The following is a 72,089-nucleotide window of genomic DNA, read 5'->3' on the forward strand; positions in this document are numbered from 1 at the left end:
TAAATCAATAGTGAACTCAACTATCTTCCCTAATCCACTGTGTAATTTGAGAAATCAAGAGAAGGTTAGTAGAAAAAGATGGAACATACAATACATCATTGAATATACCATCATGGATGTGAAATGAACCTTTCCCACAAACTAGTAGGGAAACATTATTCCCCATGAGAATATGAGGAATGGGAGAAGCCTCAAGAGTAGAGAAGACACCTTGAGAAGATGTCATATGGTGAGAAGCACTTGAATCCAATATCTAAGGGACCTGTGAAGAGCTTGCAAAGGATGCCTTTAATGCATGAAGCTTTCTAAGATTTGGTGTAGATGTCAAAGATTTGGAAGAAAACTAAAAAGTAGACCCTTGTGAGGTAGAAGAGGATGGAGAGGAAACAATGCTCTTATGAAGAAAAGCTTGCAAATTTGCAATTTTTTTCTCATAGCTATCAAATCTCTTCTAAAAATAATGTGCCTCATCATGAGATCCTTTCTGAAAATAGGAATAGGTAGGAGTCTCAATTTTCTTTTTCTCCATCTTCTTAGAAGATGATGATGAACCAGTAGAAGAGGAATCTGATATCTGCTTTGGCTTCTGCTCCTGTGTATCCTTGACAAACAATGCCTGCAATTGTGAACTTGAAAGTGAATTCATCTAATTGATCTTGGATTGTTCACAAGTTAACCAGTTACAAAATATCTCAAATGAAAGCATCATGTGTCTTTCACCCAAGGCATCCATAGTGGAGTAGAAAGTAGAAGAGCAGATCTGATATTGGCCTTACAACTTGGAGAGTATTAAAAAGATACACTCATCATTAGTCTTTTTTTTCCCACATCCCTACAAAAGCGTACGTAGAGATTTGAAATTCATCAAGAAGTCCTCAATGGTGGGGTTGTCAGTAGGTGTGAAAGATGTCAATTCTACATCAAGCTAAAGTGTGTAGAACTCATTCACTGTGCCAAAAAAATTTTGGAATTTCATCCAAATAGCCCGCAGAGTGGTCAAACCATCCAAGTGAAACAAAAGACTATCTGAGATGTTCAGTGCAATTGATTCCATGGCCTCATCCAGTTTATTCGTATGCTAAAGAACCTCAAAAGGGCATGTGAGAATAGGTTGGTTCTCATCCATACATGACCATAAGCCCCTTGAAATGAGAACCCTATTCATTTTTGCTTTTCAGGTGTAATAGTTGTATGGCATGAGCCAGGTCACAAATGGCTTCAACATTGATTAAAGAAGACCAAAGTAGAAGGGTCTTATTCTAAAGTAAATTATAGAAAAGAAATTATGCCCCCCTCCCACCCATAATGTATAAAGATATCCCTCAAGTACCACAAAAAAAAACTATAGAAAGCACAAAAATTGAAAAACAACCTAGATTTCAGATGTAGAGAAGGAGGAAACAAAAGCCTCTACTTTGACACAAAAAATGGGAGCTATAATGAATTTGGAATGTGATGAAACTAGTACCATTGTCTCAATCTTTGAGTCAGCTTTCTAGTTCTTTTTTCAGATCAAAAAAAGACCACCGTATGCTCAAATTATGGCCAAAAAACCAAATACTACTCCAAAAGACTAGCTCATTGGAAAAATACAGTGACTAGAAAAAATTTGATAGCCATACGGTCGTCAAGAGGATTTCATTGGGAAAAAATTGGTGGTTAGATTGTTGATGTTAGCACACCAGAAAGTGACATTAACACACTGAAAAATGATGTTAGCAGCCTAGGTAGGATTGATAATGTCATCCTAATGTCACACCAGAAAAGCTAATGTGTGCACTGAAAAATGTTGATGTGTTAGTCAATTTGTTGATGTAGGTGATTAGAATGGTGAAATAGCACTATAGGAATCTGATGTCATTGATGGCGTGGTGATAAGTGGTGGTGCCACTGGCGAAGGTGGCACCCAAGAGGAGAACCCGGTGGTACTGATGTGTCATAGCTGACGGTGGTGGTGTGTTGGCTGCTTGCCAGTGGCAGCTAGGCCCAAGCATCATTATGACAACATCAAGGCTGAGTGGGGATAGCACCATAGTGGTGTGGGGGCACTGCAGTGGTGGCAATTTTTTTTATTTTAAATTCTTTAAAAATTTGTACAGTCTGTATGACCGTCTGTAGGGGCTAAATTTTTTTTCTTAGATGCCTAGAAGCCAAAATTGAAATTTTTTATATGAATTTTGACTATAACTAGCCTTCTAAACTTAATAGCAGCATTCATTTAGGACCATAGTGCTCCAAAAGATTTCTCTTCTCCTCGATTGAAGAAAAATGCACAAACAAACTAGGGTTTGTGTCTCCAAATCGTGGCTTCAAAAATCCTATAACCAAGAAGCAGTAGGGTGGCTCTAATACCATGTAGAAGTTGATGAAATCCAACTTCACAATGTGCAAAGATTGCCTACATGCAAATAGCTTGTTGAAGAGAAACCAAAGAAGAAAGTAGCAAGAGCTTGAAGCAATTCAATAAAGGAGGAAAATATATTTCACAATAAGAAAATGAACTTGCTATGTTAATGATGTGAATTTACAATGAGAGAGACCAAATATAAAGGCCTCAAGGAAGCTTGTAGAAAAAGCTAGAAAGTGCTAGAAGATAAGGTTGACAACTAAGCGTACATCCACAAAAAGTGGAATATCCTTGATCAAGATGAGGAGATAAGTATGACTTAGATAGGAACAAACTCCTATGTTGTCAAGAACTCCTAGACTGCAAATAATAGATAAATGCATTAACCTAGGTAAACTTAAGTAAAAGAATAAATAATTTTTTACTCTAACAATTAGATAAAGGAAATCGTATTCCTTGTTCAAATTCTCTATATCCTTAACCATAAAACATGTGTTTAGCAAGAAAATGGTATCCAAAACCATAATGAACAACCATGTCAGAGATAGTCAAGGGAGATTCATAAGTAACTACCTCTTGTCCATCAAGTTTAATAGTTTCAATGGTTTCCTTATATGAAGCAACAATTAAGTTATTACTTAACTCTCCAGAAAGAGGAGTCAAAATAACTTTTTCTTCCTTAGGTTGTCTAGGTGCTTTCATGAAAGAAAGATTAGAGACCTTATTTTCTCCAATAAATTTTATATTAAAGTCTAAAGTACACCAATCATATTCAAATAAAGAGGAAGAAGGTTCTCCACTTGATTGATTGTTAGTTTCAATTTTATTCTTTAGTTTCTCTTCCGTAGGTCCTGACACCTTAGAAGATTCAACATTATAGAAACTATTATGATGAGTACACAACCCAAGATAAAATGAACACAAAAGGAAATGAGACTTTTATTATAAAAATTAATATGCTAGTACATCCATTACATCCAAAACAAATTCAACTACATACCCTACGGGCTTATAACATAATCAGATTCTAGAGAAAAACACTTCTCATATTACCTTCTCCCAAACTCCACTAGAAATGCCTTTACAATGCAAGAAATGACCTCTAGTAATCCAAATTAGGTTTGGGGTTAGGAATAAATTTTATACTATTTGGCATCCACTTCCAAAGTAGAAGGTTCTAGAAGACACTTCAAAAGTTGGTGCAAAATTAGATGAATCCAAAAATGGTAGTCCAACTTCTGGGAGGCATAACTTTTGATTTGGGGCTCCAATTGATGAATTGTTTACATTTCAGAAAATATCTTTGAGTGTTGTATATGCCTACGGACTATCTTTTCTTTTCCCACATCTTTTGGAATCGTATGAGGCCATTTAGTGCCTCAAATTTAACTTTTAATTGTTCTTAGGAGGTCTCCAAGCAACTTAAAATTGCAATAACTTCCAAACCGTAAAGCTTTTTGACCTAATTATTTTTCTAGAGTTCTTTAGATTAAAATTAAAATAATCCCTCCAACTTATACCCTCTAAATCATCATAATTATGTCCCAATTATAAAATAACCCATTTTCTACATTGGCATCTATCCCAAGGTGCTAAAAAACACTAACCCAAAAAACTAATTGTGGAATTATAAGAGTGGGAACCTCTATTTGGCCCAAATGGGTATCCAAAAATACAAACACATGAAACAAAGACTAACACTAAGAGTTTTTTTTTGGGTGATACAAGATTTCCTTTACACTACTCGATGCTCCTGCATCATATTAAGTCTATCATCTGCATGAAGAGTATAGATCATATTGTCATAGATAAACTTAGCCTTGCGATGAAGAGTAGAGGGAATAGCATGCATATTATGTAACCACATTCTTCCTAAAAGAAGGTTATAGTTGAGAGTTCTAGTATCACATGAATCTGAGTATCCAATATAACAAGACCAACTTTAACACAAAGGGTTATAAACCCCAATGTTTTCTTAGCAATATTATTAAAGACACATATAGGAAGACTATTTAGCTTTATAGTAGATATATCAACATTAGTAGCTTTCAACATATCCAAGCTACAAACATTCAATCCTAACCCATTATAATTAAATTTCTTTGAATAAGATTTCCATGGATAAAGACCATGACCATAAGAGCATCATAATGAACTTGAACTTCCTTAGGTGGTAAATCGTCTGTAGTAAACACAATCTAAAGAGGAGAAGATGTAGCATGCATACACTCTAAGAAAAAATAATGTTATATTGATTAGTTAGAGGTTTAGGAAGAGTAGATAAAGCCTTTTGCAAAGCTTCATGATAAGTAGGGGATGTTTGAAGAAGTTCCCATAAAGAGATCTTAGGGAAAGTAGCACATAACTACTCAACTAAATCATACTCTTTTCCAAAGGAACTAGGTAAATGAGGTGCTTGAGGAAGCACTAGTTAAGAAGGTGGTAAAGGTGTAGGAGCCACTAGAATATTCAGCTAAATATTATCCTATGTCTGATAAGTATGAGAAACTAAAGCATAATCAAGTTTCCCTTTAAGGAATATAAGAGGCTTCTCATCCCAAGGAAATCCCTTAAGATTGATAACATGTTGCTAAGATGGGCATCCTTTAAGAGGGATAACAAGTTGAAAGAATCTCATAGGTTCACTACTACACACAATATCACACATGGGAAGCCATGACATAATAGTTGTAAAGGATGTAGAGGAAGTCATAGGAGGAATGGATTCAATGAAGATCTCATTCTTTTCATTAGAATCTTTGCCGATAGAAACCTTTGAAGGTTTATTAATAAACACATCATCAAAATACTCATGAAAGAAATCATACATCTTGAAGAAAAGCAATATCACTCAAGAGCATACATGTAAAATGCAAAGTAATCTTAACAATGCAATATATTTTTATATTTTTGAATTTATTAATGTAATGCATAAAAGGAATATCTAACTATCAAGATCAAACAAAAGGAGGGTTCATGTCGGGTTCACCAAAATTTTCAAGGGTAAAATAACACCAATGATAAATAATGCAAATAAGACTAAGCAAGTTGAACAATTTCTCCCCAAGCCATTCAATGCAAGAGAAAGAGGTGCTTCCAAGAATACCTCTTGATAAGCCCTACATTTTATTAGAAAAATCCCAAAGAGGATAAAGGGATGCTAATACAAAATCTAGAAACTTGTAAAGGAAGTACACTAGCAAGTTCTCTTTCATGCAATGTAAACAAGAGATATGACAAGAATAGATTTTAAATACACACAAATAACCCAATAGAGATATGAAAGTAGATGTATGTTAAGAGGAAAAATAAAGGATAAGGTACTCACCTCAAAGCATGGAGAGGGTGATGCAATTTTTCTTCAACACTCACATATTTGATTTATTTCTGGACTTCTGATCGTGGATCTTGAAATAAAATGATGAAGGGAACAAAACCCATAAATATCCCTAAAATCTAAGATTGAAGGACTAGGTCAACTTGGGAAGACATCTTATAACCAGGTTGACATAGTCCAACGAATTGAAACTAATGACTCCAAAAATATTGCAAACAATAGGTTCTAGATCTATAATCCTTTTTTCTCCCACCTATAAATAAATAAAAATTTTGTGTGTGTAGGTGGCTATAGAGGTGTTTTCCTTAATCAAACCCCCATTTTGGTAATTTCCATATCCACAAATAACAACTAGGAAAAATGTCATGTGTATGTGTGTAACCTTATATTTGTAGACTGTAATGTCTTGCCAGGGAACCCAAAAGAAATTAACCTAAGGTTTCAATAAGTTTTCCAAACATTTTTTTTTGAAAGATAATAAAAAAGAGAGATAATATAGTGGAAGCAATAACTCACATACATACAACCATCAAAATAGATTACATCTCTTAAGGGTCCCATGACGTTGAATCACATTTAAGATTAGTTAATACTAAATCCAATATATAATAAATCCACATCAAAGAATAACTACAAGTATGAATCCAATTAAATAATATACAATTACAAAGGATGCCATTTGGCATAACTAGAATACATAATTATCCATTGTAAAAATCACAAGAAATGAAAAGCTAAAAGAATATACATCATTTCATAAGATCTCTGATAATCAAATACATACAACAGAGTATAAACATCCAATAGAAATATATGATCAGATAGAAAGGAACAGCTATACAAGCACATCCAACAATGACATCCAACTGTCAGACCTCAATGGTATAAGAAAAATGCACTATCACTTGACCTTATGGAAACTATATGGCCCACTCCGACTATGCTGAGGAGATAAACTCAAGTCTCGAATGGATATCAAAATTCAAGTCAAAACAAACATCTACGTCAAGGAAACACCTAAAAGAAAACTATCTCAAAGGGTACCAAGACACAAGTATCATCTAATCCTAGAGGAAACAAAGAAACATAGGAAATCTATGTAAGTGGGAAAGTGTCAATGCATGAGCCAAGTCTAAGGTTACCCTGGTAGCCTCTCTAGACTTTAGCCCCCTAATGTCTCTATGTGGCACTAGTATCCTTTGTAAAGACAAGGCATACTAATGAAGCAAGTTCACAATCAAGCATCCTCTCTACTCCCATCCTAACCTGTACTAGCACTCAATTCATGGGCGAGGAAAAAAATGACTCTTATTAATTTATTTAAAAACCCATTTAATGAAATGTTATCACTTATTAAAACAACTTTCAATGGGTTACCTAGGCAGCCACTCTGGACTCCGACCACCATTGCAAGCAACTTCCCAACATATACATAGATTACCTACCCTAGGCTCATAAAGTAAAAATCATAGAATCATAGAAATCACCTCATTCCTTTACAGGCAACTGGAAAGCACCTAAAGAAAAATATTAACATTCACCTCAATCCTATGCAAGCAATTGGAAAGCACCAAAAGAAAAATAACAATAATCACCTCAGTCCAATAAAAGCAAATAGAAAGCACCAAAAGATAACCGATCAAAAGCTCAAATGTTACAACAAGAAAGTCACAATTACCACCTCAGTCCTATACAAGAAACTGGAAAGCGTCAAAGGATAACTGATCAAAGAGTCAAAGGTTACACCAAAATGTTCATACCATTCACCTCAGTTCTATACAAGAACTAGAAAGCACTAAAAAACATTGATAAAAACTCATTATAGACAACATGTGACACATTACCATGGTCAGGTATAAAAGATCTTGTACATAACATCATCATAGAACAACACCCCCAAGCCTCTGGTAAACATCCTGATTGGTCAAAGAACTAAGTCAAACTTGAAACCCACAACATTAAACCACACATCACATAAAGTACATACAAAAGTAACTTTCACAACTCAATAGGTTTTGAAAACACAATAGTTCAATTTTCACTATAGGTTTTCAAGTTTTCATTTTTGTTTTCAAGTGTTACAATTTGATAGATTTTTTTTATTACAATCTAGGGTTCATGTTTTCATAGTTCAACTAGTTTTCAACACACAAAGGTTCGATATACAAAATAGGTTTTCATTTTTAGTTCCGCACAAGTAATCATAATTAATAAAGTTTTCTTTTAAGTTCTCAAAGGAAATAAAAATCAATTTCGTATAAATTGAATCCAATTTTTTTAGAATCAACATCTTCAAATCTCAAATGGAAAGTTCTCTTAGAAAAACACAAATAAAAAACATGTCTATTCAAATAATTACAAATATAACACCTTAAATTTTAATACAATTATCAAAATTTATTAAGTATTATAATTATTTATATTAATAATTATTAAATTATTAAAAAAATATATATATATATAATATAATATTATTAACAATAATAATTATTAAATTAACTAATATAATAATATTAATAAAATAATAATAATATTTTATCACAATTAATATTCAATAATAATTAATAAGTTAAAAATTACTAAAACTTATAAATAGCATTTGATATATAATAATAAAAACTAAAATCGCAACTTACCATTTAGAAAGGCCCGTAGGCCCTTGTTGCTAATGAGAACACTAGCTACTTAGGCAACCTTGGCTGCCACAACATCTATGTTGTTTTCGACAACCATGGTTGCCTATGCAGCCAACAACCCCAACATGAACAGAAGGGGGGGGACAGGGAAGTCACTGCCTTGATCTCCTGTTTTTAAAAAAATTAATTTAATTTTTTAATTAAAAATTAAAACAAACATCTCCACCATCCATACAAAATTACAGCACAAAATCACAAATCCCCATAATCATATTTTCATTTTAAATTTTTTTTGTGTTTTATTAAAAATAAACAAAAACAATGCCCTCACAATAACCTTTGCAATTTCTATCATAAATTTTTTTTTGATAATTTCCATAATAGATGTGATATGAAATCAAACACAAACTATCAAATCCGTTAGTTTAACTTCTGGTAATACTATTATCAAAATTTATTAAGTATTAATAAACTATTAATACTAATAATTATTAAATTATTAATAAAATAATATTTATAATATATTATTTATTCACAATAATAATTATTAAATTAACTAATATAATAATATTAATAAAATAATAATAATCTTTTATCCTAATTAATATTAATAATAATTAATAATTTAAAAATTACTAAAAATTATAAATAACATTTAATATATAATAATAAAAATTATATAAATTTTTTATATAATTCAAAAAAAAAAAAAAAACAAACCACAACTTACCATTTACAAAGGCATGTAGGTCCATGCTGCTAACAACAATGCTAGCTGCTTAGGTAGCCTTGGCTATCGCAATAGCTATGTTGTTGTCGGCAGCCCTTGCCATTGGAATAGTTTAGAATAACTGAGAGGGGGAGGGGTGAATTAGTTATCCAAGGTCCAAATGTATAAATAAAACTTTTCATAGCTTAGTGAACCCATAAAACATTTATACTCATGCATGCATCCATAAGATTTTGCAATCACTAAAAACTTGTAGGTTACTATCAAATCAACTTGCAGAAATGTAAAGCATGAAACATAACAGATTCATCAGTGCACTTAACACAATGATTTATGTGGAAACCCAATTTAGGCAAAACTACCAATAATATGCTACTCTTTTTCACTTTTCTAAAGTGATGCCCTATGAAAAGCCAACACTATTAAAGGTTACAATACGCACTATTAAATGTGACCCTATTAGAAGTGAGCCTTGTTAGAGGACTTTAGGCCATTCACTTGGGATGCCACCCAGTTAAAGGATTTAAAAATGATTATTAGGTCAACCTTAATCCAAAGGATTTACCCTAGATTGATACAATTGTTAGAGAATAATAGTAGAGCTTTGATCTGATAGAACTTACAACTTCTCTTGTAGATTATAGAGCTCTATTCAGTCCTTAATTCTGCTTGGCCTTCATACTTTGTAGCTTTGAGAGCTTTTTCACCCTTCAAGAATTCTTCTCCTTAAGACTTCTTGCTTAACATGCCATTGTAGACTCTTCTCTTAGGTCACTTGACGAATAAAAACCCTTGACTCCTTATCTCCCTTAGGTTCTCAAACCTGACAACTTTGCTTCATGACTAGACATTTCTATAAATAGGAAATTAAGATATTTTTCTGCTCATTTTCCATCATCCAAATTTAGGATTTGGATGGATTAGTTAGGATACAATGTATCTACCCCATATCTCATATTTCTTCTCGAAACTTCTCGTAGAATCCACTTTTAATTCACCTTAAAATGGTTTATTTCAAATTTTGTGCCACTAGCTCATCAACCTTATCTTCCACCTGGTTCACAAAATTGAAAACAAACTTGTCTGCTTAGATTCATCGAATCTTCAATCTTTTAAATAAAGTAGTAGCTCAACATTATCGACCTTCTAATGCTTGACACATATTGCATTGCTCAACATCCATTGTGAAATTACTTGGCACCTACTAAAGTTTAATGGTGCTTGGCATCAACTACTTTGCTCGGCATACACTAGAATGAACTTGTACTTGAATCCAACTAATTTTCTACTTGGCTTGCACTGACTTTTCTCGGCACCTACTATTCACTCGATCAAGCTTGGCAGACAAACTTTGTGTAACTTGTCCTTCTAAAAATTTTAAGTGTAACCAGCCTTTGTAACCTTAAGTAGATTATCAATACTTCATGTCATCATTATCTTAACTGATCCTTGTACTTCATTACATAATCATAACTCAAACTTTCTTATAGGTGCTATTGTTACATATTTTGATCAAATCCTCTTCATTAATCAAATAAGTGATAGTATTTGAATCTTATAAGAAATTGTCTTACCAAAAAATAGTAGCTTTGACATCAGTGACAAAACAATGATTGAAACACATAGTCTTCTTCAACAATCTCCTTCTTTCAGTAATCTTTCTCAACAATGATCTTTTCAATCAAATCTCAACACTTTCTGCCTTTGCAACCATTGTCCCCAACATGAAAGGAAAGGAGGAAAGGAAAGTGATAATAATAATAAATCAAAACAAACAACCCTCACTCCCAATCGTACAAAATTGCAGCACAAAATCGTAGATTTGGATAATCATATTTTCATTTTAAATTTTTTTGTTTTACATTAAAAACAAACATTTAAGTAATGCCCTCACAAAAATCTTTGCGATTTCTATTATAATTTTTTTTTTGATAATTTCCGAATAGATCTAATATGTAAGCAAACACAACCTATCAAATATGTTAGTTTAACTTGTGGTAATCTTTTCCAAACCCTTTTCCTGACTTTAACAATTCCAAATACGAATCTCCAATTTGATAAACAAGTATTTCAAAAAGATAAAATTCATTCACAGATGTCTTTGAAAATAAAGAACAATAGATTCACAAACAAGGGTTTCAACCCAATTGAAATTTTGAAAACAATATTGTTCAGACATAGAGAAGATTGATATTTTAAAGAACGAATCTACTATGTAAAACTCACAAGATCCTTCCTGGATCTAATGCTAAAATAATGAATGCACGAAGCTCGAAAGAAAATCCCCTTCTTTTGAAAATCCTCTTTTTGAAAATTGGCTCCTCCAAATCTCAGTATCAAGAAATGAACTCTAATCTCCTAATAAAGAGTTTTTCCCCAATTTAGGGCTTCAATTGTGCAATCACGTAAAACCCCTTTTTCTTAATTACTTTATTATATTTTAATTTTCATGTGCAACCTTTTTGCAATCTAACTAAAATATTCTCTCTCTCTCTCTCTCTCTCTCTCTCTCTCTCTCTCTCTCTCTCTCTCTCATTGAACAACAAGATATCTTTAATAATATAGATAAGTAGGACATAATTTCCATTGTATATCAAATTTTTATATTGCTATAAGGATTTAACTGTGTGATTTTGAGTCAAACTCATTGACCCATCTTTCGTGAGTAGTGATTCAACATGAATCCATCTCTCATGAGAATACACATATTGCTATTCACATCAAAGATGGATTCATGTTGAATCACTACTCATGAAACATGGGTCAATGAGTTTGACTCATAATCACATAGTTAAATCCTTATAGCAATATAACAATTTAATAATATATTTAGTAATTTAACTTATAATATTATTTAGAGTTTAATATTAAAATAAAACTCCTAAAAAAATTATTATTAAATTATATAAATATAAATACACCAAAATTAGAACTTTAATTAAAACGTTAAATTTAATTATTTTATTTAATTAATTTCTCAATTAATTAAATATTGAATTTTCTTTATAATTTTTTTGTTAAATTATCTTTTTAATATGATTTAATTACAACTGAAAATCACAATAGACCCACACGACTAAATAGGAATAACTCAACTGAAAGACAAAGCATAGATTCAAACTCGAGGGTCAAAGTCAAAAATTCATGTCACTTGATGAATTCAAAAAGGTAAACAACTCAGATGCTTGTCCTACTTTTTAGGAAAATTGGCTTAGGTTAGGGTTTAGACTCAAGAATTATCCTCTCACTTTTACCATTGAGATACTGGGATAGGGCATGCTCATCTTAGCAATTTAGGGAAGTCAATGCCTAGTACCTAGAATCTACATAAAACTTAGCATGTACATACATATGTAATCTAAGATAAATAGGAAATGTCAAGAAGTGGTTCATTGTGTAGATCCCGACTAGCAGGTGACTATGACTCCCTCCCTCAACCACATCAAAAATGTCAAGCATAAAGTAAAATAGACAAGTACACCATACACAAGCAAGTATGGAGTAAGTAACCATAGAACTACATATACTAACTAGACATATATATCATCATTGAAATAATCATGAACACATGAAATAACTAACTCAACTCATAAATAAAATAAATATGAAATACATCTAATCAAATCCAGTAACCAAGTACTGCTAATCATATAATATAATAAGAAAGATGGCCTAAAAGAATCTAGTAATACAACAAAAAAGTCAATTAGGGGTAGGCATTACATCCACTCCCCCTAGACTCGGGCTTACTCTTAGAAGCCTACAAGAAAGATAAAACTAAAGCACTCACTATGTGGGTCCCATTGAACCCTTTCTCATGTAGGAGGATAAGACCACTAAAAACACTGAAGCAAGAACAATAAAAATGTTTACAAAGTCAACAAAGGCGTACCACCTTAAAGAACAATCACAAGAAAATATGTCTAAAATCCAACTCAATAGTTTTTAAAATTTTACCTTTTTCTATGTTTCAAGAAATCAAATCTGAAGTTTCAAGTGTTCAAGTTGTAATAGATACACAACATTGTTCAAGTTTCATTTAAGTTAACTAGTTAACAACTAGTGGCATTCCAATATACTCAAAGCTCCCAATGTAGAAACTCAGGCTCTGATACTAGATGTAACACCCCACCAGAGAACCCAAAAGAAATTAACCTAAAGTTTCACTAAGTTTGACAAAAAAAAATTTGAAAGATAAAAAAAAACAAGAGCTAATATAGCAGAAGCAATAACTCACATACATACAACCATCAAAATATATTACATCTCTTAAGGGTCCCATGACATTGAATCACATTTAAGATTAATTGATACTAAATCCAATATATAATAAATCCACATCAAAGAATAACTACAAGTAAGAATTCAATTAAATAACATACAATTACAAAGGATGCCACTTGGCATAACTAGAATGCATAATCATCCACTATACAAATCACAAGGTATGAAAAGCTCAAAGAGTATACATGATTAATCAAATAAATAATTTCATAAGATCTCTGATAATCAAATACATACCACAAAGTATAACCATCCAACATAAGTATACGATCAGATAGAAAGGAACATCTACACAAACACATCCAATAATGACATCCAACTATTGGACCTCAATGGTATAAGAAAAATGCACTACCACTCGACCTTGTGGAATCTAAATGGCCCACTCCCATCATACCGAGGAGATAAACTCAAGTCCCAAATAGATATCAAGACACAAGTCAAAACAAACATCTAGGTCAAGGAAACACTTGAAAGCAAACAATCTCAAAGGGTACCAAGACACAAGTATCATCTAATCCTAGAGGCAACAAAGACATGTAGGAAATCCACTATGTAAGTGGAAAAGTGTCATCGCATGAGTTAACTTTGAGGTTACCTTGGAAGCCTCTTTGGACTCCGGCCCCCTAGTGTCTCTATTCAGCACCAGTATCCTTTCATATAGACAAGGCATACTAACAAAGCAAGGTCACAACCAAGCATCCTCTCTACTCTCATCCTAGCTTGTACTAGCACTAAAGGCATGGGCAAGGGAAAAAAATGAATTTTATTAATTCATTTTAAAATCCATTTAATGAAATATTATCACTTATTAAAATAATTTACAATAGGTTACCCAAGCATCCACTCTAGGCTCTAGCCTCCATTGGAAGCCACTTCCCAATGTACACATAAATTACCTACCCTAGGCTCATAAAAATACAAATCATAGAATCACAGTTTTCACCTCAATCCTTTACAAGAAACTAGAAATCACCTATGGATAAAACACAACAATCACCTCAATCCTTTACAAGCAACTGGAAAGCACCTAAAGACAAATCATAACATTTACCTCAGTCTTTTGCAAGCAAATACAAAGCACCAAAAGAAAAATAACAATAATCACCTCAGTCTTATACAAAAAACTAGAAAGAACCAAAAGATAATCAATCGAAAGTTCAAAGGTTATAGCAAGAAAGTCACAATTATCAACTCGGTCCTATTCAAGCAACTAGAAAGTATCAAAATATCACTGATCAAAGACTCAAAGGTCACACAAGAAAATTCATACCATTCACCTCAATTCTACATAAGAATTGGAAAGCACTAATAAACATTAATCAAAACTCACTATAGACAACATGTGACACATTACCATGGCTAGGTATAAAATATTGTGTACATAACATCACAAAACAACACCCCCAAGCCTCTAGTAAACATCCTAATTGGTCAAAGAACTAAGTCAAACCTGTAACCCACAACATTAAACCACACACCACATAATGTACATACAAAAGTAACTTTCATAACTCATTAGGTTTTGAAAACACAACATTTCAATTTTCACTATATTTTTCAAATTTTCATTTTTGTTTTCAAGTATTATAGGTTGATAAGGTTTTTCTATTAAAATCCAAGGTTTAAATTTTCATATGTCAACTAGTTTTCAACACATAGAGGTTCGATATATAAAATAGGGTTTCAATTTTCACTTCTCAAAAGTAATAATAATGTAGTGCCTACCCTCGTTCACATCTTTTCTAGACTCATTGTTGCTATTATTATCAGACTTTGATGGACTCGTATTATGTTGATGGATTAGTGGTATTGTTTTGAGACTATCAGACATTATGTTATGGATTCAGTGGTTATATGATGTGATCATTTAGACTTTACATTTCATGCATACATGATGATCATTATATTATTTTCAGTTATTAATGATAATTAGTTAGATGGTTTATTATCTCATGTGTTTTATTATGGATACTTACCCCATACTTGCATGTGTATGGTTTGCGTGTTTTCTTATTGTATGGCATTTCTGATGTGGTTAAGGAAGGGAGTTGTAGTCACCTGCTTAGTGAGGATCTACATGATGCACCACTTCCTGCCATTGTCTGTTTAGCTTAGCATTATATATTGTATGTACATGCATGGTTTTTTCTGCAGGTTGCAGGTACTAGGTATCGACTTCCCTGAATTGCCAGGATGAGCGTACCCTATTATACTATCTCAATGATAAGAGAAGGAAGATAAATTCTCAAGTCCAAATCCCAAACCCTAAAACCATTTGTCCTAGTGAGTTAGGAAAAGTATCAGAGTTGAGTACCCACCAAATGTGTTGAATGACATAATTCGTGATTTTTAACCCTTTATACTGATTTTGTATGATTTGTTCTATGATGGGTTTTCATATTTTATCTTGGAGGTCTATGGTGAATTTTCTATTAATTAAGTCTTAATAAATAGATTTAATTAATAAATTAATTATTTGAGAAAATTCATAAAATATCATGATTTTTGATATTGTGATTATAATTAATTAAATGAGAATTAATTGAGGAAAAAGAATTAAATAAAAGAAAATTAGTAAATTAAAATTAATAATAATTATAAAATAATAATAAAGTAATAAATAAAATAATAATAATAAAAGTTATAAAAATTAAAATGAAAGTTATAAAATTTAAATAGAAATTATTTAAAAAAGTAAATTGGAGTTATAAGCTTGCATGGGAATTAACGCATTTTCTATTTCTCTTGTGTCAACAACACGGGGGTTAGTGCATCAATTAAGCACATGGTGTCTACAACTCTATGACTCATCAAAAAAGGTTGGAAAAGACCCATGCTTAGTTGGTGACACCTTCCATCTATTTCTAGAAGCATTCTAGAGGTTTTCTGAGAGCTCTTTATATTCAGGCATCCCTAGAAGCTTAGACATAGCGTTTGGAATGCAATTGGAGCATTGGAGGATTCGAGAGTTCTGAAGAAGGGAGCTTGCTTTGCGGGTTTTCTGAGGAAGAGCGATTTAGCATTAGAATTCGAGTAGATTCTTGTGATTTTACTTATGCTATTTACGCATCTTGCTTTCCCTATCTTCATCGTGTCTTCCATATGTCTTCTAAGGAATTTCATATTTTTATTGTATGCATTCTCAATTAGGGCAATTAAATTTATTTGAGAATTTTATATGCATAGATCTAAAAGGAAAAAGGGGCTAAGGGTTTTAAATGGTAGCCAAACCATTAGATTATTTATTGAATAAATTTGAGATTTAAAAGTTTATAGGAAAACTCCGAAAATTAGAATTCATATATATTGTGAATATATATGTTTATATCTTTAAATCTACATACATATATATATTATACATATATACATACATATATATATATTATACATATATACATACATATATATATATATATATATATATATATATATATATATATATATATATATATATATATATATGCATTATTTGTACATATACTATGACACAAAATTCGTATATACATATACACACACACACACACACACACACACACACACATATATATATATACACACATGTATATATATTGGGGATTTCGAATATCAAATCACAGTAGAAAATTCATATTAATGAATTTGTTACCGCATGGGAACGTTTTTATAAAAAAATGTTATTGAAATCACATTTTAAAAATATATATATATATAAAAATTATTTGGAGGGGCGGGTTATACCCTGTACCACCCCCCTCCCTTTCCACAGTTGGTACTGTCGTGATTGACATCCTATAGCGACTGCAAAGGCCCTGACATCTCTCAAATGATGGGTCATGAGTACATTGGGTGCAGCGACCAGGGTACAGTCTATGATATGCAGACAATGGTACAATTGATATGATCGCAGGTATTACGGCGACTGGGGAAGGGGTTAAATTGATATATGAAGATGAATTTCGACTTTTCAAGTTGCATTGTTTTATTTATAATGATTTATATAGATGGATCATTTTGTAAAGATAAAAGATTAAAAGAATATGATTAATAATTATAATGAAGAGATAATAATAATTAACTTAATTTAGTTAATTAAGGTTAATTACTAGAACGTGATATAAGTTTTGATATATGCAAATTTTGTTCAATGGAAATGTCATTTTTCAAACAAAGTTTATATGAATAAAATATTATTAGATCAATTAGAAAATTGAGTCTAATGGAGAAACTTTTTATCTATCAAACAAATACATGGGTTAGGTAAAACGTGAAATTTCTCCACTTGATATAGTTTGGGAAACGTAAACCGAGACTTTTGCATTTGAATTCAAAATTGAAAACTTAGCAAAACCAAAACATGTGTTTACATTGTGTATTCTTTATGCTATTATTTTGGGTTTTGGGTTGACTAGTGTTGACCAGTTATAGGACGTCTACCAGAGGCTTGGAGGTTTTGTGATTGTGATTTCATGATGATGTTTTAGTCTCGATCTTTATAAACCCAACCATAATTATGTGATGGAATGCTCTATGTATTGGATGTGAATACTGATTGTTATAGTTGAGATTTTTTTTATTTATGAGACTCTTGACCTAACCATTATTTTGGTCATCGATCAGTTATCCTTGGTTATTTTCTAGTCGCCATGATAGGACTAAAATGTGGATTTATTCTTGATGATGTCATGTTGTGACATGTTTGACTCAACCATTTTTGGAGTCTTCGATCAGTATGATTGAGATATATTTTGGTTATTGAGAACCATTGGATACTTTTGATTATCAGTGTTACTTCAGTTGCCAATAGAGAGCTGTTGTGTTCATGATTTTCTATGGATGTTTGCTCATGGAGATTTGATGCTTTTATGCATATTTGATGATTTTATGGATTATCTTTTGTAATTTTGAGATTTATGAGTCCATGAGCATTAGGGTAGGATATCTGCATGTAGTGACGGGAAGTGGCTTGCAATGGGGGCCGGGGTCCTAAGAGGCTACCAGGGTAACTCATTGTAAGTTGGATTAATAAGTGATAACATTCACACCTAATACTAACTGAATGAACCTAAAAAGATAAGTGTTTTGTTCTTGCCCATGCTTTGAGTGCTTGTATAGGCTAGGATGGGAGTAGTGAGAACGCATGGTTGCGACCTTGCATTCCATAGTATGCCTTGTCAGTATGAGAGGATACTAGTGGCCGCATGAGATCAGTATGGACCCATGGAGTTTAGCTAACTGCCAGGGTAACTTGTACGTGATAAATGCGATGACACTTTCCCACTTGCATAGTAGGTTCCTACATGTCATTATGTGCCTCTGGGAAGTAGATGTCAGTTTTGTGATTGGAAAATTTGAGATAGTATACCTTTAGGATTCATGGACTTATAGAGATATGTGCTATGTGTTATGGATAGCCTGTTTGGGACTTGAGATTATCTCCTCAGCATGGTGGGAGTGGACCACTTAGGTACCACATGGTCGAGTGGTAGTGTATTTTCCACTCTTATCATTTGAGACTCATTGAGACATCATGGCTGATGCGTCCTTCGTGATGGTGGATATGTATCCTTTTTCATTGATGATTAGCATATGTTAGATGATGTTATCTTATGCTCATATTTGCATGTTAGATTACTTTCTACATATGATGTTGTATATATTAGGAGTGACATTCCTACTATGTTAATACCGATGATCTCTTCGATGATTTGGGATGTTACGCACGGAGGGATGGCTAGGGCCCACGATGGTCTAGTGATGCTATTGACGGTTGGGAGGAACCGTGCACTTAGTTTATTATGTTGGATCTTATGATGGATGTATATGTATTCTATGATGATGTATCATGTGTATCATGTGATTGACTTGATGTATCATGGATTAGAATAGGATGATGTACCTTATTTCACATATGTATATTCTTTGAGCTTGTCATACCCTGTGACATGTACAGTGGATGATTGAGCATTTGGCAATGTAATGTTTAAACATTGGACTTATCATTATTATTTCATGTGGATGTTGTACTAGATGGATTCTTGTATGTAATCCAACGTTAAGGGATCTTTAAAGAATGTAATCTGTTATGTAATGTTTATTTTCAGATGGACATTGCTATTGCTTCCATTATTGTGAATAAGTTACGTATGGTATTTACTTTCATGTAAAAAAAAAAATGTTACCAAACTTAGTGAAACTCTAGGTTAATTCTTTGGATCCCTTGGCAGGGCATGACAAATAATCAATTAATTTTTCTTTTAAGTATTCAAAGGAAATAAAAATCAATTCCGCATAAATTGAATCTAACTTTTTTAGAATCAACAATTCTAAATCTCAAATGGAAAGTTCTCTTAAAAATAAATAAATTGAAAACATGTCTATTCAAATAATTACAAATATAACACCTTAAACTTTCATACTAATAATTATTAAAATAATATATTACTTATTAACAATAATTATTAAATTAACTAATATAATAATATTAATAAAATAATAATAGTAATCTTATATGACAATTAATATTTAATAATAATTAATAATTAAAAAATTACTAAAATCTATAAATAAAATTTAATATATAATAATAAAAACTATATAAATATTTTTTATAATAAAAAAAAAATTGAAACTTGCCATTTACAAAGGCTCATAGGCCCTTGCTATTAGTGACAGTACTAGCTGTTGTCGGCATCCCTGGCTACCTTCATAGCTAGTGGGCCCCAACATGAAAGGAAGGGAGGATGGGGAAGTCAATAGTTTGATCTCCTCTTTAAATTTTTTAAATTTTTTTAAATTAAAACAAATAGCCCCCCCACCTCGTCTATACAAAATCACAGCTCAAAATCATAGATCCCCGTAACCATATTTTCATTTAATTTAATTTTTTTAATATTAAAAAGAAACAAAAATAATGCCCTCACAATAACCTTTGCAATTTCTACTATGAATATATATTTTTTGTTGATAATTTCCATAATAGATTTGATATGAAAACAAACACAACCTATCAAATTTGTCAAATTAACTTCTGGTAATCTTTTCAAAACCCTCATCCCAATTGTAACAATTCCAAATAAAAATCTCCAAATTATCTAACAAGGGTATCAAAAAGATTAAATTCATTCACAAATGTCTTAAAAGACAAAGAACAAAAGATTCACAAACAACAACTTCAACCCAATTGAAATTTTGAAAATAATTTTGTTTAGACATTGAGAAGACATATATTTTAAAGAATGAATCTACTTTGTAAAATCCACAAGATCCTAGCTAGATCTGATGCTAAATAATGAATGCACGGAGCTCGCAAGAAAATCCCCTTCTTTCGAAAACCTTCTTCTCAAAAATTGGCTCCTCCAAAATCTTGGTATCGAGAAATGAATTCTAATCTCCTAATAAAAAGATTTTCCATAATTTAGGGCTTTGATTGGGCAATCATGCGAAACCTCTTTTCCTTAATTAATTTATTATATTTTAATTTTTATGTGCAACCTTTTTGCAATTTAATTAAAATATCGTTATGAAATCAATGCTTTCTCTCTCTTATTAAATCACAAGACTTCTTTAATAATATATTTATTAATTTATCTAATAATATCATTTAGAGTTTATTTTTAAAATAAAACTCATAAGTAATTATTATAAAACTAAATAAATATAAATATGCCAAAATTAGAACCATAATTAAATCTTTAAATTTAATTATTTTATTGAATTAATTCCTTAATTAATTAAATATTGAATTTTCTCTATAATTTTTTCATTAAATTATCTTTTAAATCTAATTTAGTTACAAGTAAAAATCACAACTGACCCACAAGACTAAATACAAACAACTCAACTAAAAGATAAAGCATAGATTCAAACTCTAGGGTCAAAGTCAAGAATTCACATCACTTGACGAATTCAGAAAGGTAAACAACTCAGATACTTGTCCTACTTTCTAGGACAATTGGCTTATGTTAAGGTTTGGACTCAAGAATTATCTCCCCACTTTTACCATTGAGATACTGCAATAGGGCACACTCATCCTGGCAATTCAAGGAAGTTGATGCCTGACACCTGCAATCTGCATAAAATCTGAGCATGTAGATACATATATAATCTAAATTAAACAGGCAATGGTGGGAAGTGGTGCATCATGTAGATCCTGACTAGCGAATGACTACAACTCCCTCCCTCAACCACATCAGAAATGTCAAGCATAAAGTAAAACAAACAAGTACACCATAGAACTGCATATAAATAATCCATCTACTAATCATGATGAGATAACTAAAAGTCACTAACTGAACATATATATCATCATCGAAATAATTATGAACACATGAAATAACTAAGTAACTCAACTCATAAATCAACTAAATATGAAATACATCTAATCAAATCTGATAACCAAGTACCACTAATCATAAAACATAATCAGAAAGATGGCCTAAAAGAATCTTGCAATCTAACAAGAAAGTCAACTAGGGGCAGGCATTGCATAGATCTAGAATGTAAATATGCTAAAAATCTACTTCGTGAGTGAAACCCTAGCACGTAAGTGTGCATGCATGCAAAATGTATGTAAATGTGTGAAGGTGCAAAAAATTAGATTTGAAGCATGATGTAGAAATCATACCAATCCCCCAAGGTTTAAGTACTCTAACCATCTCTTAGATCCCTTTTCAACTTCATGTTGGATATATTTTTCTTTGAATGCTTGAATGAAGAATAGTAGCCTCACTTGCATTGAAGAATAAGAAACCAACCCTTACTTTCACCTTGAAATTCCTCGAAGTTAGATTGGGATGTCCATAAGTGCTCTCTCCTTGCTCCTCTCATACCCTGTCATGTCATGTTATGTTCAAATTAGGGATTGAATGGCTTTTTATAGGATATTTCATGAAATCACTCCACAAGTGCTGACTACACAAGCATGATTTTAACAGGAGACTTAAACATCTTGGAGCTCTTAATCAATAAAAACCCTAGGAGAAGACCAACTTGGGTTGACCTAGGTCAACCTAGTCGAAAATGTTGATCTTTAGGGTCTTCCTATCTAGGTTCCTAGATAGTAGTAGTCAAAGATAGCATATAATGTGTCAGACTGTCATCCAAATATCCAATCTAGGATTTTGAGGTACTAGGAAAAGAGGTTACTCATAAATTAGGTCCTAGTGTAGTGAATATGTGACTAAAGAGGGAAATTGAGGATGATTTGTTAGGTCCTACCTCAGTTTCACCTAGAAGACAAAGGAGAAAAGAAGTGAAGTGTGTGCTTAAGATGTGAATATGATAGGAAAACACACTAAATAGGATATAAAAGGTCTTAAATTGAAGTGCATATAATTTAAGAAAATAAAGTAATCACCTATAATTAGATTCTTGATTAGGCCCTCATTTAATGTTCTTTAGTTTTCATGTTTGTATTGCTTGATCCAACTCCTGCTCCTCTTTTCATTCTAGAATATTCTTTACAATCCTAATTCTTAAACCAAATTTTGAGGCTTTTTGGTGGAATAGGTCATCCAAGACGCCCTATTCCCAAAGGTTTTCCTTATATTTAAATTGGGGGCCATCTCAATAGTTAAGAAAGAAATTTTAATTCTCACCAGTTCTCTCCAAATTTTGAGCTCCAAAATGTCATGAGAAGTGTATAAAAACCTACCTCTCCCCATTTGAAGATAAATAAATTGGAATTCAAGATCTCTCTTATAATTATACATCTAATCATAGTAAGAAATATTTCAAGTATTTAAGGAATTCTTTGAATGAAATATTATCCATTTTAGCAAGTTTATCTCCCTCATGAAGGCCAAGTAGAGGAGACCCCAACTTAGCAAGTATACCATTCTTCAAATTACATATATCAATGTGGAGTTTTTTTTTTCTTCAAGGAAAGATTCCATCAAGCACACCACCATTGAATGTTAAGAAGTATTTACAGATCTATGCATTTTTGAAGGGAGTCCTTGGTTCTTCCTTATATTCTAAGATCCATCAACTACATTCAAGAAACTTATAATCATCTTCATAAACATTAAAACTTTGAGATCATTTATGAATCCATGTGTAGACACCTAAAATTTTCCAAATCCCCTTTTCATGACCAATTAAATAGATATTTATTATCTATTTAATTACCCTACCTTTAATTAAATGAATTTTCATTTATTTAATTACATTCGCCTTTCCTTAATTTAAATAAACTTAGGTTTATTTAAATCCTAGCCTTCCCACTTGCATCCTAACCCATTCATTTTAATTAAGTAAACCACTTTGTTTACTTAATTAACCCCTTTTAAGGCCACTTTTAATTAAATATTAAATTTAATCCTATTTGAGCACATGGCTCCTAACTTTAACCCTCACCTAACCTCACTTTCCTAACCTAACCCATCATTCTAATCCTACCCACTACCTAATACTACTTACTTTACCTTAATCACCATGCTAAACCCCCTTTTATCCTAAAAGTGTGCTCACACATGTGTTAGGAACCCTCACACTTTCCACACCCCTCACACTTCTCATGCCTCTTGCATATTTGTGCCCCTTCACATGAGATTTAAAGTGTCTCACACATGTGTGAGAGACCATGCTTCTCACACCTCTTACACCTGTCATTGACCTATCACATCAAAGGTTGCTCACACATGTATGGGCATCTTTCCCCCTTTGAATGGTCAAAAACCCTCATCCACATGGAGTCCACTTGGCCTCCACCTCATGGACACCTCATTGATCCTAAGAGATCCTAGCCCTTCATCTTGCATTGAATCTCAACTATCCATTTCATCTCATTTCCTATAAAAGGAGAGCCCTCTCCTCATTTTCAAGAAGTAATATCTAGCTCATTGTTATGTTGCAAGATTTGTGAGCAACCACATCCCACAACAATGCAATCATCAACCACTTGGTGATTTTGTGATGTTTGCATTAGTTTTATTTTGAGTAGATTAAGCTGTTTTGATGTCATGTCTTCACTATTTACATGTTGTCTTTCATATTTGAGGTTTGCATGAACATGTAGGAATAGGCATTAGTTGCTTAGTGTTTATTCCCTTTGTTGCATTTTTATGCAACACATTTAATTGTCCAAATCCCCTTTTCATGACCAATTAAATAGATATTTATTATTTATTTAATTATCCTACCTTTAATTAAATAAATTTGCATTTGTTTAATTACATTCACCTTTCCTTAATTTAAATAAACTTAGGTTTATTTAAATCCTAGCCTTCCCACTTGCATCCTAACCCATTCACTTTAATTAAGTAAAGCACTTCATTTACTTAATTAACCCCTTTTAAGCCCACTTGGAATTAAATATTAAATTCAATCCTATTTGAGCACATGGCTCAGTTAACCTCACTTTCCTAACCTAACCCATCATTCTAAGCCTGCCCACTACCTAATCCTACTTACTTTTCCTAATCACCTCGCTAATCCACCTTTAATCCTAAGTGTGTGCTCACACATGTGTGAGGAAGGAATCCTCACACATGTGTGAGGAACACTCACACTTTCCACACCCATCATGCCTTCCACACCTCTTACATGTTTGTCCCCCCTTCACATGAGAATCAAGTTGTCTCACACATGTGTGAGAAACCATGCTTCTCACACCTCTTACAACTATCATTGATCTATCACGTCAAAGGTTGCTCACACATGTGTGAGCATCTTCCCCCCCTTTGAATGGTCAAAAACCCTAATCCACATGGTGTCCCCTTGGCCTCCACCTCATGAACACCTCATTGATCCTGAGAGATCCTAGCCCTTCATCTTGCATTTAATCTCAACTATCTATTTCATCTCATTTCCTATAAAAGGAGAGCCCTCTCCTCATCATTTACAAGAAGCACTATCTAGCCCATTATTATGTTACAGGATTTGTGAGCAACCACATCTCACAACATGGAATCATCAACCACTTGGTGATTTATTGAGGTTTGCATTAGAGCTATTTTGAGTAGATTAAGCTATTTTGATGTCATGTCTTCACTATTTACATGTTGTCTTTCATATTTGAGGTTTGCATGAACATGTAGGAATAGGTTTTAGTTGCTTGCTATTTACTCCCTTGGTTACATTTTTATGCAACACACCATGTACATTACATTGTAGATCTAATATTGTTTTTCTTTCATGTACATTTCATTTCTATTTAAAGGTTGATTTTTTTTAAAAGTAAAGTTCACCAAGATAATTGAGAGAGCGGGGGAGGGGGGAATGAATCAGTTATCAAATCAATATAACTTTTATCAAACTTATTAAACTTTATGAACAATATAATTAGAAACTATAAGAAGATACACATATACAATAATAATAGGTATGTCAACTAGGCAAACCCTTGATTATATGGGAAAACCTTGAGGATGGTACCCACAAAATGATGTACTAATATATAAGTTCTTTTTAAGAGTATGGACTCTATTAGGAGCTAATGAAATACATTCAATACATATCATTCCTTATTAGGAGATTCCAAGCCCTACTAAGAGTTATTCCAACCTTGTTTGGATTTGTAGAAGGCAGATGAACCCACTATCCAAAAAACTTCTGGGGCAAGACCACTGAACTTATTGTCCAATTGCTCTCTATATAATTTATTTTAGGATAATAGAAATTCAACTAATCTTCGCAACTCAAACTCTTACTTTTTCCTCTTATTGTGCCAATACCACATCAAATACCTTCTCAAATCTCAATATTGGATCTTCAACTTTGCATCACATTGATCACTTTTATCACTTACTCACATTTACCAACTTCACATATCACTTACATAATTAATTACAATCACATCTTTCATCATAAGAAAAATAAACTTCCTTTATTCCATGTCCTCAAAATAATTATTTGAGTCAGCTTTGAGGATTTCCAAATTAATTATAATAGGACCTCATTAAGATAATACAATTCATTACATCTTTTTACAATTACAAGACACTGTCAACTCATAGTAATTAAAAATTTTCACATGTACAAGCTCAGACCTTATGCACTCATTGATTTTATCATTAGGATTTATACTATCATGGTATAACTTCACTCATCATGGTTCTATCTCTATTAGGAGATACAATCTGAACACCAGAAACCACTTCTCAGGTACTCTATCTATACATTATCTTCTATAAATCATAAATAACTTTCACATTTCTTTGACTGTTTGCACACACACTTGTCCATGTTATCAAGACATACTATAGAAAATATCCTCAATCTCACTTGACATCATCATCAATGCTTAGTTTGTATGACCTCATTCTCTATTTTCTATTCTGTTAGTCTTTACAGAAACAATACTATGTCGACATCAATGCCAAATATAGTCATGAATGAAACATGTCAATCTCCCAAATTTTCCAGCAATTCTTAGAATACTCCCCCAAAGGAATAGCATCATAATTCATGTTAATAGTCTCCCCCTTTTGCATTGATGGAAACATAGATGAAAAACATCTAAGTTCCAAGAATACAAAATCCAACTCTGTTGCTCTCTTCTTTTCAAATCCTCTTCATCAATCAAATCTAAAACTTATAGGAACAACTCTTTATAAGTTCTTCATTGTGCTTACATGGATGGCATCCATTGTTCACAGTACTCACCCATTGATATAACTCAATGTAATTATACATCTTCCCCCATGATATCAGAAGATGTTTTCATATGCACTCATTCTTCCTCATTCATAGGAGATGTTTTTCATGCATTCTCTCCCCCATTGACATCAATGAAAAATGCATCATTATGTCAATCAACTATTCAAATTCTTCAACCAGCTCAAGTGTCCAAAGAAACTATTTCAGAAAAGCTACCAAGAGTTCATAATGACTCTTCTCAATCACAGATACTCCCCCACACATGAAGCATCAACATTCAGTCTAAATAAATAATAGTGCTATGTACCATTGGACTAATGCAATCTTTGCATCATCTACTCTAAATTAGGTAGGGGCATAACCCCAAGCATACCTCACAAGTACTCAAATGTATCCTTAGGAAAAGACTTGGTAAAAATATCTATGATGTTCTCCTTTGTATTAACATACTCTAATCTAATTTCTTTCTCTGCAAGTTTCTCTCTTAGAACATGATACTTAATAGATATACGCTTAGTCTTAGAATGTAACACATGATTCTTATACATACTCATTGTACTTATGTTATCACATTTTATGATAAAAGGTTCTAAAAAATCTATCCCAATATCCTTCAATGTCTATTTCATCCACACGATCTAATTGCAATTGTTTGCCACTACTACATACTCTTCTTCTATTGTACTCTATGAAATAAAATCTTATTTCTTACTTTGCCAAGAAATCAATCTTCCTCCAAGGAAAAATGCTCCACCACTTGTACTATTTATGTCATCCATAATACCTATCCAATCTACATCAGTATATATACATAGATTAAAGTCATTTGATCTATCATACCATAACCCAAAATCAGGTGTACCCTTCAAATATCTCAATATTCTTTCTATTATTGCATAGTGTGGTTCCTTAGGGTCTTCTTGAAATCTTTCTACTATACCAAGTACATTTACTATATCTAGTCTTGTGTGAGGAAGATATTGCAAGCCTCTAATCATGGATCTAAACTTCTTCTGCTCAACTATAGGTGTCTCATCTTTTCTAGATAACTTGTGACTAGTTATCATAGGTGTACAAATAGGTTTCAAATTTCCAAGCCAAATCTCTTCAATAAGTCATTCAAATACTTAGTTTGTGATAGGAAAATGCCATCATTGTTTTTCTAGTCTATAAACCTAAGAAATATTTCATCTCACCAATCATACTCATCTCAAACTCACTCTTCATTTCATTAGCGAAATTGTCACTTTCTTCATCATTACCTCCAAATATTATGTCATCCACAAATATCATAATAATCAACAATTCATTCTCAATTTCTTTCAAATATAAGTTACTATCTATTATACCTTTAGCAAATCCAAATTTTTCTTGATACTTGTCCAACCTCACATACTAGGTTCCAGGTGCTTTCTTTAGTCAATACAATACTTTATTCAACTTGCATACCATATCTCCTTGATCTATCAAAGGAAATCCTGTAGGATAATCAATATAGAATTCTTCAATTTCTCCATTCAAAAATATTAACTTCACATCCATTTAATACACTTTGAACTTCTTACTTGCTGCATAAGTCAAAAACATCCTCACTACTTCAATTCTAGCAACAATTGTAAATGACTCTTGATAGTCTATACCTTCTTTATATGAATATCCTTTACATACCAATCTTTATTTTTTTCTCATAACCTCACCTTGTTCATTCATCTTATTTATGAAAACCCACTTAGTTTTTATAAAATTCTTATCTTTAGGTCTAGGGACCAATTCTCGTGTCTCACTCTTAACAATCTAATCTAGTTCTTCCTTCATTTTTTTGAATCTAATGATCATCCTTGCATGCTTCTTCTGCACTCTTTGGTTCAACTTGAGAAATCAAACATAATTCTTCATGAGCTATGTTTCTTGTCATAACTCCTTTCTCTTTACTTCCAATGATATAATTAACAAGGTAATTCTTTGTTAAATTCTTGTTTGGTGTTGGTGTCATCAAAACAATTCTTACTTCTTCTCTAGGTTTAGTTATTGGCTCTTCTCTCTATTCTGCAATTTGAATGTCATTCTATAGATAAAAGCTTCAACATTTTATTAGATAGGCTTAGGATTAACCTTTTCATCATCATAATTATAATCAAGCATTCTTTCTTTAACTCTAGGCTTCTCATCCACTTTCACATTTGTGCTCTCAAAAATAGTATTAGTTCTCTGATTAAAAAATCTACAAGATTTTCTTTTCAATGAATAACCAAGGAACATAACTTCATCTCTTCTTGCATCAAACTTACCAATCTCATCATCTCTCTTGATATAAAATTTACTTCCAAATTTTTTGAAATACTTCATTGATGGTGCATGTCCAAACCATAGTTCATAAGGTGTCTTGTTCATACCTTTTATGATCTATACTCTATTCATTTTATATAATATTGTATTAACTTCTTCTCTCCAAAATATTTTTGATACATCATTCTAAAATTTCATAGCTCTTGTTTCTTATGTTATAGACCTATTGCTTCTCTTAGAAATTTCATTCTTCTTAGGAGTCTTTAGAGATGATGGCTCCCTTTTAATGTCATTCACTTCACAAAAGGTGTTGAAATAATTCAAGTTTAATTCTCCACCTCTATTAGATATTAAACATTTAATCTTCAATCCAAACTCATTCTCAACTCTATTCTTCACCAAATTAAACTTCTCAAATACTTTAGACTTTCTCTAAGGAACACTACCGACACCATCCTAGTAAAGTCATTAACAATAATCATGAAGTACCTTTTGACCATATAATTCTCTTGTCTTAGTGGTACCACTCAGATCTATATGAACAATCTCCAATTTCATTGTTTCAGGAAATTTCTTGTCTGGAAAAAAGTTTTTCTTCTTCTTAGCCATAACACATTTCTTGCACACAACATTAGTAGGCTTCACAAATTTGGTAAATCTCTAAAAAAAAATGTACTACTTTCCTTCCCAATATTATCAAAATTTATATGACAAAACCTATTATGCCACAACCAACTATTCTCAACTTTTGCAACCAAACATGTCATCTTTGTAGAATTCAGCTAAAAAACATTACCTCTAGATCTTGTACCTGTGCCAATCAACTTACCATATTTTTCTTTAATAATTCATGTATCTTATGTGAATTGGAACTAATAACCCTTATCAACCAATTTTCCAACACTCAATAGGTTATGCTTTAATCCATCAACAAAGAAAATATCATCTCTGTTAGTTTTCCCATCAAGAGTAATGGATCATATTCCCTTGATATGACAAGTTGCAATGTTACCAACTCTGAAAATTCCTCCATCATGGCTATTAAAATTAATAAATTTATTCATGTCACTAGTCATATAATGTGAAAAACCACTAGCTATGATCCAATTAGCTTTCTTCTCAACCTGCAACACTAGAGCTTTCTCTTCTCTAACTTCTATTTCTGGATTTTCTTCTTTTATAGCTACAAATACTAACTCATCATCACTTTAACTTTGAACTCACTCATCAGACTCATCATCTTCATTTGCATACAAACACTCTCTAGGCCTTCTAGACTTGAAATTCATTTTGTACTTTTTCAATCTTTTTAGGACACTTAGAAGCATAATGAAAAAATTCATCACAAGTCCAAAATTTAAAGATTTTCTTACCATCTAGTTCTCTCCTTACAAGCAAGGAAATTCCTTCTTCAATCCTTTTATCTTCCTTAGATCTAGATCTTCTACTACTAGCATCACCTCCACTAGTGCTTTCACTTCTTGATAAGGAAGGGAAAACACTCAATGCACTAAAATTAATTTCCACTCTAGGAAAATCTATAGCCTATTTTAGGCTTACTTCTATTGCTTCCAATCTTTCAAGAAGAGTCTCTTTGGTAAATTTCTTAGTACAAGGTATCACTTGCTCAATCATATGCATTTTCTACTTGAATTGTGGTGTCAAGTTTTTTAAGATCTTTCATATAATATCATCTTCATCTTTATATCTATTATAAGACTTGATTCTTGGAATAATTTATGATATTCTACCAATATAACTTCTTATAGATTCATCTTTCATCATTTTAGCCTCTTTAAATAAACATATCCAGTTTTATAATATGATTCTTTTAGCATGCTTATCACCTTAAAAAGTAGATTCTAAAACTTTCCAAATTTCATGAGGTAAATCTAAGGATTTTACCTTACACTATTCATTTTCAGGAAGAGCTAATAAAAGTGATTCTTTTGCAATCATGTTACGCATAAATATATCTCTTTCACCTTCACCACATTCTTCAAGTTTTCTTTCTTCTATAATTTTCTTTCCATTCTTCCTCATCAACCAACATCTTGGACCCATGCATAGAAGATGTGTCTTCATCTTCTCTTTCCAACTATCATAGTTAACTCTATCAAACTTAGTATTTTCTATATGAAATGACCAGCCATTGATCTCCTTAATCTATTAAGCTTTTCCTTCAAGGACCTGATGCTCTAATACCAATTGTTAGAAAGTAAATTCCTCCAAGATAACTAAGAGAGGGGGGGGGATGGTAATCAATTATTAGATCAACATAACTTTTATAAACCTTATTAAACCTTAAACAGGTGAAAAAATACAATCAACAAACATAAAACATACACATACACAATAATACTAGATATGTTAACTAGGGAAACCCTTGATCAGAGGGAAAACCCCGGTGGCGGTGGTACCCACAAAATGATGTACTAATATATAAGGTCCTTATAAGAGGATGGAATCTATATGGAGCCAATAGAATACATTCAATACATATCAGTTCTTGTTAGGAGATTCCAACCCTGTTAAGAGTAGTGCCAACCCTATCAAGAGTTTTAGAATGCAGATGGACCCACTATCCAAAAAAATGCAAGGAAAAGACCACCTAACTCACTATCCAACTAACCTATGTATTATTCCTTTTAGAATAATAGAAAATCCAATTGATCTTTAAATCTCCAACCCTTAATCTATCCTTTTACTGTGCCAATACCACACCAATTACTTTCTTAGATCTCAATACTAGATCTTCAACTTTGCATCACAGTGATCCCTTTGATTGCTTACTTGCATATCACTTACACAATTTCTTACAATCACATCTTTCATCACAAGGAAAATAACCCTCCTTTATACCATGTTTTCAAAATAATTCTTTGACTTGGATTTGAGGTTTTCCCAATTAATTACTATAGGACCTCATTAAGATAATACAATTCATTATTCTCACATGTCTTCAACTTTCTACATGCACACTTTTCCACACCATCAAGACATACTTTTTAACATATCCTCAACTATATTTGACCTCATCAACAATACTTAGTTTGTATGACCTCATTATCTGTTTGTTACTCTACTAGTCTTTATAGAAACAATACTTTGTTGACATTAATGACAAACACAGTCATGAATGCAACATGCCAATCTCCCAAATATTCCAGAAATTCTTAGGATAAACCCCTTTCTACATAATATTTTCCTCTTCTTTTTCTATGAGCAATAATAGATGGTTTGCACACTGCATCAGATCTAGAAATTTTAGCACCTCCTAGATAGTTTACAAATGAAAACAACCAAAAATAAAGGAATCAATTGACTTGGAAGACCTAGTCACTCTAGATTTTCTTCAAATTTTTTTACATGCCAATTACATCTTATACTTTAGATATGTATAGGTGTCTCTTTTCTCCATTAGTTTTTGTATCTCAAAACTTAGCATTTTCTCCTTGATAGCCCTCAACCAAATTCTTTTATGTTACATTCTTATAAACCTAACTCCTTATATTTCACGTGTAATTTCTAGATGGTTATATTAGTGCTTTTTGGTTGACCATGACCTTACATTTTGGTAAATCTAACTCCTTAAATTTCACTTTTGTTTTGATAGTTATATGTTCTATTCATTGGGTTTGATGTGAAATCAAGCTTAATTATATTCACGTTCCATAAACTTGATGATTTTTTGTACCTTTATTTTAAATTTACCACTTGCATTTGCATTATTTAGACATTCTCTATCATTTCCTTATGCACAAGTATCATAACATTGACTCATACATATAGAGTTATAGTAAGATTAAAATTATGGGTTCCTTTTATACCAAGTCCTCTATCTTTCCTAAGAATGTTGAACATACTATGATGTCTTTTGATGACATTCTCTTCTTGAAAAATTCTACTTCCCACTCTTATCATGATGGTGATGAAACCTTCAATTTTCCTACACATGCAAAAAATACTCCCTAGCTTTAATACTATCCTAAGTAGTTGGCATCTATAATTAGGTAATCTATGAGGCATCATTATGGTAATTTGAAGATTTCATATATGTTATGTTTCATCTAGACATATGGATCTATGCATTTTGATCTTCCCATTGTTATTGACTCCCCATTTGAATTTGAGATCACTTTCCTTGGTGTATAAGACCCAAGGCATTCTATACCTAGGTTTAGAGAACCTAATATGTTGTATACCATAACATTTAGTGAAATTTTGAATTGGTTTTTATATTTAAGGTCATCCTATGTTAATTTTGATTCCTAAAATATTTTGAGATACATATAAGTGGCCTATCTCTCCTCATTTTTGGTATCAACAATCAATTGAGTGTAATAACTCAAGAGATCTCCTAAAATTTCACATCCAAGCATTCAAGTTCAAGTTCTAATCATTCTTCAAGGAAAATAAGGAATTTGTAAGGTAATATCCTCCATTGTAGGAAGCTTCTCTATCATGGTCACTAATTAAAGGGGTTCTCAATCAAGGAAGAAGATCCTTTTATCTATCTACATGCATACATTTTATCCCTTCTTCAAGGCTAGATTATATGAATCAAACCAACATTGAAGATCTTGGATTCAAATTCATAGATTCATGTATTTGTAATAAGTAAATCCTGATTCCTTCATTCATGCCATGTTCAACAACTATCAAGAAAAATACAAGCATCTTCATGAATGTGTATGATCTCGATATTTGTTTATGAAGGTATACATATATTCATAAGGTAGATCTAACATTTACCTTTACATTTTCATGCCTTCCATTATGAAATTTTATTTTAATTTTAAGGTCGATGCCTAAATAGTGAACCCTTTTCAACCCAATATTTTCCCATTTGATGAAGCTAATGTGGTAATAAGTATACAATCTAACAGAGTGTCTTAAAAAAAATTCAAATAAAAGTGTAGAGTATACAATTTCCAAGGATTTTTGCACTCAAATATACAATAGATAAGACATTCTATGCCCTCCAAATATTATTTAAACTAAAACCACAAGTAATATTTGGTCTCTATTTTTTTTCCAGGTCATTATATTGGCTGAATTTTGTTTGGCTATTTCTATTGAATCTTGTCAAATTTTCCTACTTATCCCTATATCTTTCATTAGTTCTAAATACATCTCCTCAAATACAATTCATCTTGTACTCACTTAGTGCTTGAATCCTACTTGGGCCTATTAAGATATTTTCCTTATGATCAAGTGCATTTTGAAAAGGATGGAAAATACCTCTATCTCTTGTGCAATCCTTTTTTTACCAAGTACAAAATTTTAAAAATTATGAAATAAATAATTCAATATAAATATAGTATGGAATCAATATCCATAATACAAGGAATTAGGAAGTTGATTCATAATGATGAGAATGGTGTTGATTTTTTGTACTCTATTTACATCTTATTCATGAAATATCAAACCTATCAAAGATTATGTTCAAGATCTTGATTTAAAACCTAATTACATGTGCGTTGATATTTCTATTCCCATTCATACTTAATCGCCTAATATTTATAAATATAATGCACATCTAATGACTATATCTATTTCACATTATATTAATCATATACATGTTAGTCTCATAAGTAATCATAATCCTATCATTCATCCTCATACAAGCATTCCATGTATTTCACAATCATGATCTCTACCTATTTACAATAATTCCCTATATTTCATATTATAGTTCCTTCCATTTCTCATAATACTCTAAATATGTCCCACACCAAGGATACAAGCTAGCACTAGGACTAAACCTGCCAAAACATGCATCCCCTAGTGGGCCCTTATTATTACATTATTTTAGAATTACCCAGAGGTTCATTGAATCTACTGCCAATAGTCTTGATCAATATATCTCATCCTTGCATCAAAAAATTGCCTCCATGACTCAATCCAAATTCAATATTCTCACTTATGAAATTGCTAGTCAATTCTCCTTATACATCATTTATGTTGTTACCCCTAAATACATGGAAATACCCCACTTGGAGGCATATACTAGAAAATATGATCCCTTGACTCATGTGAAAATATTCCAAACATTTTGTGGTGACTTCAGTCATGATCATAAAATCATGACTATTTAATTCACCACAAAATAATATGTATGAGATTATTGATATTAAGCATGGCTTATGTTCTAGATTTCATAAATGTTATCCCTAGCTCCTAATGAAAAATAAAGTGACTCATCATTAAAGCATCATTATTATTCAAGGAACTTCTGAAGGCTTCATATAGCATGCTCAACTTTGCACATCATATGTATTTACCTCCTTCCCTAAATAGAGAAAAAAAAATTGTATATGGGGGGAGTGATATGCTTGAATACATCCTCTTGTAATGTGGATTGTTCTATGTATTTTTCTATGTACGTTGTTCATTCCCCAAGATGTATTTCTTTGATATATGTTTTGTTTAGAATTTTTTTTAGATGACCCATGTTGTTTCATTGAACAAGGTGATAAAGGAATTTACATATCATGAAATTCCTTTATTTATATCTCATTTATTCTATTTTTGTATATGTATGCTATGCCATGCATTTGATTTTATTGAAAATCCACCTATGTGTTGTTTGGTTGAGGATGATGCAAAATAGTAGTACATTTCTCTTTAGATGACCCATAGTAAGTCAAACATTACTAGGATAGTAGACATCTCTCTCTCTCTCTCTCTCTCTCTCTCTCTCTCTCTCTCTCTCTCTCTCTCTCTCTCTCTCTCTCTCTCTCTCATATTTATCTTATTTTTGGATTCGATAAGGACCTAAGTCACTTGGAGGCCTGGTCTCTCCTTAATCTTGATAAAATAAATTGAGTGCTTCAATCTACTTTACTATGAGCATGAGGTTATCTCATACTCCAACTAAACTTAGGGATACATGTACCATCTTGAATTAGAATTACCTTTAATTATATACTCTATAAGGCCCCATTCTAGTGTTCTTGAGTTATCATATCTATTATACTTGATCCATCCATGTTCTTTAATTCATTCCAACATATTTTCTACAATATTAATTCCTAAACCAATTTGACAAAGTTTTCTAGGGGAATAGGTCGGCTCAACTGGTCTATTCTCTTAGGTTTTCCCTAAAATTTAAATTGGGAACTTATCTCCATGTTTAAGTGGGAAATAAAAAATTTCATTGGCTTCCTTCAAATATTGAGCTCTATTAGGGGTATATAAACAACCTACCTCTCCTCATTTTAAATAAGCTAATTAAAATCCAATCTCTCACATACAATTTCATATTCAGTCATACTCAAGAAAGACTTCAAGCATCTAAGACAATCTTTGAAGAAAATATTTTTCATTGTAGCAAGATTATTTTCCTCATGAATGCTAAGTAGATTATATCTTAATGTGGAAATGAGATCCTTCTTCAAACTATATAAATATCAATTTGGCTCTTCTTCTTCAATGCAAGAGTCAAAAAAAGGTAAGAACATTGAAGACTTGAGGAGTATTATAGATATATCATTTGTGAAGGGAATTCTTGATTCTTCCTTACATTATAAGATCCAACAACTATATTCAAGAAAATTTCAAGAATCTTCATAAACATTACAACATTAAGTCCATTTATGAAGGTATTTAATCATTTATTTTTAGACCTAACAATGTTTACATAATCAAGCTTTCCAATCATGCACATTTTATTTCTATTTCAAGGTTGATTTATTAACTAGAGTTTGATTGAGGCAAAACCATTTATATACAATATTTTACTTGTTTTTTATGTCTAGGAATCAATAGTGCTTGCACCTTATTAGACTTAGAAAGTTAAAGACCTCTTGGATAGTGTGTGAGTAAGAAATAGTTACAAAGGTAGGCTATGGGTCAACATTTTTGACCTAGTCTTAAGAAAATGTCAACCTTGTCAACCTAGTTCCATGAATAGAATTACCTAGTCAATTAAGTCCCATCAAATTTTCTTCAATTTATCTTTATAGATCATTTGTATCTTTTGATTTTTGTGCATTGGTCTATCTGCTATATATCAACCAATATATCCCGAAACTCATATTTTCTCCTTTCTAGCTCTCTATCTTGTATGTTACCAAATCATATTTTTCTCGTCAAACCTCGATTACAATGATGGACCATTGCACCTACTTAGAGCTTAAGTATTGTTTGAACCTCTAGTGGGTCATCTTCCTTCTATTGTAAGAAATTATTGGTTAGATATCATACTAGGGAACCACTCTATAATCCCTTGTTATCATTCTAACCACATTCTTTTATGTTATATTCTATTTCCATCTATTTAACTCATTTTTATAAGGTTTATTTAACCAATTTGTATGTGTGTAATTGTTGAAATAGATATTTATATTTAATATACATGTATAGAAAACACATAAATATAATTAGACTATTAATTTTTTATTGTGGTATATATTTTAAGTAATAAAATAACATATAGAACTACCAAAATAATTTGTTTTTATAAAACTTCAAGACACTATAACTATACATATTTACTTAATACGTCAAGTAAATGTTAGAAATAAGATATTATATAACTTGTTAATCCTTTTTCATGGTTACAACATCCTTGGAAAGTTCCCTAATGCATTTAGGGTGTATTAGATTTTATTTTTAAAATGTTGTATTCTCACTATTGTTTGTAATACACTCATAAGGGATGATGTGTTCTACATGCAATAGTATCGATAGGTTGTGAACACAATTATTTGGTAGTATTTTCCCCATATGTGAATGCCTAGAAAGAGATAATTAATGACATAGAAAGAGGATAAATATGTGATTTTTTGGCTTCTCCAAGTGGATGCTTAAAAGAGATGATAGTTTTCTTTTAATATTTTATCATTCATTGCATCTAATGTAATGTTATCTTACATGTTTGGTTGCACAAGTTGGAGAAATACTATTGGATCCAAAGCCTTACACATTTTGTGGAGGCAATGTGATGGCTAACAAAATTTGGAATGAAGAGTAATGTTTGGATACCTTATTTGATGGATTTGAAGCTCTTTACTCTTTGGACATGTAGAAGTATGAGGAATAGTTGAATGTAGAGATGTTCAAAGAAATAAGGGAAGGAAGAAGCCTAAAGAGGTTATTAATAGGTGTGTGGGTCCTTCCATATTGGTCAAAACAAGGAGAATGAAAGTGAATACATATTTTAATCATATTTTTTTGTCCACAATGCATATTCCCTATAGAATTTTTTTCTCACAAGTATTTTTCCACATAAATATTGTATTATATGATGCTCTCATGTTGTCAATTTCTGCCTCTTTTTCACTATCTTACAATGATTCAATGCATTTTTTTATTCCATGTCGTCAATTTGTGCATCTTTTATGATATCTTGCAATGCTTCTATGCTTTATTTCATGTTGTCAATTTGTGCATCTTTTTCACTATCTTTTTCTCTATTTAATTCTAACAACAAATTTCTCTATTGTTGAACAAATTTATGTGGGCATTTTCAAATCAACATGTCCAACTGATATGTAAATCAAATAATTGAGGTTTTCTACATATCAATGGATAAAAACAATGACTGAGTTAGCAATTGTCCAAAGCAATGTATGATAGAAATTGTGGACATTGCATAAATTCAACTTCAATGCCATTTATCAATGAATTTGTATGCAACCTTCTTTGCACAAGTATTATAAAGATTTGTTCTCAAGATTTTTCTATATTAATAAAAAGGCTAGTTAACTCTTCCAATTACCTCAATTCAATAGAAAAATATCTACTTGACCCAATTCAATCTACTTCCTGTAATGCCCCGCCCAGAGATCCTTGGAACAAGGATTCAATACAAGACAAGATAATTTTTTTAAAACAAGTATGGATGTACACAACACTTAACATAAAAGTATCACAAAGATCACAATGGAAGACTTAAACACAATCCTAACAACTAACAAATCTCCAAACACCACTACCAAACTGACACACTCAAATAGAGAAACAAAGACCAAAGATGACAACAGAACAAAGAATCTCAGATTTGTCAAAGCATGGAAAATTAACATGGAAAATTAAGAAACCCAAAGGGTACTTAAAACACCAAATTGTGTTTCCTAAAAACCAATGGAGATGCCCCCTATTTTTTGTGTGAGGATATACAACAAGCCACGTGAGGATTTTCTTTTTGAGCGAGGACATGCTTGGCCTAGCAGGCAAAACACCAAAAATTGGTGAGGGGTTTCGTGCAAGGATGCACTATAAGCCATGCAAGGAAACCTAGCACACCATGTGAACTTTTGCATTCTTGTGAAAGAAAGCACAATTTTTCACAAGGATACATATCAACAAGCCAAAAAACATTAAGATAAAAAGCTAAGAAATCAATTCCTCCACATCAGGGAGTACTGGATCCACAAATCGAGGCTTAGACACTTGAATATCATAACTGCAAGATGGAAACTACATCCTACCATCTAAAATATATTAGTAAAAGAATGTACTAAAAGAAACATCACAGTGTCCAAAAGCAACATTGCAATGTACAAGAATAACAAAACTCATGCGTGGTTCCTCCCAACCATAATAGCATCATGAGACTTTGAAGGTCCTAGCTATCCCCCATGCATAACATCCCAAACTACTAACCAGGTCGTCAGAGCTATGTTATAAGGACATCACAACTAAAATATACTACATCATAAGAATAAATAAATCTAATATGCTAAAAAGTAATGCATTAGATATTCCAACTAATCAAACTCATCATCTAATCATATGCTAAACATCATAAAATTGGAACACATAAAATAAACTAACATCATCTAAGAATAAATAAGAAGATAACATACTTTGGAACTCAAAGTACGAAGTGAAACAATAAGAAATAGTTGCACTGGGATAATAGACCATCTTTGTATACCAGTCCCCAATAGTGGTGAAGGTAGCTATACCTCCCAACCATGTGGAACCTATAGATACACTCCCATCATGCTAATGGAGATAATGATCCAACCATAGACACACATAAAGCAAAATACATGGCTAACACTCATGCCAGATAGTAAGGATGACTAAAACCAAGATCATGCAACAATGCAAGAAGTACAATAGGTCTTGGTCAAACACTCTATGGGTAACTATGTAGGGACTCTACTGGAGAGTTGGTGAACATGATAACAAAAAATTCCCCTCGGTACTCCCTTGGGAGGTTGACATATTCTATCCCCAACTAAACTGAAAGTACTATGATTCACTGACCATTCCCCTCAGCACCACCCTTGGGAGGATGACTTTACATTTCTCATCTTATTTATTTTCTATCAATTAATTAAGTTATCACTTATTAGAAAATTCTACATGTACACCATGTCGAGAACACCACATGGATTATGAGAGAAGCCCCTCCACTACCTTACCCTACATACCCATGCTCATCACACAATTAGTTCCTGTAGGCATGCATATTCCCAACCCAACCCTACATGAACATAACTCCACCAAAATACAAATGGTAGATCGGGCCTCATAAGTCACTTGAAAAATGCATGTGCATGTGCTCATGTGTGGCACACCACCATTATGAAGATCAAGCACAAGGGCTGGATGAGAACATAGTGCAAAGAAAATACTCAACCAAAATAGACTCGAGAGGACGAGTGTGACACACATCCATATGCAACATACAAGTGCAACAATGATCTAACTGACATCCTATGGATGATCCAATTCTATGACCAATAACATGCCAAGAAAACCTAAGAAAACTAGGCAACACACAAATTGAGGTAAAAATCCCAAAACTACAAAATATCAAAAATAACCCATCTGATGTTTGGGCACAAAAGCCATGAAAATCTAATAAAATTTAGGTTTGGACACCATATGAAAAAATGGCCAGCATAATGGCACAAAATCCCAAACCCTCATCCTGAAAATAGGGAAAACATTCATACCTAACCAACTAGGTAGAACCACCAAATAGAAATAGAGGGGAACACTAATTCTCAGCCTCCTAACAAACAACTACTAGAAACATAACCTAAAACTAAGCTAAAACATGAAAATGGGAGAGCCCTACCTAACAACAAAAGGGGTTGAAACAAGAAATGACACAACAAAAGAAATGACTCGTAGAAGCTGCTGGAAATCACAACACAACAAGGTCTCCCTGAGTTGGATTTAATGAGATTGACCTTGTAAAGATCCCATGCGTGTAGCTCTCACAATGAACAAAAATATAATCCTCTAGAAGAGGATTTTATAAAAAGCTCTGAAATTCTCAATTTCCAAAAGTGAGAAGTGAGGAATTAATTTCACTTACTTTTCAAGTGAATAATCAATTAGGGTGAATTACCAGCTAACCTAGTTAGACCCCGAATTGACCCAAATGAAAATAGACTATTCTTAGTAATAAAAATTCATCTATGGAAAAGTTGCCAGTAATTAAAGCCTAAAAACCCAAAAATCATAGAATTTCCTTAACAACCTTCACGACAATGTGAACCTCTAAATGCACAAACACACTCATAGGTCTAATCACACAATGTGAATGATTCCAAATTTAATCCAATCACTAGAAGCTTTAATTAAATAATTAAATGAGATACCTCGACCATACAGGGATGACATTGGTAATAATGAACAATAGAATCACTATCTCCAATTGCTATAGCTAGGGATATAAATCCTCCACACTAAAACAGATGATCAAGTGCAATTGCATATAATATAATAGCCGAAGCAATAAATGCATTAAATACCCAATTTAATAATTTATTCAATTCGACTGAAATAATCCATTTACATCACTAACATTTGCATAAAGCATAAATAAGCAAGAATGATTAAATAACCATAGCATTAAATTCAACACAAACAATATAATCAGAGGTATGTCCAAATACTAGATAACCAGATATTATCATTAAACATATTATCATCTCAAAATGGCATCAAGATGCAAATATGATCAACATCTCCTGTATTTAGTAAGTGTTTGTCTAGAGCGATGTATGATATAAATTGTGGACATTGCATAAATTCAAATTTGATGCCATTTAGCAATGAATTTGTATGCAAACTTCTTTGCACAACTATTATAAAGATTTGTACTCAAGATTTTTCTACATTAATAAAAAGGTTGGTTAACTCTTCCAATTACCTCAAGTCAATAGAAAAATATCTACCTGACCCAATTCAATCTACTTCCTATATTCAATAAGCATATATGCATAATATATAATAGCATTTACACCTAGGTAAGATGCAAGAGTACATCAGATAGGAATAGGGTTAGGGGTTCAAATGTCTCAATAGCTAAAGCTTTTGCTGATGGTGGTATTGATGGATGCTATTGTTACCAATACTATTATCTCCCCTTTGTGGTTGTACTGAAGGTCAAACTAGACTATTAGGACCATTACACATTATCCCAAAATTGACATTATATAGAACTTCTTTGACCCTTTGATGGAGATCCCTTACCAAAAGAGGAGATGCATCTGTAAGCCTCAATACGATGCCCACAAGGGACAGTATGAATTAATGGATTCCATGCATGAATCATAATGAAAAATCTCTGAAGTACATCATTAGTTGCATTTTCATTATGGATTGTTCCCACCATGGGATATTTCCATTTCTCCTCTTGATATTTCACAATTTGTGCAAATTTCATTACAATGGAAGACAAATTCTTTATGTTCTTGGCTTCCCAATGTAGGGTGTTAAGAATATTAACCAAGATAAACCTACAGGTCTAACAATACAAACCATACTTCCTCTTAATGGTAATATATCTCTAATGTTGGCATTTAATAATATATATATCTCTCCTATAGGTGCCGATAATTTCTAATGATGCAACTATTTGATGCTTGACCAAACTAACACTTAGTTAGTTAGTCATTACTAACTTGCGTCTTCCAGATTGCCAACTTAGGAAGAATATAATTAGTGCCAAGTTAGAAAGGGTTATGTCCCTTGAGGGACATACCCTTTAGAAAGGATATATAAGTAGGTTGTAAATTTAGATTAAATGACACACAATTACAATAGTTTGCTCCTCTAAGCATTTTATATCCCGTGATTTATATCTGAGATTCTTCCTCACGATAAAAGGTTGCATATTTAGTATTGGATCTGCATTATAATAAGCACTAACTTCATAATTATTCAGAATACTTAGAAGATCATTCTCAACATATAAGAATAGATTAAAAGTCTAATTAAGAGATAAGGATTTAGCAAAAACTTTACATGGTATCAAAACTTTGGTAATCAAACCTAGGCTCTAAAAAATTTTAGTAATCAGACTTTGTACACATCAAGCAACAATCTTCTATCTTCCATGGCTTACACAATCAGACCCAAGGACAGGTTTGATGGGAAAGAGCACTTTGAAGCTTGGAAGTTTAGAATCATGATGATTCTTGAAGAGAAAAATGTAAAATAATTCATTGATGGAGTATCCAAACAACCCCCCACAAATCTATCTAGAGCAGAGGAAATAGAAAGCTATTCAAATTATCTTGGATGGAGTTAAAAATGATATTGTACCTATGCTTACAAAATATCAAATTGCCTTTGATATGATGAATGCATTATAAAATGCCCATGAAGTAAACAATGCAACTAGGGTTCTTGCACTAAAAAGGCAATTGAATCACATTCAGATAAAGAAAGGAGAATCGATAAGTTCTTACTTCCTAAGTGTTGCCAGCATTAGAGATGAACTATCAAGCATAGGAACCATCATTAGTGACACAGAATTAACACTTATAGCTATAGATGGATTTCCAGATTCATGGGAGACATTTACACAAGGAATAAGTGGTAGAGATTAGCTTCCAGACTTTAACATACTCAAGAATGATTGTCTTCAAGAGGAATCTAGAAAACTAAAGAAAGGAGGGAAACCAAAAGTAGAAGATGATGAACTTCACATTCTTAATAAAAAATTCTATAAGGACAAGAAGAAGCATTTCAAGAAGAAAAAGGGAAATCAAAAGAATGAAAAGCCCAAGAAAGATCTATATAAAATAAAGTGTTTTAAATGTGAAAAATTTGGACACTATAGATCTAATTGTCCTGAAAATTCCAAACAATAGGAAAATTGTACAAATGTCATTAGAGAAGAAGATACTTATGATCATGAGAACCATGTTTTTTATTCCTCTCTATCAAATGAAATCTCAAATAAGGCATGGGTAATTGATAGTGGATCTTCTAGACATATAACGAGATACAAAGAAACTCTAGATTCTTTATCAGAAAAGGTTAACAATGAAGTTACCATTGGTGATAACTTAGCACACTCTATTGAAGGAATTGGAAATTGTACTTTGAAACTAAAATTAGGAAATAATCTTCTTCTTAAAGATGTACTCTATGTACTAGGGATTAAAAGAAACCTGGTCTCAATTACAACACTTGAAGATGATGGGTACAATGTTGCATTCATGGATGACAAAGTATTAACTTGGGATAAGAACTCCTGTATTAAGAAAGAAAAATTAATTGGTCAAAGGAAAGGATATTTGTATGAATTGAATACAAAATCTAGTCATTCTATTCAAGCTTTAATTCACAAAGCTACAAATACAAATGAAATATGGCATAGAATATTAGGGCATCTAAATTTCAAAACTTTATCAAATATGGAGAAGATGGTCATTGGATTACCTAAACTAAATAAAGACCACCCAAGTATTTGCAAAGGGTGTGCTATGGGTAAAAGTACTAGAAGTCCCTTTCATGATAGTACTAGGAAAACAAATAATGTACTAGAATTAATTCTTTCAAATTTATGTGGACCTATGTTTGTTCCTTCTCTTGGATGATTGTGGTATTATATCTTGTTCATAGATGACTTCTCTAGGAAAACATGGATTTACTTTTTAAAATACAAGGAATTAGAAGAAATCCTACAAAGATTTAAAGAATTCAAAGCATTAACTAAAATTTTTTTAGGACATAAAATTAAAACCCTTAGAACTGATAACAGAGGAGAATATACCTTGGACTTGTTTAAAAAGTTTTGTAAAGAATCAAGGATTAAGAGGGAGTACATTGTTCCTTATAATCCTAAACAAAATGGGGTAGCAGAAAGAAAGAATAGGACAATTATAGAAGTTGCTACAGCCATGATTTTTGACCAAAATCTAGAATATTATCTTTGGGCAGAAGCCTCTTATACTACTATATATATTCAAAATAGAAGCCCTCACTCCTATCTTAAAGATAAAACACCTAAAGAAGTATTTACTAAAGTAAAACCCAATATAAGTCATCTTACCATTTTTTGGGTGTCCTATATTTATTCATGTTCCAAAAGAAAAGAGAACCAAGTTAGAACCCTCTGGGAGGAAAGGCATTTTTGTAGGGTATATTGAAACATCTAAAGCATATAGGATTTTCATACCTGGAAAAAAAAGTATTGAACTTAGTAGGGATGTAATCTTTGAAGAAGATCTTGCATTAAAAAGAGCCATAAGTTCTGATGAACCTTCTCCTTTATCTAGTCCTAAAAGAAATAGTGAATCTGAGTCCCAGAGGGTGAACTTAGAAGAAATTGAAGATGAAATTAAAAATATAAGCCTTGAAGAAAATTCAAATAAAATACCACTTTGGGCCATAAAAATAGTTGAAGTAGCTCAAGACTTTGTTGTACCTTTCAAGACAGTCAGAGAAAGCAAAAGACCTAAAAGATTCTTTGGTTATACAACAAACATGAGTGATTTATCCAAAATAGAGCCAACCAATCCTTCTAATACTATTAAACATAAAACATGGAAAGAAGCTATGATAGAAGAATACCAATCTATTATGAAAAATGATGTTTGGGAAATTATTCTAAGACCTAAAGGAAAATTTGTTGTTTCTTCCAAATTAATATTTAAAATAGAGCAAGTTGCTTATACTAGTATTGAGAAGTATAAAGCTGGATTATTTTCTTAGAAAGAAAGGATTGATTATGAAGAAACCTTTGCTCCTATTGCTAGATATACCTCTGTAAGAGCAGTCTTAGCAATTGCCACATCAAAGGGATGGAAGGTACATCAGATGGATGTGAAAACAACATTCCTAAATGGAAAGATTTCAGAAGAATTATATCTAGAGAAAACTGAAGGATTTGAAACTCATAATCCTAACACATTTGTTTGAAAACTCAAGAAAGATCTCTATGGGGTTAAACAAGCTCCTAGGGCCTAGTATGAAAGAATTGATAAGTATCTCACCAGCATAGGATTCTCCAAGAATGAAGCTAATCTAAATTTATATTATAAAAGAGATAAAGATGATATGGTAATTTTGATACTATATGTTGATGATTTACTCATAATAGGTGATGATCATCTCATATATCAATGCAAGAAAAATCTAACTAGAGAATTTGAAATGAAAGATTTGGGACTCCTTCACTACTTCTTAGGACTAGAAGTACAACAAAATTCTGACAGCATCATACTTAATCAAGGAAAGTACACATCAGACATTTTGAAGATATTTTGAATGTGGAACTTTAAACCTATGCCTTCTCCAATGGAGACTAATCTACATAAACTTAAGGAAGTAGCTGCAGAATCACCTTCCATAGATTCTACTCTCTACAGACAGATGATTGGGTCCCTTATGTACTTAGTAAATACAAGACCAGATATTTGCTATGCAATTAATGCCTTAAGTCAATTTATGTGTGAACCAAAAGATATTCACCTAGTTGTAGTCAAACACATTATGAGATACTTACAAGGCACTCTTAATTATGGACTCAAATATGAGAAAGTTGCTTTAGACTAGCATGGATTCACCGACTTAGATTGGGGTGGAAGTGTTAAAGACAGGAAAAGTACTTTAGGATGTTGTTTTAGTTTATAATCAGCTATGATATCTTGGATATGTAGAAAGCAGTCTTCAATAGCTCAGAGCTCCATAGAAGCCGAATAAATTGTAGCAGTGATGGCCTCTCATGAAGTAGTCTAGTTGAGGAAGTTACTTGTGGGATTATTTGGGCAAGCCATGAATCCTATGATTATTCATTTTGATAATCATAGTTCCATCAAGATATCAGTGAATCCAGTTCTCCATGATAGGTCCAAGCATATTGAAATTCCTTACCATTATGTAAGAGATATGGTAGACAGGAATTCTATAAAATTGGAATACATTTGCACTACAGATCAAACAACAAACATTCTCACCAAACCTCTATCTAGAGTGAAGATAGAACATTTCAGGAGGAGACTTGCTATGGTTGAGTTGTAATCCATTTGTACTCTTTTGATTATTAATAAAATAATTTTATTTTTTGTCAAGCTATTGGCTATTATGGGCTCCATCGTGTGTAATCATTATTTAAAGAGGTGATGATCTTTGAAATAATGAACACTTGTATAAAAGGCATTATGAGAGATGATGATCTCTTAGATAATGTACAAAACAGTAGTTTTTTTGTAAGATCTAGATGAGTTTTAGATCATATTGTGATGTTGACATTGCTATGTTCATGGGTCACAAATTGGATAAAGGAAGAATCTTAGTATTCTTTGGGTTTATCATGTATTCTAATATATCTTAAAACTTAGGATTGTCTTGTGATATGGAAATACCAGTTTCTATGAAATCATAACTTGGATAAATGAAGAGATTACTCTTCAAATTTATCCTATATAATATCACTAGTGGCGGTGATTTGTCATATCACGGATTTAGTAATATGACTTTGTATCATGTGTTCTATGATACCACATACTAAGAAGAGATAGATAGATATAGAGTATTAATTCTTGCTTATTCATCTATATTGGTGTTGCTAGATTTAATATCTCTCTATATGGTTATTGGGTTAAGAGGGAGTGTTGAGAATATTAACCAAGATAAACCTACAAGTATGACAATATAGATCGTACTTCCTCTAAATGGTAATATATCTCTAATGTTGGCATTTAATAATATATATCTCTCTCCTATAGGTGATGACGATTTCTAATGATGCAACTATTTGATGCTTGAGCAAACTAACACTTAGTTAGTTAGTCATTACTAACTTGTGTCTTCTAGATTGCCAACTTAAGAAGAATATAGTTAGTGCCAAGTTAGGAAGGGTTATGTCCCTTGAGGGACATACCCTTTAGAAAGGATATATAAGTAGGTTGTAGATGTAGATTAAAGGACACACAGTTATAACAGTCTGCTCCTCTAAGCATTTTATATCCTATGATTTATATATGAGATTCTCCCTCGCAATAAAAGGTTAAATATTCAGTATTGGATCTGCATTATAATAAGCACTAACTTCATAAATATTCAGAATACTTAGAAGATCATTCTCAGCATATAATATTGGATTAAAAGTCTGATGAAGAGATAAGGATTTAGCAAAAACTTTACACAGGGCAGAATGGTCAATGAATTTATAGTAGGCATGGACTTTCTTCATATTTATTTGTTCTTCCTCAAAGGTGCTTTGGAATTGTGAACTATCTTCTTGTAAAGAAAACAATTAACATGAGTGAATATCCATGATCTTCAAACATAATTCATAGTCCATAACTACAGTTTTGTCCAAGTTAAGATTGAACTAATTCAGTTGTAATCCATTAGAAGATTTCAACCTCGTGGTATTAAGAATTTGCACCTTTATCTTTAAAGATTTGAACTATGCAGATATTATCCTTGCCTTGCAATTTGAATCCACAAAGCATAAATGTGTCTGCACTCAATATTAGTTATTCTATCATTTCTTTCAAACAAGAAAAAGTCATAAAAAGTGATCATTAGAATCTTTAAAATAGTTCTTGCATGTCAGGTGTTACAAAATCAAATACTCTACTTCATTGAGAACTATGCAAGCACTATGATAAAAATAAACAATTTGTAAATCACATTCTGAATTTGAAGCAAGACTTCTCAAATGTAGAGACAAGAAAATTGAAAAAAGGATGAATAGTTGATGGCATCTTTTTGGATTGAAAGCTTGTGTAACAAGAAAAGGATGTTTGTGAAGAAAACATTTTAAAATTTTGTAAATGGATCCTTGAATGTAGAAGATCACACAAAGAAGACTTTTTAAAATTGGAAATGTTGTTAATTAAATATTACATCTTGTGGAAATTTGATGACACTGACTCCACAAGGAATCTTTGTCTATAGTTTCTCCAACTAAATTGATATTTAAAATAAAGCATGCTGCTTATAGTAGTATTGAGAAGTATAAAGTCAGATTATTTTCTTAGAAAGAAAGGATTGATTATGAAGAAACCTTTGCTCCTATTGCTAGATATACCTCTGTAAGAGCAGTCTTAGCAATTGTCACATCAAAGGGATGGAAGGTACATCAGATGGATGTGAAAACAACATTTCTAAATGGAAAGATTTTAGAAGAAGTATATCTTGAGAAAACTGAAGGATTTGAAACTCGTGATCCTAACACATTTTTTTGAAAACTCAAGAAAGCTCTCTATGGGCTTAAACAAGCTCCTAGGGCCTAGTATGAAAGAATTGATAAGTATCTCACCAGCATAGGATTCTCTAAGAATGAAGCTAATCCAAATTTATATTATAAAAGAGATAAAGATGATATGGTAATTTTCATACTGTATGTTGATGATTTACTCATAATAGGTGATGATCATCTCATATATCAATGCAAGAAAAATCTAACTAGAGAATTTGAAATGAAAGATTTGGGACTCCTTCACTACTTCCTAGGACTAGAAGTACAACAAAATTTTGATAGCATCATACTTAATAAAGGAAAGTATACATCAGACATTTTGAAGAGATTTTGAATGTGAAACTTTAAACCTATGCCTTCTCCAATGGAGACTAATCTAAATAAACTTAAGGAAGTAGCTGCAAAATCACCTTCCATAGATTCTACTCTCTATAGACAGATGATTGGGTCCCTTATGTACTTAGTAAATACAAGACCAGATATTTGCTATGCAATTAATGCCTTAAATCAATTTATGTGTGAACCAAAGGATATTCACCTAATTGTAGTCAAACACATTATGAGATACTTACAAGGCACTCTTAATTATGGACTCAAATATGAGAAAGTTGCTTTAGACTTGCATGGATTCACTGACTTAGATAGGAAAAGTACTTTAGGATGTTGTTTTAGTTTAGGATCAGCTATGATATCTTGGATATGTAGAAAGCAGTCTTCAATAGCTCAAAGCTCCATAGAAGCCAAATAAATTGCAGCAAGGATGGCCTCTCATGAAGTAGTTTGGTTGAGGAAGTTACTTGTGGGATTATTTGGGCAAGCCATGAATCCTATGATTGTTCATTGTGATAATCATAGTTCCATCAAAATCTTAGTGAATCCAGTTCTCCATGACAGGTCCAAGCATATTGAAATTCCTTACCATTATGTAAGAGATATGGTAGACAGGAATTCTGTAAAATTGGAATACAGTTGCACTGCAGATCAGACAACAGACATTCTCACCAAACCTCTATCTAGAGTGAAGATAGAACATTTCAGGAGGAGACTTGCTATGGTTGAGTTGTAATCCATTTGTACTTTTTTTATTATTAATAAAATAATTTTATTTTTTGTCAGGCTATTGGCTATTATGGGCTCCACCATGTGTAATAATTATTTAAAGAGGTGATGATCTCTGAAATAATGAACACTTGTATAAAAGGCATTATGAGAGATGATGATCTCTTAGATAATGTACTAAACAATAGTTTTTTTGTAAGATCTAGATGAGTTTTAGATCATATTGTGATGTTGACATTGCTATGTTCACGGGTCACAAATTGGATAAAGGAAGAATCTTAGTATTCTTTGGGTTTGTCTTGTATTCTGATAGATCTTAAAACTCAGGATTGTGTTGTGATATGGAAATACCAGTTTCTATGAAATCATAACTTGGATAAATGAAGAGATTACTCTTCAAATTTATCCTGTATAATATCACTAGTGGCAGTGATTTGTCATATCACGAATTTAGTAATATGACTTTGTATCATGTGTTCTATGATACCACATACTAAGAAGAGATAGACAGATATAGAGTATTAATTCTTGCTTATTCATCTATATTGGTGTTGCTAGATTTAATATCTCTCTATATGATTATTGGCTTAAGAGGGAGTGTTGAGAATATTAACCAAGATAAACCTACAAGTCTGATAGTATAGATCGTACTTCCTCTAAATGGTAATATATCTCTAATGTTGGCATTTAATAATATATCTATCTATCTCCTATAGGTGACGACGATTTCTAATGATGCAACTATTTGATGCTTGAGCAAACTAACACTTAGTTAGTTAGTCATTACTAACTTGTGTCTTCCAGATTGCCAACTTAGGAAGAATATAGTTAGTGCCAAGTTAGGAAGGGTTATGTCCCTTGAGGGACATACCCTTTAGAAAGGATATATAAGTAGGTTGTAGATGTAGGTTAGAAGACACACAGTTATAGTAGTCTGCTCCTCTAAGCATTTTATATCCTACGATTTATATATGAGATTCTCCCTCACAATAAAATGTTAAATATTTAGTATTGGATCTGCATTATAATAAGCACTAACTTCATAAATATTCAGAATAATTAGAAGATCATTCTCAGCATATAATAGTGGATTAAAAGTTTGATTAAGAGATAAGGATTTAGTAGAAACTTTACACAGGGTGGAATGGTCAATGACTTTATAGTGGGCATGGACTTTCTTCATATTTATTTGTTCTTCTTCAAAGGTGCTTTGGAATTGTGAACTATCTTCTTGTAAAGAAAACAATTAACATGAGTGAATATCCATGATATTCAAACATAATTCATAGTCCATAACTACAATTTTGTCCAAGTTAAGATTGAACTAATTCAGTTGTAATCCATTAGAAGATTTCAACCTCGTGGTATTAAGAATTTGCACCTTTATCTTTAAAGATTTGAACTATGCAGATATTATCCTTGCCTTGCAATTTGAATCCACTAAACTCAATATTAGTTATTCTATCATTTCTTTCAAACAAGAAAAAGTCATAAAAAGTGATCATTAGAATCTTTAAAATATTTCTTGCATGTCAGGTGTTACAAAATCAAATACTCTACTCCATTGAGAACTATGCAAGCACTATGATAAAAATAAACAATTTGTAAATCACATTCTGAATTTGAAGCAAGACTTCTCAAATGTAGAGACAAGAAAATTGAAAAAAGGATGAATAGTTGATGGCATCTTTTTGGATTGAAAGCTTGTGTAACAAGTAAAGGATGTTTGTAAAGAAAACATTCCAAAATTTTGTAAATGGATCCTTGAATGTAGAAGATCACACAAAGAAGACTTTTTAAAATTGGAAATGTTGTTAATTAAATATTACATCTTGTGGAAATTTGATGACACTGACTCCACAAGGAATCTTTGTCTATAGTTTCTCCAACTAAATTTGAGAGGTGGAGGGAATGATTCTCTATGCTTGGCAACGACCAAATTGGGAGATTTATAGCAGAGTGTGGTGGTTGCTTTATTCTTTAAAAGTCTGAATTGACCTAATATTTGCAAAAAAAAGAATCTACCAAACCTGATAAATAGTTTGTTGGTCATCATTATCTACCAAATCTTTATTTCATGTTTGAATGGCACCATATCTGTCGAGCCTCAGAAAACCAAAATTGTGAAATTGCTCTTGGAACGCTCGCCAGCTTTACAGATTTTCACCTTGATCATTACTATTGCAGTTGCCATTGTTCATCACAGCTTTCAAATATTTGAAACGCGCCATTTTTGTGGACATGTGAAAGCCCAATCTAAAATTTACATTGATTTGAAGCCTGATTCATATTAGATTTTGATTTGCAAATGGACAATGCATGGCCTTGCCAGTGGTGACGCTAGGAAATTTAGCTGCGTGAGTGGGCTTTTGCCCAAGTGAAAGCCTATGGACAATTTACCCTACACAAACTAAACTTCTTCACCAGTAAATTAAATAATGTGACTATAATTAAGTAATAATAAAATCTAATATAGTTCATATATCAACATTGATATTGATAATTAAACATGAGCTCTATACATATGGAGTCCCTGCCTAATGCAAAAAGAGCAAAAAGAAATGTGCTTATAACTTTGAGAAAATTTATGGTATAACTTTAAAAAAATCTCTGTATACAAGTTTTTGCATCAAGAGTAAAATATTTTGGACCCTGCTATCCTCCCTACAAATTGCAATATTGACTAATTTTTTTTTTAAATGAAAATAAAATGATTTTATTTGAAATTTTCAGCATTTGATCTTCATGATTTGTATATTTTGTGATCGAAAACGACAATTTTTTTGGAGAAAATTTCGCTATGTTTTCGTGAATCTCAAAAAGAATCATGTTTGACTTTTTTTTTTTTTTTTTTGTCTTTGGGATAATTTAATAGATAATTTTATTTTAGGGAAGCCATATTAACCTAAAAAAACTAAAATATATAGGGGAAAAAATCATTTTTCATTCTTAGTTCTTTACTATTGACTTTAGATACAAATATAGGTTTATGAAGTTATATTAATGTAAAAACTAAAATACATAGGACTTTTCTTTAAAAATGTAGAAATATTTCATTTGCTTGTTTTTTATTGGTGGCATAAGAAACATTTTGAATTTTTTAAAAGAAAATTTTAAAAATACTAACAAAAATATGAGGAACCAATTAGGAAAAATAAGTAGATCTTAAAAAATGGAAATAAAAATAAGATAATTGTGAAACATTACAAGTGTAAATTCGTTGCTGACAATTTTATTTCAAAATACAAGATATAATAAAAATTACCATGTGAAACAAAAATAATAACACAATGCTCCATCAAAAAGTTTAATTAAAAACTTAAACTATATTAAGCAATGGCTCTAGTTCCTGCATTTGTTATTACATTAGTCATACACTTAGTTTGTAAAAAAAAATTGAGTTAAAAAAAATTGTATTATACTTGTATATGCAAATACAACATTGACTAATAAGCTAATACAAATTTAAAAAATGAAATGTCATTGATACATAATGTATATTGATTTTGTTGTGGTAAAAGAAGAATATAGAAATATATTTAAATCATATGTGACCAAGAGAATGTCTACTTTGTATTAAGCAATTAATACCATCAAGACAAATAATAGTTTTTGAAAAATAATGTAGAGGTAGGTTTATTTTATTTGGATAATTACATTGATCTATCTTGTGGTACAAATTTTGTCACCATGTGCTATGCCAATTTTGTTTTAAGTTGAAATAAAAATACTTCTACAATGTTTGGAATGTAAAAAAAAAAAATTTAAAATTTCAAGATTTTTCTCATAATAAGTACAAGATATTTATAGTATTTTTTAAAATTCATTTACTATTGTTCTCAAATGAGTACAAAATAATTATGGTACTTTTAAAAATTCATTTATTATTGTCCTTAGAATAAGTACAAGATTATGGTGCTTTTTCAACTTTATTTATTACTCATCTTTTTTCCACATTGGAATGTATAAAGTTCCTAATAAATTATTAGAGTGAGCCAAACACACTACTATAGCAAAAAGAAGCCAAACATATTGAAGATAAATATTTTCTCTATAATTCTAAAAACTTCAAAATATATATTAAAACTTTAGAGATCTAAAAAGTTGTCAAAAAATACTCAAGTCTCATTGGACAATTAAATGGAATAGTTGCATTTCAATGAATAATATTTCTAGAGTGAAGGCAAATTAATAGTAGAAAATGAGTAACACAAGAAATATTTTGAATTTTTGAAAAGAAAAACAAAAAAACCACTCACAAAAATAGGAGGAACCAATGAGAAAAAAGAAATAGTTGTTAAAAAATAAAAATAAAAATAAGAGAAATGTGGAACATTCCAAATATAATGTAATATTTGTAGAAACTAATAGTAGAAAATGAAGCCTAAACATAAGTCTCTTCCTATATAGGCAGGACTAACAATTCATAGAGAGAGCAAGACCAATGGACATCAAACAAGATGGAAAAACAAGAAAAAATAAGGTAAAGAACAAATTAATAGAGGAAGAACAACATGAACTAAAGCAATTGTAGAATATTATAAAGAAAAAAATGCAATTGGAACAAATATAACAACTCTAAATTTTTTCTATTTTTTTATTAATAATTAGATTGTATAAGATGTTTTCTATATGAATAGAAAATATAAATTTTCTTAAGGTTTTGTTTCAATAGAAAATTGATAGAAAAGGTTGTGTTTCAATTTATTTATTTTAATTATAATGTTAGGGAAAGTCTAGCTTGAATTCACAATGGAGGAAACTTTTTCATAAGATTAGGATTTGTAGCAAATTTTTCATTTATTTATTCTAGTTAGAAATATTTATGTTACATTATGTTAAGATAAAACAAAGTAATAAATATTGTGTTTTCATTTTGAATGAAAAAGTTGTAACTAACAAAGGGTTGTAATTAAATTCATCAAATCTAATTGGTAAGGGTGATGGTAGGTTAATTGATTGTCATCTAACAAGATTTAAAATTCTTGGAGGCTTGATATAAGAATTGAGGCTAGATAGTGTCCTTGAATGACTTTGGTGAGATAGAAACTCAATTCTTAGCTCTTAGTACTAAAATAGGTATTAGCATAAGTTCATTCTCCTATATGAGTATGAACTTGTGGATGATGTGAAATTTTCTCTTAAACTAAACTTCTTCACCAATAAATTAAATGATGTGACTATAACTAAGTTATAATCAACTATGTTTAAAAAAATGAAAACTTCATGATTTTTTTCAAAATTTTCAGTATTTGATCTTCATGATTTGTATATTTTGTGATCGAAAACAACAAAAATTTTTGAAAAAATTTTGCTGTGTTTTTGTGAATCTCAAAAGGAATCATGTTTGACTTTCTTTCTTTTTTTGTCTTTGGTGCATTTAGTTTGAGCCAAATAATTTTTTCAATTTTATACATGATAATTTAATACGTTTTTTTTCAAGGGAAGCCATATTAACCTAAAAAATAAAAATATATAGGAAAAAATTCATTTTTTATTCTTAGTTCTTTACTATTCACTTTAGATACAAATAGTGTGTTAGTGTTTCTAGGTTTATGGAGTTATATTAATGTAAAAAAACTAAAATACATAAGATTTTTTAAAAGAATTGTAGAAATATTTATTTTAGATTTTTTGAACAAAATAGAAATATTTCATTTGCTTGTTTTTTATTGGTGGCATAAGAAACATTATGAAATTTTTAAAAGAAAAAAAATATATACTAACAAAAATATGAGAAACTAATTAGGAAAAAGAAATAGAACATTAAAAAAAAAATTAAAATAAGATAATGATGAAACATTACAAATGAAATTAATATTTCTAGAATGGAGGCAAATTAATAGTAGAAAATGAGTAGCACAAGAAATATTTTGAATTTTTTAAAAGAAAAATAAAAAAACCACTAGCAAAAATAGGCGGAACCAATGAGAAAAAATAAAAATAAAAAAAGAGAAATGTGGAACATTTAAAATGTAATTTAATTTTTCTACAAACTAATAGTAAAAAATGAAGCAAAAACATAAGTCTTTGCTTATATAAGTGGGACTAACAATTCATACAAAGAGTGAGACCAATAGGCATCAAATGAGATGGGAAAGGGAAAGAACAAATTAATAGGGGAAGAACAACAAGAAACTAGAACAATTGTAGAGTATCAAAAAGAACAAAATGCAATTGGAACAAATACAACAACTCTAATTTTGTTTCTGTATTTTTTTATAATTAGATTGTATAAGATGTTTTTCTATATGAATAGAAAATGTAATTTTTTCTTAAGATTTTGTTTCAATAGAAAATTGATATAAAAAGGATTGCATTTCAATTTATTTATTTGAATTATAATGTCAGGGAAAGTCTAGCTTGAATTCCCAATGGAGGAAACTTTGTCATAAGATTAGGATAGGTGGAAAAAATTTCATTTCTTTATTCTAGATAGAAATATTTATGTCAAATTGTTAAGATATAACAAAGTAATAAATATTGTGTTTTCATTATGAATTAAATAGTTGTAAATAGAAAAGGGTTGTAATTCAATTCGTTGAATCTAATTGGTAAGGGTAATGGTATGTTAATTGATTGTCACTGCCAAGATTTAAAATTCTTAGAAGTTTGATATAAGAGTTGAGGCTAGATAGTGTCCTTGGATGACTTTGGTGAGATAGAAACTCAATTCTTAGCTCTTACTAGAATAGGTATTAGCATAAGCTCATGCTCCTATATTTGAGTATGAACTTGTGGATGAAAAGAAATTTTCCCTTAAAATTAAATACATTGTACAAGTACATAAATTTTTTTCAATAATTGCCTACCTCTTGTGCCAATCGTTGTTTCCTTATATACTATTCATTTTTTTTCTCACACCACTTGGAACTATATGAATTATTGAAATTCCTCTCTTCTTTTATTATATATATATTATTCATTCATTTCTACAATAACTTATTTTCTTTTATTGATTAGATGTGCTTATTTCATTTATCTTTAATGCATAGCCTCAATTTCATCATAATTCAATGATTATGCTTTCCATTGTTTGTAGATTTACTAAGATTAAGACTTACAAACATTGTCCAAAATGTAGATCTTTATATATATATATATATATATATATATATATATATATATGCACATTAAGTTTTCAATAATTCATATAATTTATCCTAGATAAATATATTAATGAAAACTCGATGTGCCTATATATATAAAATTTATCTTAAATAGACATATTAATGAAAACTTAATGTGCCTAACTATATAGAGGAAGATAGGTTCTTGAGAAGAGAATCATGAGGATTGCACATAGTAGGAGTAATGATATATTATCATTCTTTTTTATTCCATTTCACTAATTTTATTTAGAAAAGAAATAAAAGTTTTTTTAACTTACAAACATCTTAAAATGTGAAAGGTGGATATTCAATCTTAAGAACTTATCCAAATTATTTCATGGATATCGAAGTGCATGTATACTATCTCATAGAATACTTCTAACAAACAAAAAAATTCAACAAATGTCACTAAAATGATTTAACTATTTATCAAGTTTCTTAGCCATTAGTAACATGCCACCTCCCACAATGAATCCCTAATGGCTATTGTTGTCTCTCATCCAACTAATTTAGAATCAATTTCTTCAACAATGCTTCCTAAGATTGATGGGTCTTTCAGTCTTGGTTCTAGGACTCTTTTGTTGGGTGCTAACACTCATGTAGGTATTGTTAACACAAAATTTTTCACCCATATTTGGAGTATGAAACCCAAGTGATATTGTGAAACATTGCATCAACCTCAACATGTAGGACCTTGCACATGTGAGGTTGAATATGTGGAGAAGTTTGAATTCCTTCCAATTAGGGTGCACAACTTGCAAGGAAAATGGGAAGAGGAATTACAATAATGTAAAGGGGAGGTGATGCACCAGAGACACTTGATATCTTTCCACTTATGAATACACAACAAAAAGAGCACCCAAACACACACATACATTAACTCTAGTGTGCAATTCAATGACTCATACACAGGTCAAACCTAATGAGATTCTGCAAGGAAAGATATATTTACACTACAATATTTATGAGAAAATTTAATACAAGCTTGAAACAAAGAAAAGAGAAGCCCAATGCAAGATAAGATACATGCATAAGCTAGCTTAATGGTGAGAAGAGGTAAGAAATTGCCTTTATAGATCATATACAACTCAAATTTACATTTAAGTTTGAACTTCAACCATACTATAGTTAAGTTGAAGGACAAAAAATAGGGTAAATTAGAACAAAATTAAAAAATTTTATATAGCTTCATCCCTAAAACCACTCTAGGATCCCTTGTATAGTCTCTTTTCCATGTGTTTAACCAATTTGTATGTGTGTAACTGTTCAAAAAGTTATGAAAAAATTAATATGCATATAGAAAATACAAATGTATCATTGCAATTTTTTTTATCGAGTTATATATTCTAAGTTATAAAGTAAAATATAAAACTACTAAAATACTTTATGTTAATTAAAAAATCAAGACAATATATTTTTTCAATTTACTTAAGACGTGGAGTAAATGTTAAATTAAGGTGCTATATACCTTGTAAATCTTATGTCGTGGTTTTGACATCCTTGGAAAATTCCCTAGGGCATTATAATAATATTTTATTCTCAATATTGTTTGCAATACATTCATAAGGGATGATGTTTTCTACTTGCAAGGGTAATGGAGTTGTGAACACAACTTTTTACTAGTATTTTTTTAAGTGTGGATGCCTTGAAAGGGATAATTAATGACATAGAAAGAGGATGAATGGGTGACATTTTGGCCTCTCCAAGTAGATACTTGGAAGAGGTGACACATGTCTCTTCATATTCTATAATTCATTACATTTAATGTAATTTTATCTTAAATGGTTGAGTGCACAATATGGATAAAACATATTAGGGCCAAAGTTTTGTGTCTTTACACATTTTATAGAGGCAATTTGATTGTTAATGGAATTTGAAATAAAGAGTCATGTTTGTGCATATTGTTTGATAATTTTCAATCTCTTTACTCTTTGTACATATAAAAAGTATGAGGAATAGTTGAGTGTAGAACTATTCTAAGAAAGAAAGGCAAGAAAAAATATAAGGTGGTTGTTAACAAGTGTGCATGTTCTTCAATGTTTGAGGAAAAGATGAGAAGGAAAGTGAATGTGTTGTAATTGTAGAGCTATATTAAACTAGTAAGCAAAGAACATTACTAATTAGACTAACATTCACAAACTAAGTAACTTAGCTACACTTATGATGAGATGAAGGAAACATCATTGAGACAGGCGAACCAAGAATGGTAAGCTCCTCAAGTGTAACCTATGATGACATTGATGTTTTTGAATATGGATGGATGTGTGCTCGGGTGTTATTAAGCTTCAAGTGGTGAGTTTGTGATCAAGCATAGAGGTGGATGAAGGATTCAAAAATGGAGCTATGTATGTATTTTGACATGGTGAGGATGTAAAATGGTTATTGGGCATTATAAGTTTTCATGAAAGTTGAATGAAGTATGAGAGGGGAAGGGCTCAATTTATAGGCTAAGGGGTGGTGAGATGGAGGGTCAAGATGTGAGGATGAAAAATATGTGAGGAAGGGCTAGGATGCAAGGAAGAGAGAGCACATGGATTGTGCTTCTTCAAAGCTCTAGCCATATGACAAGTGTCACAAGGGGATTGGGTGGTCAAAATGGAGGGTCAGAGGGAATTATGAGGGAGGAGTGTGGAAGAAGGGTGTAAGAGGCATTTAAGAGCATTTATGGATGTAAGAGCCATTAGTGCTCTTGGATATGAATGTGGGAGGATAGGGGAGACTTCTGAATTTGGCTTGGGTTAGAAAGTCTTAAGCCTTGCTTAAGGTTGTGCACATGTTTAGGAGGGGGATTAGGCTTGGCTTAGGATGGGGGTTAGGAGGTAAGTGGCTTAGCTTTGATAGGATGGTTTAGCTAGTTGGCTATGTGAGGTTAGTATGGGTGAATGGGTTGGCGTAGGGTAATAATAGGGTTTAGGGATGGTTAGGGATTTGGGATTGATTTAGTAAATGCTTTATTTAATAAAAGGGGGATGTGGGATAAAATTAAATAGATTTTTGTATTTATTTAATTTAATAGAGGAATGAGGATTTAATTGATAAATTGATTTTGGGTTATCATTTGATTTTATCAATTAGGCTATAGTTAATTTAATTAATTAATTAATTAGGGGATGATGATTAATTATTTAAATATAAAATATTTAATCAATAATATCCTAGAAGATGACTAAATTAGATAACCTAGTGATATAATCAGATTTAGGTGTCTACATTTTGCCCCTCTTTGACATAATGTTGGGACAACATTATTTCAAAGAAGTTTGAATATAAATGACATGAAGAAGATTTTTAAAGCAACATGGTTGCCCAGTCTTGAGTAGAAGAGGAGAGAATGGACTATATGATGTCGGCTCAAGAAGGTGGCAGGGAGAGAGAATGAGGCTCGATGACTTCTTGAAAGTTACAATAAGCCAAGGTGAGCAGGAGGATGTAGAAAGACTAAAAGAGTGTTAAAATGATAAATAAATTGCAAACATAACAAGGCTGGAGGAAAAGGGGGGTTTTTGGAGGGGTTATAAAGGGATATAGGGCACCACAAGAGATCTATAAGTGGATCTAGGAGGTCAAGAAAGGTTTATTTATCTCATACCTACAGTAAGATATTGATTTTTTGAGCTCTAATTTGGATGATGCAATGGTTGCATAGGGATGACTAGAGCATTGGGTAGACATGGCACATAGAGTATGGGCACAATAGACACGAGACTAATCAATGGGTGTTAAAAACTCTACTTTGTCAATTTTGCATTTTCTTTTGTAGAGATCCCAAAATTTAGAAACAACATTCCTACAGGCATGGGTCTGTTAGGATCACATGAGAGAACACAAATGTGGCTAGCAGTTATCATGAGAATGAGATTTTTGTTGGAATATTATATGAGATGGTGATCTAGAACACGGGAATGTGTTCCTGATAGCAAGAATGAGATCTCACAGGGAAGGTTGGTTTAGGAGAAAGTCAATGTAGGAATGGGGGAAAGTTGACTGAGAGGGGCAAAGGATAAGATGCATTCCCCTAGTGACCTATAGCTGCAAGAACATGGGGGTGTAGGGTGTGTTTAGAAAATGTTAATAAGTGATCCTATTAAAAAAATTAGCAGTAGGAATGTGGGGGAAAGATGGTTCACAGGAACACAAAATCGCTTGCAAGAATGCAGGGAAAAAGGGAAAAGTATTGAGTGGGTGAGAAAAAATTGATGTTGAAAGGTTACAGGGAAAGAATATTTGACATTATGTTATTTTTTGGATGCAGTAGTCATTGGATGTGTTGGTGTTGCGAGAGCAACATGCTGTCATGTTATGTTTTGGGGAGTAGTACACACCAACAAATTGGGCAAGGATCGACATCATTCAATTGGAATATCTGGCTAAATTACCCCATACACAGACCTATATGGTGATGTTCATAGAATTATGTGAGCGTTGGCATAACAAGACTAACACATTTCATCTACTAACAGGTGAGATGACGGTCACTATAAAGGATGTGTATAGGATCTTCCATCTACTAGTGTGAGGTACACCAATATTGGTGACTAGGGACATCATAAGGGAGGTGGTTGTGTGGCAAATGGTTGGGCCCAGAGTTAAGTTTCATATTCAGAGGGGAAAATTTTCATTAAAAGAGCATTTGGATCGGGTGGCTGTGGAGCAAAGGATATACTTCTATGTATGCGGGCTAGTGTCAGAGTATATTGCCACAAATATAGGCAATACATGTGTTACTTTGGCATTGATATTGATGATCATGTAAATTGTTGATGATGGAGTCCCTTTGGCATGGGGTTCACTGATTTTGGTTGAGTTGTAATGGGATTTATATCAAATAGTATGCTAGGGCATGGGGCACCACCAGGGGAGGAGCATGATCTTTCCCACTCTATTACTAGTGTGGGCTTGGGAGCACATTGTGGCTTTCAGGTCAATTGGATGGAGGGATTGATAGCTAGAGGAGCCTATGGTTTATAGCTAGGGTGATCCTCTCACCTATCACCATATAGAGGAGGTTGACTACTGGCGAGTCCAATTGGACAAGATTTAAATAGTCATATGGAGGCCATATATGGGTCTCAAGCCATAGGCTGAGGAGAGGTAGCAACTGCCTTATACCATTTCTCCTTGCTTCATTTTTGGGCGATGGGAGTATATTACGGAGCAGTATCAGCCAGATAGGGTTTTTTGGTAGTTTGGGTGGCCACAGGTTACACCAGGGGAGTTAGTTTGGTATCAATGAGTGACGAGGGAGTATGTGAATCTTTTTGGGCTAGTGTAACAAAGGGAGGGGTTTTTATAGGCATGGCAAGACTTAGCATCATAGAACTAGGATTGGTTTGGTATTATAGTAGATGTTGGCTCCACACAGAAGTATAGAGATGGATTTGAGTGCCTAAGGCTAGTAGGCCAAACACAGGTGATGAGAGCAATGGTAGTTATAGGGAAGATTTCCTAAGTAGTGAGGTGGGGGAGATATGAGACTAGAGGCCTGAGGTAGCAAGAAGAGGCTATAGTCTAGGGGGAGGCACCACTGAGGTGAAGGCAGAGGGAGGTAGAGGAGGAGGGGAGATAGGATGATGTGAGGCCATAGCTGGAGAGAGGATAGGGTAGATAGGAGGAGGTGAAGAGGCCACAGGGAGAGAGGAGAGGGGGCCCAGGGGCTAGTGGGTGGAGGAGGGGGATGATCATCATCAAGGGTAGGGGATGATGGATTAGTAGGGAGATACACATCCCTGCACTAGGCACACAAGGTCATTAGCCAAATACTATAAGATACAAAATAGGAGAGAGACCAGCTTAGAGTAGAGTTAGATCAATTCTGGCATGAGTGTGATACAACTCAAGGATAGGTAGACCGAGCAAAAGTCAAGATGGGGGCATTGCGGATGAAGGTAGGGCAGTAAGAGGGGAGACTATATGTGATGGAGGGGGAGAGGGAAAGGCTACATGGGAGATTAGGCATGGTGCAGGAGGAGAGAGACTAGTTGGTGGTGGAGGTGGTGATCATGCAGGGACAAATGATGGTGGGGAGATGGGTGTAGGAGCTAGGATGAATGACGATGGAGGTGGACACTATGAGAGCACATTTGGTAGTGGGGGGTGGTTTGGAGGAGCTAAGATGATGGAGGGTGAGGTGGAGGACCTTCGAGAGAGAGTGAGATTTTATAAAGTGAGGTATCATGTAGCAGTGCTAGTAGATAAGTTTGAGCACAATAGCTGACCGATATGATCAAGTAAAGTTGGGATGCATACATGCATGCAAGGTGGGGGAGAGAGTGGATAGAGCACTGGGGGCTCACAAAGGACTAGTGGGTCTAAGTGCACAAGACAAAGTCACAGGTCCTGGTAGAGCCAAAGGTAGGACAGGGGGGTTAGGTAGTAGGAGGGATGAGGCAAAGAGCTCAGGCACTAGAGCAAGGTGGATGAGGACACCATCAGTAGCAGCAACAATAGTGTAGGGTGTAGAGAGGGACCCTTATGAATCTCATGGTGAGGATGCAATGGATGAGGATGAGGAGTAGTAGTGATATGCTACATTTTGTGATGATGTACAATATTTTGGATTTATTTTTGTGGGCACAGACCCAATGTATTTTATATGGATATTTGTACTATATGGATGTTGGAGTTGATTATGATGGACTTTTCTATTCTTTCAGGGATGGTTGATTATTCTTTATTCTTTGAGGATGTGATATATATATATATATATATGAGAATTCTTGGGGGTGGGATATGTATGTACCGAGAACTGTGCCATGTGAATTATTTTACTATATTATTTTGATTTTTAATGGGATGCATGTGGAGAGATGTATGAGATGGATTAACATGTGTTATGCAGGATGTGATGGTGGATTTGTGAGATATATGCTATGGATGATTATACTGACACTTTTGTGATGTAGGATGTGATGCTTTCTATATGAGATGTATGATATGCATGATGTTACTGGTGCTTTTTGGTGTAGGATGTGATGCTTTCTATTTTAGATGTATGATATGCATGATGTTACTGACTCTTTTTGATGCAGGATGTGATGCCCTCTATACAATGTATGATAAAAAGAATCTAACTTATGAAATGATTTTGGCAATTTAAAATGGATAAATATAAAATGAACCTACAAAGCTATGATGATGAAAAAGGATGAGTAAAATGAATCTAAAACTATGATAATGAAAATGATAACTAAAATGAACAAACAATCTATGATGATGGAAGGGGATAAAAATGAGCCTAAAGCTATGATAATTGAAAGGGATAAAAAATGAACCTAAGACTATGATAATGGAAAAAGGATAACAAATGAACCTAAGACTATGATAATGGAAAAGGATTTAAAAAAAGAAATTAAAAAAGAACCTAAAATTATGATAATGGAAATGAACCCAAAATTATGATAAAGGAAATGAACCTATAATTATGATAATGGAAAATGATAAAAAAAGAAACTTAAAATTATGATGATGAAAAAGGATTAAAAAATGAACCTAAAACTATGATAATGGAAAAGGATAGCAAATGAACCAAAGACTATGATAATGGAAAAGGATAACAATGAACCTAAGACTATGATAATGGAAATGAACCTAAAAGTGTATGATGATGAGAATGAACCTAAGATTATGATAATGAAAGTGGATAACTAAGACTATGATAAAGGATAAAAAAATATGATAAGCAAAATGGATCTAAAACTGTGATGATGAAGATGGATCTAAAAATATGATAATAAAAGTGGACAACTAAAACTATGATAAAGGATAAAAATTATGATAAACAAAATGGATCTAAAACTATGATGATGAGAATAGATCTAAAACTATGATAATGAAAATGGATCTTAATACTATGATAAAAAATGGATCTAAAATTATGAAAATGAAATGAGGAGTTAAAATGAACCATAAAGTTTATGATGATGGAAATGATAAGTAACTTGGGACTTAAAGAATTATGACCATGCAAAACATGACTAAAAAGTGAAAAAGATCATGGTATTATGGGGAGAGAGGAGTGGACATGATATGAAATGTGAGTACAATGATAGGGAAACATATGTGGGGATAGGATTTGTAGCATATCACTGATTGACCATAGCCTTGGTTGGGGGGGAAATCTACACAACTTTGAACATTATACTGGTGGGATAGGAGATTTAGGGAGATGTGATTGGTTAGGGGATCAAAAAGAAGCTAAAAGGGGATAGACTATTAGACTAGATCTGAGGGGATGGGGTGGAACATGGATAGGATGATAGGAATCGAGTTGCTTTTAGGAATAGAAATTGGTTAGGTAGGTAGGATAGGTGTGTGGGGTAAGAAAATGTAGGACTTGATAATATATATGTGGTAAAAGGGAGATGTATGAGATCTTCTTTTTATAGAACAAGGTGATGGGATGATAGAATGATGCTTGAAGCTTGAAGGTGGGGTGCTTCGTAAAGAAGTGCCACTATGTAGTTTAGGAAATTAATTTGATATAGGAATATTGGGTATATGCCAAGGTTACTAAGAACATCAAGGCCTTTACCCCAATATTACTTAGGACTGACTCAAACAAGCACACAAGTTTTTTCCTAGCATCACACATGAATCCAAAAGGAATAAGAGCGGAAACAATATTGGGTTGTCTGCAAGAAAACAATATTTTCCCAATTGCATCATTCGATATAAAATGATCACATGTTTAGAACATGCAAGGGTTACATCTAACTGAATCACAAGCAAAAAAGACCTGATCAAAACCTTGCTCTCTAATAGCCCCATTCATAGTGCACCATGATATAAAAGATCATGGCAACCTTAAGGGGGGAACAACCAAATTGCTTCGAAAACATACTTCAAGAATAAAAAAGTGAAATCCAATATCAATAGAAAGAAATAAATCCAAAAAAAGGTAACCTTTTTCCAAAGAGACTACTAGGATGGGATATTGATGGATCAAGATCAAACATGAGGAAGGATGCATCATACAAGGATCTTTTGGTAGTATTTGGAGCTTTATGATGAGTGTGAAAATTATAACCTTTCTTACAACAAGTCTTTGATGACAAGGGATTTTTCTATAGTCTTTGAAGAATGACCTAGACTTAGGGAGGACTGGGAAAAGGGGATATATAATAAATGGACCAAGATATGTGCAAGAATTTCTATACAAAAGTTTAGAGTAAAAGGCTAGTGGTATATTACAATGGAAAAATCTCAGTATGAGAATGTAGCATGAATAATTTGATATAGTAGATTGTTGCTAGAGTTACAAGTGCTATGATAGACATATATGGTACAGAAGTTATTGTACAACTAATGTGATACATATGGTAAGGTACATGGGTATAATATATGTGCTAACCATGTAATAATATATTGTTCTAATTGGATTTCCAAGCTTAGGGATGGGGATAGTATGCTATGACAATGAGAGTGTGGTAATGGACTTTTGGAACACCTTGGGAAAATGGGAAGGTGGGAGATGAGACATGGAGGATCGTACGGGAGGTGTAGGTTGATAAGAGGCAATGAAAATGTCAAGTACACATGGCACCTGCTTGCTAGGTTTTCACCAAGGTACCTATCCAAGGAGCTTGAATTGCCAAATTTTCACCATTGGACACTTGTTTTTCTTTCAATTTTTAAATTTTAAATTTTTATTTTTATTTTCAATACGATTAACATGATACACTGAGGATCTAAGGCATAGAATTTATTGAGGTGAATGATGTTGGTGTGATCATTCATTGTTTCACCCTTAAGTGTTGATAGCTAATAAGCTCTGGAGCCAAAAGATGTTGTGACAAGATATGGACCAAGCCATGTGGGATCAAACTTGCCCTTCCTTTCTCAATCTACTCAAACTTTCATATTTTCTTTGAGGGCCATGTCACCTTTTTGAAATTTCCATGGGTGAACCTTTTTGTTGAAGTTTCACTTTAGGCAATTTTGATAGACCGTGAGATGGTCATAGGTCTATTGCACTTTCTCATCAAGTAGATCTTTCTAGGTGAGTTTGGCTACTTTGTATTCCTGATTTGATATATGTCCTCACAAATAAATGCTCACAAATGGGAGTTCAACTTCACTAGGAAGTACTGCTTTTGCAATGTAGACCAAGGAGTATGGAGTTATTCATGTGGATGTATAGAATGAAGTGTGATAAGCCCATAGGGAGGGGTTGATTTGGAAATGCCAATCACGGTCAGAATCATTGACAACTTTCTTTAGGATTTTTAGTAAGGTTTTGTTAGTTGCCTCAGCCTGACCATTACCTTGTGGGAAGTAGGGGCTGTAAAAATGGTGATGGATGTGAAGCGAGGTGCACAAATATTCCATGTTTAGGTTTTCAAAGTTACCTCCATGGTTGGTGAAAATGGTAGGCAGGATGTTGAAGTGACATATGCTATGATATAAGATGAATTTGGAAACCTAAACTCCTGTGGCAGTGACAAGTGGAACTTCTTCTACCCACTTAGTGAAATAAATAATGGTAGTGATTATCCACTTGTGTCCTTCTAAAGAGAGAGGTGATATAATGTCAACAAGGTTAAACCCCCAACATGCAAATGGCCATAGCGGTGCAATGGGTTGAAGATCTTTAGCTGGAGCTCGTATCAAATTTGCATGTTGCTAACAAGGTAGACACCATTTGAAAAAGTTGCAAGCATCAAGTTGTAGAGTAGGACAATAATATTCAGCTCTAAGTATTTTCTTAGCTTGGACTATACCACTCATATGAGCACCACAAAGTTTGGTGTGTACATCTTTGAGAGCCATTGTAGTCTCATTTTGGTTTAAACACCAAGAGAGATTTTCATGATAACCACAGTGATATAGGGTGTTAGCTATGATAGTGTAGAAGGATGCTCCATGAATGAGGTTCTAGATTTGGGTTCTCATGATATGGGGAGATATAATACCATTTAGTAAGTGTGAATTTCATGGTACCATGGGGATTGGGGACCAACCAAGATGCATGCCCATGTTGATTCATCATTCTCGTATGCAAGCTCATGTAGCTTCTTGACTAAGAATTCATATTGTGTAGCTTCCAAGGGATCTCCAAGAGTAACCCAATAGTAGTCATGGTATCTATAGCCTTATTTTGCAATCTGGGAACTTGTGTAATTGAATCTAAGTAAAATGTTGCTTCAGTTGATCTTCTAATTCTTTGTAAGGCTAAAGTTTATCATCCTTGGTTTGATACTCATTAAAAACTTGTTTGATAATTAGTTGTGAATCTTTGAAGACTTGTAGCTCTGTGATGTTTCACTCAACTATTATTTTGACCCCTGCAATAAGAGCTTCATGCTATGAGATGTTGTTGGTTCATTACAACTAATGTTTGAGGAATGTAGTCACCTTGAGGAGTGACCATCAGTATACTGGCTCCAAAACCATGGGATGTGTAAGATCCATCAAATTATAGCTTATGTGATGGTTTTTCATCTATCAAGAAAAGATGTACATCTAGGAACTCCATAATGAGGGGTTTTTCAACAACCAAGGGTGCATTACCTAGGTGATCTGCTATAGCTTGACATTTGATGAATTTTTTGTTGACATAGTGGATGTGTTGGAATTCTTTAGAATAACTAAGAGGGGAGGTGAATTAGTTATCCAAGGTCCAGATGTAAAAATAAAACTTTTCATAGCTTAGTGAACCCATATCCATAAAAACTTAACATGCATGCATCCATTATATCACACAATGTTTAAACTTTGTAGGTTACTATCCTAGGTCAAAACAATAGTGTAGAAATGTAAACATGAAACATAATAGATTCAATTACACATTTGACACATGGATTTTATGTGGAAACCCAATTTGGGAAAAACCATCACTAATATGATACTAATTCTCACTCTTTTGAACGGATGCCCTATGAAAGGCCAATCATGTTAAAGGTTACAATAGACACTGTTAAATGTGACCTGGTTAGAGGATTTCAATCACCCTGTTAGGAGTGAGCCTTATTAGAGGACTTTAGATCATTCACTTGGAATGTCACCCAGTTAAAGGATTTACAAATGAGTTTTAGGCCAGCCTTAATCCAAAGGATTTACCCTAGACTGATACAATGATCACAAAGAATAGTAAGGTTTGATTTGATAACAATTTACAACTCAGTTGTAGATTATAGATCTTTGTCTCAGTCCTCCACTCTACTTGGCTTTCACATACTTTAGCTCTGATAGCTTGTTCATCCTTCAAACATTCATACTCTTAAGCCTTATTTCTTTGCTAGCCAATAGAAGTATCTTCTATTCAGCCATTGAATGAAGCAATGCCCTAGACTCTTTGTCTTCCTTAGGTTCTCGCACATGAAAACCTTTTCTTTGGACCAGCTATCTCTAGAAATAGAGATTTAAGATCTTTTTTCATTCAACCTCAATCTTCTATTTTAGGGTTAGGTAGGATTAGGTAGGATTTAATGAATATACCCACTTTTCCAATTGGTTCCTCTACAAACTTCTCCATTAATCCTCTTTAAATTCACCTCAAAATGGTTTACCTTGAATTCTATCCCACCAACTCATCATAGTTATCTTCCACATGCTTTACATAATTCAAGAAAATAAAATAGTTGGCTCAAGTTTGGAAAATCTATGATTTAACATGAATATTGGCACTCGGCATCAATATGATGTCACTCAAATTTTGTACTATTCTTTCACTCATCATCCACTAGTTAACTCGAAAAACACTAAAGTTTACTAGTGCTCAACATCAACTAAACTTTACTCGCCTTGCACTAACTTCACTCAACATACACTAAAACTTCCCTTTTCTTGGCTCCAACTAATTTTTTGCTTGACTTCCACTAACTTTTCTCAACACCTATTATCCACTCGGCCAAGCTTAGCATACTCAATTCTTCTTACTTGTTCTTCTAGACTTAATCAGTGTATCCAACCTTTGTAGCATTAAGTAGATAATTAATACACTATGTCATCATTGTCTTAACTAATCTTTGTACTCCTTTTTTATACCATAACTCAACCTTTCCTCTAGGTGTTCTTGTTATCTTATTTAAGTAAAAACCTCCTCATCAATCAAACAAATGATAGTACTCGAATCAACTAAGTAGTTATCTTACCAACAAGTAGCAGGTGTTGGTCTGATTTTTCACAGTATAGAAAAATTCTTAAAATTTGGGTGAAAAATCATTTAGGTCTTTGAATTAAGAAAATTAGGGTCTTCATTTCTTTTCTTTTTTTTAATTTTTAGGTTGCCCTAGTTGTGCCCTATTTCATGTCCTGTCAAAACTCTGTTGAATTCTCAAGGTTTGTCCCTTAACACAGCCATGAAAATGCCCTAAGTATGAAAATCCCTAGGTTTCCTTTCATTTTTTTGAAAAAGGTTTGTAAAGTGCTTAATTTTCATCCTTTACAATCTTACGATGTAGGGTTTCATGTAAGAGTAGAGTACCATTTTCCTTTTGTTTCTGTGGTCGTGTTTCATATTGTAGCGTAATAGCGTAAAGGATTTCATGTTCTACAGGGATACACTTTTGTTTTTCATAATAGTAGAATGGTGTGTCAAAAGGCTTCTCGATCATACAAATGGTCTTAAAGAGAAGAAGTGTAAAGGTCTATTGTGCCTTTGAAAGATCTTATTACAGGATTACGAGTAAGCAGTTTGAGTGAAAGGGCAAAGAGGTTTTGAGTTATGACTTATGCATATACATTTCAAAGGATAGTGTAAGGGCGTGATACCCTGGCATGGTGTAAAGCTTGATCTGAAAGGGTGCATGAAACTTTTTACAATTCTACGGGTAAAAGGATTTTGTAAGAACGAAAATAAGGTTCAAATGTGTTTACATGCATACATTTTTGAGCTTGTGGATAACCATAAAGCCTTGTTCTAGTAGTAAAAGTGCTGAGTGGGACATGTTGAAGTGTCAAATGGGCCCTAGTGCAAGCAAATCAGATAAAGATACAACATCTATGTCAGATGGGCCGAGCTCGCATGGCATATAACTTAAGGTATGAATTTTTCATGTGCACAAAATCAATGGCAATGTTATTTTTAATTTTCTAAGGTCAAATCTAGGTCATTGATATTTGAAAAGGGTAGTTTTGTCATTATGACCTTACACTTGCAAGTTAAGCATATGAGCAAAGGGCTATTTTATCCTTTCTCTATGGTTACAAGTCTAGTCTCAGCGTATAAGCGTAAAATGGTCAATGAAGGAAATAAAAGAAAGGGCTTTATGCTTTCACGAGAAAGGGTTAATGTAAGAGCGAGGTGTCAGTTGAGAAGGCTCTCTGAGCATACGAGGTAAAGCTAACCCGTAA

This window comes from Cupressus sempervirens, chromosome 9, assembly GCF_028749045.1.
Source record: "Cupressus sempervirens isolate cs-2001-9-10 chromosome 9, ASM2874904v1, whole genome shotgun sequence".
NCBI lineage: Eukaryota > Viridiplantae > Streptophyta > Pinopsida > Cupressales > Cupressaceae > Cupressus > Cupressus sempervirens.